Source organism: Pristiophorus japonicus, chromosome 9, assembly GCF_044704955.1.
Source record: "Pristiophorus japonicus isolate sPriJap1 chromosome 9, sPriJap1.hap1, whole genome shotgun sequence".
In the NCBI taxonomy this organism is placed as follows: domain Eukaryota; kingdom Metazoa; phylum Chordata; class Chondrichthyes; family Pristiophoridae; genus Pristiophorus; species Pristiophorus japonicus.
Window position 1 is genome coordinate 228322733 of NC_091985.1, and position 72089 is coordinate 228394821.

Sequence of the window (72089 nt, forward strand, 5' to 3'; positions counted from 1 at the left end):
CTTGCAGCTTAGGGCCGTTCGTTATTACTCTCAGTGACCGAGTGTTTCACTCTGATTAAGCTAAACTGGGACAGTTTCTGTCAGATATTAACTCCTGCACAGTCCCAGCAAACACTCCTACTCCCCCGTCCCGCCGATGTTTCTGCAGGATTGCTTCGTGAGGACGGGCTCATGAAGAGAAAAACACCCTGCACGGAATGATCGCAAATTGAGCATCTCAAAGGGACAAGGCTCCCAGCTTTAAACATTCTCTGTCCTTGCCCCCCAGGCCCAGTTCCTTTGCTCAGATTCTGATAAAAGTAAATCGGGAAAAGTTCACTTTGATTTTTAAAGGCTGAATTGTTGCGGAGAGTTGCGCATGCGCGGATAAGCCCCGCCCCCTGTGTCGATTTCCAGTGAGCAGAAGAGCGCATGCGCCCTCCCCTCCCCCAGCCCTGCCTGTGAGCGCCATTCACTCAGTGAGCGGAAGAAGATGGTTTAAACAGCCGGGAATGGAGACACCGCGGCCCCGGGGTAAGGCAGCGAGCAGCAGCCTCCTTACAGCAGCACATCGCTTTGGGAGCGTGTCCGCAGATGGGCTCAGAGATCAGCACTGAGTCCGGGGGAAGTTCAGGGGGAGTTGGGGACTGTGTGTAACAGGCGGAGTGGAGCAAGAACTGGTCTGAGTGAAGTGAGTGAGGGAAGGGAGAGGCCATTCTCGGGCTGTGTGTGGACAGCGTGTGTCCCGGGTAAGGGAGACAGAATGGGAAGGATCTGCTGTTTACAATCATTGCTGCTTTCTCCCTGCAAACCAGTAGTGAACGTTCCTGCTTTAGTTCCAGTCTCACCGTGTTTGTTGTCATTGGACAGCGAGCAGTGGAAGCAGAGCCGGACACTGAGGATTTATACAAGGAGCATCGATTGCAAGCACCGGGTGAGAAATGTGAAGGACATGTTTTAAACAGCGGCTCTTTGTTTTTGGTTGAACGGTTAGTGCCCTGGGAGAGGGGAGCAGCAATCTGAGCTGTGTAAAAGTCCGTGCCCCATCGGGTAGTCCCATTCCTGAAGCAGGGCAGGGGTTGGGTTGTGTCTAGATGTCAGTAAATTGCTGTAAATCTGCCCAACACACTTGGTGTGCAGAAGCTGAGTGCTGCAGTACTGCAGTGGAGTCAGACACTGACACTGTTTGTATCGCTGGCTTCCCTTTGTGAATGTTCATAATTAATATTATTTGAACGATTACATTCATCACTTTAATCTTTTCTACCCCTCCTATTCTTGAATAATCAGAGATACCTTCTCCTACAGGCAAGGAATTGAAGGAACCGGAACACATGTGAAGTTTCCTCCACCTGAGACATAAGGAACAGTGCAACCAGCTCCTTCTCACACACAGTAGGTACGGCACCTATCACAGTGTGCAGATACACAGACAGTTTATCCGAATTAAACATGTTTGTGGTGTTGAATGGCCTCCTCCTATTCCTGTGTAACAGGCCCGAGGGGGCTGATGGCCACCTCCTGTTCCTAATTTGACAGACTGGAGATACTGAGTGGCCTTCTCCAGTTCCTAATGTAATAAACACAAGGGGCTTAATGGCCTCCTCTTATTCCTATGTAACAAGCTCTAGGGGCAGAATGATCTTGCCCTGCACTTATGTATTGGGCTGGAATGGAATGAATGGCCTCCTTTAGTTCTTATGTAACAGGCTCCAGGGACTGAATAGTCACTTCTATTCCTGTGTAACAGACTCCAGGCACTGAATAGCCTCCTCCAGTTCCTATGTAACAAACTCGATGGGCTGAATGCCCTCCTCCTGTTCCCATGAAACAATCCCGTGGGGATGATTGCCCTTGCCCTATTCCTAATGTAACAGACCCGAGGGGCAGAATTGCATCGTCCTATTGCTTTTTAACTCCAGTTGTTGAATGGCCCTCTCCAGTTCCTATATAACATGCAGGAGGGGCTGAATGGCCTCCTCCAATTCCTCTGTAACAGGCTCGAGGGGCTGAATGCCAACCTCCTGTTCCTGGTTAACAGTTCCGAGGGGTGGAATTGGCCTACTCCTGTTCCTATATAACAGACCCGAGGGACTGAGTGGTCTTCTCCTGTTCCTAATGTAAGTAGCTCGAGGGGATGAAAAACATCCTGCTGTTCCCATGTCACAGAATCAAAGGCTGAGTAGTCTGCTTGTGTTTCTAATGTTAGAGAGGCTGAATTTCCTCTTCCCACGTAACAGAATGGAAGGGCTGAATGGCATCCTCCTGATCCAATGTAACAGGCTCGAGGGGAAGAATGGCCTCATCCTGTTCCTGTCTAACAACATTCGGTGCTGAACAGCCATCTCCTGTTCCTGTATAATAAGTTAGACGGGATGAGTGGCCTCCTCCAGTCGCAATATAACATGTGCGACTGGCTTATTGGCCTCTTCCAGTTCCTATAACATTCTCAGGGGGCTGAATGGCCTTCTCCAGTTCCTACATAACATGCTTGAGGATCTGAATGGCCTCCTCCTATTCTGATGTGAAAGGTTCCAGAGGATGGATGGCCTCCTCTATTCCTGTGTAACAGTATCCAGTCGATGCATCGCCTCCACCAATTCCTTTATAGCAAGGCTGAGGTGCTGAATGCCCACCTCCTGTACCTGTGCAACAAACTCGAGGGATTGAATGGCCACCTCCTGTTCCTTATGTAACAGGCTCGAGGGACTGAATGGCCTCCTCCTGTTCCTTATGTAACAGGCTCGAGGGACTGAATGACCTCCTCCTGTTCCAATGTAACAGGCTCGAGGGACTGAATGGCCTCCTCCTGTTCCTTATGTAACAGGCTCGAGGGACTGAATGACCTCCTCCTGTTCCAATGTAACAGGCTCGAGGGACTGAATGGCCTCCTCCTGTTCCTTATAGAACAGGCTCAAAGGGATGATTTGCCTCCAGGTTCCATGTGTTGAAAGGCCTCCTCAAGTTCACAGATTCAGGGACTGTTCTTCCCCGTTGTTTTGTAAATAGCATCGGGCAGTAAACAGGAGCTCAATGCTTCTTGCCCACCAGCTCTCTGATCGACGCTCCTCGCGCTGATTATGTTTTCTCATCTCGCTCAAACATTCCCAAATGTTGCTTTCTGTTCCATCACCTCTAGGGTTATTAGCCAAGTTTGCATCGAGCACATCGTGATCTCACCAGTAACAGCACTTTCCCGATGGTTATCCATGAGGCTGCTTCTGATATTTTCTTCTGTGTAAATGTTAACCACCGTAAGTAACTGAAAAGCTTCATTTCTACAGCAACAACAAACACTTGCATTTCTGACAGATACAGAATTAATCCCACACTCGCTCACTGTACCACAGACTGACAGATACAGAGTGAATCCCACACTCACTCACTGTACCACAGACTGTCAGATACAGAATTAATCCCACACTCACTCACTGTACCACAGACTGACAGATACAGAATGAATTCCACATTCACTCACTGTACCCCTGACAAATATGGTTTATATAACGTATTAATAGCTCGTCTCTACTCCAAATATTTTTGAATCACATTTGTCGACTATAATGTGAAAAACTATTGTCTTTTAGGGCTGTCTCTGATCTCTAAATTTCACAGATATAGGATAAAACATACACTCACATACCAGAAACTGACAGATACAGAATAAAAGCAACACACAGATACAGAAACTGACAGATACAGAATAAAACCCACACTCACATACCAGAAATTGACAGGTACAGAGGAAACACACACACACTTACTCCAGAATGAGAGATACAGAATGAATCCCACATTCACTTTGCACAAACTGACATATAAAGGTAAAAATCCTGTGTAACCCGGCGGCCCAGTGAGATCAGACAGTGTGTAACCCGGGGGCCCAGTGAGATCAGGCAGTGTGTAACCCGGGGGGACCCAGTGAGATCAGACAGCGTATAACCCAGGGGCCCAGTGAGATCAGACCATGTGTAACCCGGGGGCCCAGTGAGATCAGACAGTGTGTAACCCGGGGGCCCAGTGAGATCAGACCATGTGTAACCCGGGGGCCCAGTGAGATCAGACAGTGTGTAACCCGGGGGCCCAGTGAGATCAGACCATATGTAACCCGGGGGCCCAGTGAGATCAGACAGTGTGTAACCCGGGGCCCAGTGAGATCAGACAGTGTGTAACCCGGGGGCCCATTGAGATCAGACACTGTGTAACCCGGGGCCCAGTGAGATCAGACAGTGTGTAACCCGGGGGCCCAGTGAGATCAGACAGTGTGTAACCCGGGGGCCCAGTGCGATCAGACAGTGTGTAACCCGGGGGCCCAGTGAGATCCGACAGTGCTTAACCCGGGGCCCAGTGAGATCAGACGGTGTGTAACCCGGGGGCCCAGTGAGATCAGACAGTGTGTAACCCGGGGGCCCAGTGAGATCAGACAGTGTGTAACCCGGGGGCCCAGTGAGATCAGACAGAGTGTAACCCGGGGGCCCAGTGAGATCAGATAGCGTGTAACCCGGGGGCCCAGTGAGATCAGACAGCGTGTAACCCAGGGGCCCAGTGAGATCAGACAGTGTGTAACCCGGGGGCCCAGTGAGATCAGACACTCTGTAACCCGGGGGCCTAGTGAGATCAGACAGTGTGTAACCCGGGGCCCAGTGAGATCAGACAGTGTGTAACCTGGGGGCCCAGTGAGATCAGACAGTGTGTAACCCGGAGGCCTAGTGAGATCAGACAGTGTGTAACCCGGGGGGCCCAGTGAGATCAGACAGTGTGTAACCCGGGGCCCAGTGAGATCAGGCAGTGTGTAACCCGGGGGCCCGGTGAGATCAGACAGTGTGTAACCCGGGGGAGATCAGACAGCGTGTAACCCGGGGGCCCAGTGAGATCAGACAGTGTGTAACACGGGGGCCCAGTGAGATCAGACAGTATGTAACCAGGGGGCCCAGTGAGATCAGACATTGTGTAACCCAGGGGCCCAGTGAGATCAGACAGTGTGTCACCCGGCGGCCCAGTGAGATCAGACAGCGTGTAACCCGGGGGCCCAGTGGGATCAGACAGCGTGTAACCCGGGGGCCCAGTGAGATCAGACAGTGTGTAACCCGGGGGCCCAGTGAGATCAGACAGTGTGTAACCCAGGGGCCCAGTGAGATCAGACAGTGTGTAACCCGGGGGTCCAGTGAGATCAGACCATGTGTAACCCGGGGGCCCAGTGAGATCAGACAGTGTGTAACCCGGGGGCCCAGTGAGATCAGACAGTGTGTAACCCGGGGGCCCAGTGAGATCAGACAGTGTGTAACCCGGGGGCCCAGTGAGCTCAGACAGTGTGTAACCCGGGGGGCCCAGTGAGATCAGACAGTGTGTAACCCGGAGGCCTAGTGAGATCAGACAGTGTGTAACCCGGGGGGCCCAGTGAGATCAGACAGCGTGTAACCCGGGGGCCCAGTGAGATCAGACAGCGTGTAACCCGGGGGCCCAGTGAGATCAGACAGTGTGTAACCCGGGGGCCCAGTGAGATCAGACACTCTGTAACCCGGGGGCCCAGTGAGATCAGACAGTGTGTAACCCGGGGCCCAGTGAGATCAGACAGTGTGTAACCCGGGGGCCCAGTGAGATCAGACAGTGTGTAACCCAGAGACCTAGTGAGATCAGACAGTGTGTAACCCGGGGGGCCCAGTGAGATCAGACAGTGTGTAACCTGGGGCCCAGTGAGATCAGACAGTGTGTAACCCAGGGGCCCAGTGAGATCAGACAGTGTGTAACCCGGGGGCCCGGTGAGATCAGACAGTGTGTAACCCGGGGGAGATCAGACAGCGTGTAACCCGGGGGCCCAGTGAGATCAGACAGTGTGTAACCCGGGGGCCCAGTGAGATCAGACAGTATGTAACCAGGGGGCCCAGTGAGATCAGACATTGTGTAACCCAGGGGCCCAGTGAGATCAGACAGTGTGTCACCCGGCGGCCCAGTGAGATCAGACAGCGTGTAACCCGGGGGCCCAGTGAGATCAGACAGCGTGTAACCCGGGGGCCCAGTGAGATCAGACAGTGTGTAACACGGGGGCCCAGTGAGATCAGACAGTGTGTAACCCAGGGGCCCAGTGAGATCAGAAAGTGTGTAACCCGGGGGCCCAGTGAGATCAGACCATGTGTAACCCGGGGGCCCAGTGAGATCAGACAGTGTGTAACCCGGGGGCCCAGTGAGATCAGACAGTGTGTAACTCGGGGGCCCAGTGAGATCAGACAGTGTGTAACCCGGGGGCCCAGTGAGCTCAGACAGTGTGTAACCCGGGGGGCCCAGTGAGATCAGACAGTGTGTAACCCGGAGGCCTAGTGAGATCAGACAGTGTGTAACCCGGGGGGCCCAGTGAGATCAGACAGTGTGTAACCCGGAGGCCTAGTGAGATCAGACAGTGTGTAACCCGGGGGCCCAGTGAGATCAGACAGCGTGTAACCCAGGGCCCAGTGAGATCAGACAGTGTGTAACCCGGGGGCCCAGTGAGATCAGACAGTGTGTAACCCGAGGGCTCAGTGAGATCCAACAGTGTGTAACCCGAGGGCCCAGTGAGATCGGACAGCGCCTAGGCCGGGGAGAATTCTGGTGATTTTCTGTAAGTCCAGACGGGCGGGACAGGAATCTTGAGGAATAGGATAAAATCAAACAGAAATACTGGACATATACTTTTCTGAAACATTGGAAAAACACTTTACACTACATTCCACTTCACAACTTTAATATTCTTCTAATTTTCTGCCCTGTGATAATTAGATCTCCTGGTGAATGGCGGAGTGATTGAGAAAGTTCCACAGATCGAAGGAAACAGGGATTGTGGACTGAGGAACAACATCAAGTGACCCAGCACAGGATTGTGAGATCACCAACCAGGGAGACCTTTCCGATTGAAAGTGCTTCAATAGATCGACAGGCGAGAAAGGTAAGAGAAGTGCCATTTACTCAGATACACACCGGTCCTGTAGACAGTACACACAAGTTACAAGGTAAGACAGGAAATGAGACTGGGAGAGACTGACCACCGAGCACAATTATCCAGCATGAGGCCGTGCAATGGGATGTGAAGTGAGATCAGTTTCTGTCTCTAAACACAGTCACAGTGAATCTTGTGTATGTTTTAGAGTAAAGGACTTTGATCTAAGAGGTGACTCCAGTTTGAGGCAGAGCCCAGCAGATGGACGCGTCTCTACATTAGGTGGGACTGAACTCACACCGACACCATCAGATCTCAATGTTCAAATATTTCCCATCTGGTGAGAAAGCCATTGGAAAGATTGAACTGGAAGCATCATAGTCAATTCATTGATCACGATGCACAGACCAATCTGAAATACCAGCACGGCCTATCACTGACAGAATCAGTTATTCATTCATGAACATTTGGAATTAACAGAAAATCTATTGATAAGTACTACTATTGAAGCATTGATCACTCGAGGTATATAGTATTCTAATAAACTGAAACACAGATATGGAGGGTTGCAATTTATTGATTGGCGTCGTACTTGACCCTGAGATGAGTTTACGAATCCATATTCCCTCAATCACCAAGTACGTTTACTTCCAGCTCCATAACATCGCCGGTCTCTGCCCCTTCCTCAGCTCATCTGCTCAAACCCTCATCCCTGTCTCTGTTACCACTACATTGGACTATTCCATTGCTCTCCTGATTGGCCTCGCACGCTCCGCAAGCACATAAGAACACAAGAAATAGCAGCAGGTGTAGGCCATACGGCCCCTCCCGTCTGCTCCACCATTCAGTAAGATCTCTATTCAATACAGAATTTCAAAGATTCACAACTCTTAAGTGAAGAAATATCTCATCTCAGTCTTAAATGGCCGATCTCTTATCCTAATACTAGAACCCCTAGCTCGAGACTATCCAGCCCGTGTCAATTCTATGTTTCAATGATATCACCTTCCATTCTTCTAAACTCCAGAGAATATAGGCCTATTCTACTCAATCTGTCCTCAGCCCTCTCATCCCAACTTGTACCAATTTCCATTCACCCATCACCCCTGTGCTCACTGAACTACATTGGCTCCTGCTCCATCCTTGTTTTGAAATCCATCCAGGATCTTGCCCCTCCCTATTGCTGTAACCTCCTCCAGCCCTACAACCTTCAGAGATCTTTGTATTCCTCCAACTCTGGCCTCTTGAGCAGCCCTAATTTTCACCCCTCCAATATTGTTGGCCGTACCTTCAGCTGCCGAGGCCATAAGCTCTGGAATTCCCTCCCTTAACCCTCCACCTTCAAAATGCTCCTTAATAACTACCCTTTTAAACAAGCTTTTAATCCTGTGCTAATATTTCCTATGTGACTGGGTGTCAAATTCTGTTTGATAACGGTCCTGTGAAGCGCCTTGGGACATTTTACTATGTTTAAGGCGCGATACAAATGCAATTTGTAGCTGATAACTGAAGATATTTTGAATTGTAATAACAAAACTACAGGCATGGGGAATTGCAATAGATTGATAATTGCAGAGGAAGAGGATTGTTTTGTATTGCTAACAGCGTGAATTATTTTAACGTGAGGTGGCCCTTGCACATTAGCTACCACACGGGCTTGGCAAGGGGATCCAAGACGACTGGACACCAGGCTCTGTTGCATGTTTCCTCTGGCACTGACTCTCACTGGGATACAGTTTCCTCTAGCATTGACTCTCACTGGGGTACAGTTTCCTCTGACACTGACTCTCACTGGGGTACAGTTTCCTCTGGCACTGACTCTCACTGGGGTACAGTTTCCTCTAGCATTGACTCTCACTGGGGTACAATTTCCTCTGACACTGACTCTCACTGGGATACAGTTTCCTCTGGCACAGATTTACTGTGTATCTAATTCGTGCTGTCCCTGTCCTGGGAGTGCTTGATGGGACAGTATAAAGGGAGCTTCCCTCTTTACCGAACCCCATGCTGTACCTGTTCTGGGATTGTTTGTTGGGACAGTGTAGAGGGAGCTTTGTTCTGTATCTAACCCGTGCTCTGCCTGCCCTGTGAGCTTTGATGGGTCGCTGTAGGGGAAGCTTTCATCTGAATCTAACCTGTACTCTATCTGCCCGAGTTGAATCTGATGGGACAGTGTAGAGGGAGGTTTACTCTGTATCTCATCATCATCATTGGCAGTCCCTTGAAACATAGAAAATAGGTGCAGGAGTAGGCCATTCGACCCTTCTAGCCTGCACCACCATTCAATATGATCATGGCTGATCATGCAACTTCAGTACCCCATTCCTGCTTTCTCTCCATACCACTTGATCCCTTAGCCATAAAGGTCACATCGAACTCCCTTTTGAATATATCTAACGAACTGGTCTCAACAATGTTTTGTGGTGGAGAATTCCACAGGTTTACAATTCTCTGAGTGAAGAAGTTTCTCCTCAGCTCGGTCCTAAATGGCTTACCCTTTATCCTTAGACTGTGACCCCTGGTTCTGGACTTCCCCAACATCGGGAACATTCTTCCTGCATCTAATTCCAGTGAATATAAGCCGAGTCGATCCAGTCTTTCTTCATATGTCAGTCCTGTCATCCCGGGAATCAGTCTGGTGAACCTTCGCTGCACTCCCTCAATAGCAAGAATGTCCTTCCTCAGATTAGGAGACCAAAATTGTACATAATATTCCAGGTGAGGCCTCACCAAGGCCCTGTACAATTGCAGTAAGACCTCCCTGCTCCTATACTCAAATCCCCTAGCTATGAAGGCCAACATACCATTTGCCGCCTTCACCGCCTGCTGTACCTGTATACCAACTTTCAATGACTGATGTACCATGACACCCAGGTCTTGTTGCACCTCCCCTTTTCCTAATCTGTCACCATTTAGATAATATTCTGCCTTCCTATTTTTGCCACCAAAGTGGATAACCTCACATTTATCCACATTATACTGCATCTGCCATGCATTTGCCCACTCACCTAACCTGTCCAAGTCACCCTGCAGCCTCTTGGCATCCTCCTCACAGCTCACACTGCCACCCAGCTTAGTGTCATCTGCAAACAAGGATGACTTGCTTCCACGCCAAAAAAGGATGAGTTCACAGGTGTTTCAATGAAGGACCTAATATTCCAGGTCCTGAACTATATGCTGAAGGGTGGAAGATGCCTGTGCGTGGCTTTTTTTAACGTATGGTGGCCGTTGCACGCCAGCCACTACATGGGCAACTCTGTATCTAATCTGTGCTGTGCCTGCCCAGGCATTGTTTGATGGGATAGTGTGGAGGGAGTTTTACTCTGTATTTATCCAAAGCTGTACCTGTCCTGGGAGTGTCTGATAGGACAGTGTAGATGGAGGTTTACTCTGTATCTAACCCGTGCTGTACCTGCCATGGGAGTGTTTGACGGGACAGTATAAATTGGGCTTTATGCTGCATCTAACGTGTACTGTATCCACCTTGGAAGTATTTGATGGGACAGTGTAGAGGAAACTTTATGCTGCATCCAATCCGTGCTATACCTGCCCTGTGAGTGTTTGATGGGACAGCGTAGAGGAAGCTTTACTCTGTATCTAACCCGTGCTGTACCTGCTGTGCGAGTGTTTGATGGGACGGTGTAGAGGGAGCTTTACTCTGTATCTAACCCGTGCTGTACCTGCTGTGCGAGTGTTTGATGGGACAGTGCAGAGGGAGCTTTGCTCTGTATCTAACCCATGCTGTACTTGCCTTGGGAGTGTTTCTGGGACAGCGCAGAGGGAGCTTTACTCTGCACCTAACCCATGTTGTACCTACATTGGGAGTGTTTGATGGAATAATGTAGAGAGAGGTTTACTCTGTATCTAACCTGTGCTAACCTAGCAAGTTGTGAGGAGGATGCAAAGAATCTATAAACTAATATAGATAGGCTAAGTGAGTGGGCAAAGTTTTGGCAGATGGAGTATAATGTGGGAAAATGTGAGGGTATCCACATTAGTAGGAATAATAAAAAAGCAAATTATTATTTAAATTGTGAGAGATTAGAAAATACAGTGGTACAGAGGGATCTGGGGGTCCTTGTACATGAAACACAAACATTCAGCATGCAGTTACTGCAATTAATTAGGAAGGCAAATGGAATGTTGGCCTTTATTGCAAGGGAGTTGCAGTATAAAAGTAGGGAAGTCCTGCTCCAACTGTACATGGCATTAGTAAGACCACAACTGGAGTACTGCGTACAGTTTTGGTCTCCTTATTTCAGGAAGGATATACTTGCACTGGAGGCAGTTCAGAGAAGGTTCACGAGGTTGATTGCTGAGATGAAGGGGTTGTCATATGAAGGAAGGTAAAGCAGGTTGGGCCTGTATTCATTGGAGTTTAGAAGACGTAGAGGTGATCTTATTGAAACGTATAAGATTCGGATGGGGCTTGACGGGGTAGATACAGAAAGGATGTTTCCCCACGTGGGGGAATCTAACACTAGGGGGCATAGTTTGAGAATAAGGGGTCACTCATTTAAAAGGGAAATCAGGAGCAATTTCTTCTCTGAGGGTTGTGAATCTTTGGAATTCATTACCTCACAGAGCTGTGGGGGCTGGGTCATTGAATGTATTTAAGGTGGGAATAGACAGATTTTTGAAAGATAAGGGAGTCAAGGATATGGGGATTGGGTGGGGAAGTGGAGTTGAGGCCTGGATCTGATCAGCCATGATCTTATTGAATGGTGGAGCAGACTCGAGAGGCCAAATGGCCGACTCTGCTCCTATTTCTTATATTCCATATCTGTCCTTGGGAGTATTTGATGCGACAGTGTAGAGTGAGGATTACTCTGTATCTAACCCATGCTGTACCTGCCCTGGGAATGTTTGATGGGACAGTGTAGAGGGAGTATTACTCTGTATCTAACCCATGCTGTACATGCCCCGGGAGTTTTTGACAGGACAGTGTACAGAGAGCTTTACGCTATATCTAATCAGTGCTGTACCTGCCCTGGTAGTGTCTGATGGAACAGTGTAGAGAGAACTTTACTCTCTGCATAACCTGTGCTGTACCTGCCTTGTGAGTGATTGATGGGACACTGCAGAGGGAGCTTTGCTCTGTATCTAACCCATACTCTACCTGTCCTGTGAGCTTTGATGGGTTGGTGTAGGGGAAGCTTTCCTCTGTATCTAACCAGTACTCTACCTGCCCTAGTTGTGTTTGATGGGACAGTGTAGAATGAGGTTTACTCTGTTTCTAATCCTTGCTGTACCTGCCCTGGGAGTATTGTATGGGACAGTGTAGAGGGAGATTTACTCTGTATCCAACCAGTACTGTACCTGCCCTTGGGAGTGTCTGGTGGGACAATATAGAGGGAGGTTTATTCTATTTAATCCGTGCTGTACCTGCCCTGCAAATATTTGATGGGACAGTGTAGACGAAGCCTTACTCTGTTTCTGACCCCTGCTGTACCTGCTCTGGGAGTGTTTGATGGGACAGTGTAGAGGGAACTATACTCTGTATCTGACCCATGCTATACATGCCCTGCGAGTGTTTGATGGGGCGGTGAAGAGGAAGCTTTACTCTGTATCTGGCCCATGCTATACCTGCCCTGGGAGTTTTGGATGGGACAGTGTAGATAGAGGTTTATTCTGTATCTAACACGGGCTATACCTGCCCTGGCAGTGTTTTTGGGACAGTGCAGAGGGAGCTTTGCTCTGTATCTCACCCGTGCTGCACCTTCTCTGGCAATGTTTGATGGGACAGTTAGAGGGAGCTTTAATTGGTACCTAACCCGTGCTGGACCTGCCCTGAGAGTATTTGATGTGACAGTGTAGAGGCAACTTTACAATGTATCTAATCCATGCTGTACCTGTCCTGGGCGTGTTTGATGGGCTAATGTAGACGGAGATTTACCGTGCACTGAACCTGTGCTAACCTAGGAAGTTGTGAGGAGGACGCAAAGAATCTACAAAGGGATATAGAGAGGCTAAGTGAGTGGGCAAAAAATTGGCAGATGGAGTATAATGTGGGAAAATGTGAGGTTATCCACTTTGGTAGGAAAAATAAAAAAGCTAATTATTATTTAAATGGGGAGAGATTACAAAATGCGGTGGTACAGAGGGATCTGGGGGTCCTTGTACATTAAACACAAACATTTAGCATGCAGGTACAGCAAGTAATTAGGAAGACAAATGGAATGTTGTCCTTTTATTGCAAGGGGGATGGAGTATAAAAGTAAGAACTGTACAGGTCGTTGCTAAGACCACACCTGGAGAACTGCGTACAGTTTTGGTCTCCTTATTTAAGGAGGGGTATACTTGCACTGGAGCCAGTTCAGAGAAGTTTCACGAGGTTGATTCCTGAGATGAAGGGATTGTCATATGAAGGAAGGTAAAGCAGGTTGGGCCTGTACACATTGGAGTTTAGAAGACTTAGAGGTGATCTTATTGAAACGTATAAGATTTTAAGGGGGCTTGACAGGGTAGATACAGAGAGGATGTTTCCCCTCTTGGGGGAATCTAGAACTGGGGGCATAGTTTCAGAATAAGAGGTCACCTGTTTAAAACTGAAATGAGGAGGAATTTCTTATCTGAGGGTCATAAATCTTTGGAATTCTCTACCTCAGAGATCTGTGGAGGCTGGGTCATTGAATGTATTTAATGTGAGGATAGACAGATTTTTGAAGGATAAGGGAGTCCAGGGTTATGGGGAGCGGGAGGGGAAGTGCAGTTGAGGCCCGGATCAGATCAGGCATGATCTTATTGAATGGCAGAGCAGGCTCGAGGGGCCAAATGGCCTACTCCTGCTCCTATTTCTTATGTTCTATATCCATCCTTTGAGGTTTTGATGGGACAGTGGTGAGGGAGATTTGCTCTGTATCTAATCCTTGCTGTACCTGCCTTGAGTGTTTGATGGGACAGTGTTCTGGGAGCTTTCCGCTATATCTAATCTGGGCTGTACCTGCCCTAGGAATGTTTGATGGGGCAGTTTGGATGGAGATTTGTTCTACATCTAACCCGTGCTGTACCTGCCCTGGCATTGTTTGATAGGGGAGTATAGAGGAAGCTTTACCCTCTGCCTAACCCATGCTTTACCTGCCCTTGGAATGTTTGTTGGCCGGTGTAGAGGAAGCTTTACTCTGTATCTAATCTGTGCTGTACCTCGCCTGGGAGTGTTTGATATGGGAGTGCAGGGGGATTTTTACTCTGTATCTAACCTGTGCTGTATCTGCTCTGGCATTGTTTGATGGGACAGTGTAGAGGGAGCATTACTGTGTATTAAGACCCAAGATTGTAAGCCATCAGGTCCAGGGGACTTTTCCACCTTTTATCCCATTATTTTACTAGAGTCCTTTTTCTTTAGTGATTGCTTTAAGTTCCTCCCTCTCTATAGCCCCTTGATTATCTATTATTGGGGTGTTTTTAGTGTCTTCTACAGTGAAGACTGATACAAAATATTTGTTCAAAGTCTCTGCCATTTCCACGTTCCCCATTATTAATTCCCAGTCTCATCCTCCAAGGACCAACGTTTACTTTAGCTACCCTATCCTTTTTACATACCTGTAGAATCTCTTTTTATATTGCTTGCTAGTTTACTCTCATAATCTACCTTCCCTCTCTTTATTATTTCTTTAGTCATCATTTGCTGTTTTTAAAAACATTTGCCAATGCTCTGGCCTCCCACTAATCTTGGCCACTTTGTATGCCATTGTTTTCAATTTGATACCGTCCTTTACTTCCTTCATTAACCGCGGATAGTTCTCCCGTCGCTTAAAGTCTTTCCTTCTCACCGAAATATGTTTGCTCGTGGCTCAGGTAGTAATCCAGAGATTATTGCCTTTGTGGTTCTGCTTTTTAATTTAGCCCCTAGCTGCTCAAAACCCTTCAGTAGAACCCCTTTCTTTGTTCTACCTATGTCATTGGTACCTACGTGGACCACGACAACTGGATCTTCCCCCTCCTACTCCAATTCCTCTTCAGCCCAGAGGAGATGTCCTTAACCTTGGCACCGCGCAGGCATCACAGCCTTCGGGACTCACGCACTCGGCTGCAGAGAACAGTATCTATCTCCGAAACTATACTGTTTCCTCCCACTTGAATGGCCTCCTGTACCATGGCGCTGTGATCAGTTTGCTCATCCTCCCTGCAGTCCCTGCCCTCGTCCAAACAGGGAACAAGAATCTCGTACCTGTTGGACAATTGCAAGGGCTGAGGCTCCTCCATCACTACCTCCTGGGTCCCCACAGCTGCCTCGCTCGTAGTCACACCCTCCTGTCCCTGACCACGGACCAAAGTTGAATGAATGAATCTAAGGGCTGTGACTGCCTCCTGGAACACAGGGTCCAGGTAACTCTCCCCCTCCCTGATGTGCCGCAGTGTCTGCAGCTCGGACTCCAGCTCATCAACGTGGAGCCGAAGTTCCTCGAGCAGCCAACACTTACTGCAGATGTGGTCGCCGTGGACCTCAATGGGGTCAACCAGCTCCCACATGCAGCAGCAGTAACACATCGCCTGCCCTGCCATCTCGAATGTATTTAGTTAAGTTTTCACGTTTTGAAAGTTTAGATTTTTAATCCCAGCTCTTAATTTAAACCCAATGGCCAAGAAAAGAAAGAAAAACTGACCAACCAATCACTTCCCTGCTTTCCTATGATGTCACACTTTGAATCTTTTTACTTCTTACCCTCCCAGGTCACTTGATGCTGTTTCGGCTGTCTGCTCGGCTGACTCACGCCCTTTGTAGGCTTACCGCTGCTCCCACTCTCGTGCCCTTTCCGAAGGGATGGGTGCAAGTAGGGTTTTCCCCTCGTGTTGGTTCTCTCACCACCTGCTGCAGGCCCAGTCTGGCAGCTATGTCCTTCAGCACTCGGCCAGCTCGGTCAGTAGTGGTGCTACCGAGCCAGTCTTGATGAACATTAAAGTCCCCCACCCAGAGTATATTCTGTGCACCTTGCTACCCTCAGTGCTTCTTCCAAGTGGTGTTCAACATGGAGGAGTACTGATTCATCAGCTGAGGGAGGGCGGTAGGTAGTAATCAGCAGGAGGTTTCCTTGTCCATGCTTAACCTGAAGCCACGAGACTTAATGGGGTCCGGAGTCAATGTTGAGGACTCCCAGGGCCACACCCTCCCGACTGTATACTACTGGACATACCCAGGGATGGTGATGGAGGAGTCTGGGACATTGGCAGAAAGGTATGATTCTGTGAGTATGACGATGTCAGGCTGTTGCTCTACTAGTCTGGGACATCTCTCCCAATTTTGGCACCAGTCCCCAGATGTTGGTGAGAAAGACTGGGCTGGGTGTGCCGTTGTCGTGTCCGTAGCCGGTGTGGAGGTCGATGCCGGGTGGTCCGTCCGGTTTTATTCTTATTGTTTTTCGTAGCGGTGGATCAATTGATGAATCAATATGATCTTATTGAATGGTGGAGCAGGCTTGAGGGCCAAATGGCCTACTCCTGCTTCTAATTCTTATGTGCTTATTCCCTATCCCAGACCCTGTCTCTATATTAAGAGCAATGGTCCCAACACTGACCCTGGGGGACACCACTGTTTATATCCCTCCAGTCTGAAGAACATCCATTAACCACTACTCTCTGTTTTCTGCCCTTTACCCAACTTCCTCTCCACACGGCCCCACTCCCTTTAATACCATGAGCCTTAATTTGATCAACAAGCCTCCTGTCCGGCTCCTTATCAAACACCTTTTGACAATCCATCTACACAACATCCACTGCATTTCCTTTCTCACTGCACTGTGTTATTTCCTGCAATAATCCCTGCTGTCTGTCCTGAGTCAATCCATTTCACTACCAAATGTTGCGACGTTTACTTCTGTAACCACAATACCCCGCGCAGGGGTAAAGTGCTCTATCAATAACAACAGGAGCCCAGACGTGGGACCGGGCTGTGCTCTGAGCAGGTGCAGTGCCAGTGGTGGAGGTGGTCTGAGGCGGTAGAGACGTTCCACGAGTCGGTAGGAGCTTGTGGGCTCAGCGGAGGAATTGTATCCCTGGGTGGGATGGGCAGCTTCATAAACACCTGGTGTAGGCCTCAGACCCCAAATACGAGCCCGTAGGACGCATGTTTGACCCGCGGTGATAGACCTGACCGCTCGGGGTAACTAGCCGAATTCTTTGACAGGATCAGGATCGAGATGCATGGTCATCTTGGTGCAGGAGCAGAGGGCGGGTGGGGCTTTAGGGTCCCAGTGACCATGAGAGAAAATAATTTCCTCGTTTATTCTCAGTCTGCACAGACGGGATGTAGAACTGAATCCAACCAGAGAAGAGGGAGTGAGAAAACTGCAGATGGAAGAAAGAAATGATGGAGGTGGTGCGATGAGTTTGGATTTCAGCACAGGGTGGAGGGAGAGTGTGTGGGATGGGAATTTACAGCTTTGGGGAACAAGAGAGGAAAGAATGTTCCATAGAAATTAGGATTGTCTGTCCTCAATTTCTACCCTGCACTTCCAGTGCTGACTTTTGTAAACTCCTTTTACAGGATATTAGAAAAGGAGGATTTGCAGACGGGAAACTCAAACCAATCATTTGAAGATCTGACAGAGTTACTCAATTCACCTGTATATCATCGGCCTTTGAATGTGGAAGGATAAACGTTTGTCTGTTCTGTCTGTGGGAAAAGATTTTAAACTTCGTGTGACTGGAAAAGCACTGAGACACAGACACCCGAGTGAGAGTGTTCCAGTGCACTGCCTGTGGAAAGAGCTTTAACCAGTTGCACAGCCTGAAAAAACATCGCACCGTTCACGGCCGGGAGAAACCGTACACGTGTTGTGTGTGTGGACGAGACTTCAACTGATCGTCCAACCTGGATAGACACAAGGACACCCGCACCACGGAGAAACCGTGGAAATGTGGGGACTGTGGGAAGGGATTCAATTGTCCCTCTGCGCTGGAAACTCATCGACGCAGTCACAACGGAGAGAGGCCATTCACCTGCCCCGTGTGTGGGAAGGGATTCACTCGTTCATCCAACCTGCTGGTACATGAGCGAGTTCACAAGTGACTGCAGCGGTTGAACTCTGCTGATATTGTTGCCGTTAATCATATCCAGGACTGAACCATGTTCACTCAGACAGTTGGGGTTTGTTGTAATTAATCCCTATAACTGGACTGGAGTTTAATTTTTTGGATATCATAGAATGGTTACAGCACAGAAGAAGGCCTTTCAGACTGTCGAGCCCGTGCCGGCTCTCTGCAAGAGCACTTCAGCTAGTCCCACTCCCCGCCCTTTCCCCGTAGACCTGCAAATGTTTTATTTCAGGTACTTTTATCCAATTCCCTTTTTGAAAGCTACGATTGAATCTGCCTCCACCACCCTTTCAGGCCGTGCATTCCAGATCCTAACCACTCGCTGCTTAAAAAAACGTTTTTTCTCATGTCGCCTTTGGTTCTTTTGCCAATCACCTTGAATCTGTGTCCTCTGGTTCTCCACCCTTCCACCAATGGGAATATTTTCTCCCTACGCTGTCCAGACCCCTCATGATTTTAGAGCACCTCGACCAAATCTCCTCTCAACCTTCTCTGTTCTAAGAAGAACAACCCCAGCTTCACCAGTCTATCCATGTAACTGAAGTCCCTCATCCCTGGAATCATTCTCGTAAATCTTTTCTGCACCCTCTGTCAAACAACTGTCAATTAAATCAGCTTTGTTTCCTACATACAGTGAGTCGATTCCTGGATTTCTCCAAGAGGAGACTAATTGATGTCCTGTTACCGACTGTTCCATTTTTGAGCCTTTTCTCTTTTGTTAAAGGAAGACTTGTATTTATAAAATGTTTTTCACAGCCTCTGTTTTAGTGATGTTGGTTGAGGGATAAATGTTAGCCAGGACATCGGAGAGATCGCTTCGAAATAACATCATGGAATCTTTTACGTCGACTTGAGAGGTTAGATGGTTCTGTTTGTTTTTTTTTTATTCGTTCATGTGATGTGGGCGTTGCTGGTAAGGCTAGCATTTATTGCCCATCCATAATTGCCCTTGACAAGATGATGGTGAGCCACCTTCTTGAACTGCTGCAGTCCGTCTGGTGATGATACTCCCACAGTACTGTAGGGAGGGAGTTCCAGGATTTTGGCCCAGCGATAATGAAGGAATGGCGATATGCTTCCAAATCAGCATGGTGTGTGAATTGGAGGGGAACGTGGAGGTGATGGTGTTCCCATGCGCCTGCTGCCCTTGTCCTTCTAGGTGGTAGAGGTTGTGGGTTTGGGAGGTGCTGCCAAAGAAGCCTTGGCGTGTTGCTGCAGTGCATCTTGTACATGGTAAACACTGCAGCCACGGTACGTCGATGATGGAAGGAGTGAATGTTTAAGGTGGTGGATGGGGTGCCAATCAAGTGGGCTGCTTTGTCCTGGATGGTGTCAAGCTTCTTGGGTGTTGTTGGAGCTGCATTCACCCAGGCAAGTGCAGAATATTCCATCACACTCCTGACTTGTGCCTTGTACATGGTGGAAAGGCTTTGGGGAATCGGGAGGTGAGACACTCGCCACAAAATACCCAGCCTCTGACTTTTGTTGCCACAGTATTTATGTGGCTGGTCCAGTTAAGTTTCTGGTCAATGGTAACCCCAAGGATGTTGATGGTAGGGGATTCGGCTATGGTAATGCCATTGAATGTTATGGGGCGGTGGTTAGACTCTTGCTTGTTGGAGATAGTCATTGCCTGGCACTTTTGTGTCGTGAATGTTACTTGCCACTTATCAGCCCAAGCCTGAATGTTGTCCAGGTCTTGCTGTATGCGGGCATGAACTGCTCCATTATCTGAGGAGTTGCGAATGGAACTGAACACTTTGCAGTCATCAGCGAACATCCCCATTTCTGACCTTATGAAGAAAGGAAGGTCATTGATGAAGCAACTGAAGATGGTTGGGGCCTAGGACACTGCCCTGAGGAACTCCTGCAGCGATGTCCTGGGGCTGTGATAATTGACCTCCAACCACCACAACCATCTTCCTTTGTGCTAGGTATGACTCCAGCCAGTGGAGAGTTTTCCCCCTGATTCCAATTGACTTCAGTTTTACTAGGGCTCCTTGATGCCACACTCGGTCAAATGCTGCCTTGATGTTGAGGGAAGTCACTCTCACCTCACCTCTGGAATTCAGCTCTTTTGTCCATGTTTGGACCAAGGCTGTGATGAGGTCTGGAGCCGAGTGCTCCTGGCGGAACCCAAACTGGGTATCGGTGAGCAGGTTATTGGTGAGTAAATGCCGCTTGATAGCACTGTTGGCGACACCTTCCGTCACTTTGCTGATGATTGAGAATAGACTGATGGAGCAGTAATTGGCCAGATTGGATTTGTCCTGCTTTTTGTGGACAGGACACACCTGGGCAGTTTGCCACATCGTCTGATAAATGCCAGTGTTGTAGCTGTATTGGAACAGCTTGGCTAGATACGCGGCTAGTTCTGGAGCACAAGTCTTGAGCACAACAGCAGGTATGTTGTCGGAGCCCATAGCCTTTGCTGTATCCAATGCATTCAGCCATTTCTTGACATGGAGTGAATCGAATTGGTTGAAGACTGGCTTCCTTAGGAGGAGTCCGAAATGGATCATCCTCTTGGCATTTTTAGCTCAAGATGGTTGTAAACACTTCAGCCTTTTCTTCTCAGAAGATCAAGATGTAGAATCAGTTTGGGTGGAGATAAGAAATAATAAGGGAAAGAAATCACTGGTGGGAGTAGTACGTAGGCCCACTAACGGTGACTACACAGCAGGGCAGCATATAAATCAATAAAAAATGGAGGCTTGTAAGAAATACTGCAATAATCATGGGTGAATTTTATCTTCATTTTGATTGAACAAATCAAATTGGCCTTGAGGAAGAGTTCAAAGAGTGTATTTGGATGTTTTCTTCGAACAATACAATGTGGAACCAACGAGGAAGCAGACTATTTTAGATCTGGTAATGTGTAATGTGACTGGATTAATTAATGATCTCATAATAAAGGATCCTCTTGGGAAGAGTGATCATAACATGGTATAATTCCAAATTCGGTTTGAGGCTGAGAAACTTGGGTCTCTGAACTTAAAGGCAATTACAAAGGAAGAGTAAGATGGTAGATAAGCAGTGGCAAACATTTAAGGAGATATTTTATAACTCGCAGCAAAGATGTATTCCAGTGAGAAAGAAAGACTCTTAAGAAGAATGAACCAGCCATGGCTAACTAAGAAGTAAAGGATGGTATCAGATTGAAAACAAAGGCATACAATGTTGCGACGATTAGTGGAAGGCCAGAAGATTGGGAACTTTTTAGAAAAGAGCAAAGAACAACTAAAAAAAAGGAAAGGAGATAGATTGGGAATAAACTAGCAAGAACTATAAAAAGAGACGGTAAGAGATTCTACAGGTATATAAAAAGGAAGAGAGTAGCTAAGTTGGTCCCTTAGAGGATGAGACTGGGGAATTAATGGGAAATGGAAATGGCAGAGAATTTGAACAAATATTTTGTATCAGTTTTCACTGTAGAAAACACTAAAAGCATCCCAATAATGGATAATCAAGGGGCTATGAGGAGAGGGACAAGGTGGACAAGTTCCCTGGACCTAATGACCTGCATCCTATGGTATTAAAAGAAGTGGCTACAGAGATGGTGGCTGTATTGGTTGTAATTACCAAAAATCCCTGGATCCTGGAGAGGTCCCAGAGGATTGGAAAACAGCAAATGTAATTCCCCTATTTAAGAAATGAGGGAGACAGAAAGCAGGAAACTGTTAGCCTAACATTAGTTATTGGGAAAATGCTGGTGTCCATTATTGAGGAAGTAGCAGCAGGACATTTAGAAAATCATGGTACAGGCAAGCAGAGTCAACATGGTTTTATGAAAGGGAAATTATGTTTGACAAATTTGTTGGTGTTCTGTGAAGATGTAACGAGTAAAGTGAATAAAGGGGAACCAGTAGATGTCGTGTATTTAGATTTCGAGTAGGCATTTGATAAGGTGCCACATAAAAGGTTACTGCGCAAGATAAAAGCTCACCGGGTTGGGGGTAATATATTAGCATGGATAGAGGATTGGCTAACTAACAGAAAACAGAGAGTCGGGATAAATGGGTCATTTTCAGGTTGGCAAACTACCTAATGGGGTGCCACAGGGATCAGTGCTGGGAGCTCAACTATTTACAATCTATATTAATGACTTGGATGAAGGGACCAAGTGTAATGTAGCTTAATTTGCTGATGATACAAAGATAGGTGGGAAAGCAAGTTGTGAGGAGGACGCAAAGAATCTACAAAGGGATATAGACAGGCTGAGTGAGTGAGCAAAAATTTGGGAGATGGAATATAATGTGGGAAAATGTGAGGTTATCCACTTTGGTGGGAAAAATATAAAAGCAAATTATTATTTAAATTGGGGAGAGATTAGAAAATGCTGCAGTACAGAGGGATCTACGGGTCCTTGTACATGAAACACAAAAAGTTAGCATGCAGGTACAGCAAGTAATTAAGGCGGCAAATGTAATGTTGGCCTTTATTGCAAGGGGGCTGGAGTATAAAAGTAGGGAAGACCTGCTACAACTGTACCGGGTATTGGTAACACCACACCTGGAGTACTGCGTACAGTTTTGGTCTCTGCATTGGAGGCAGTTCAGAGAAGGTTCACGAGGTTGATTCCCCACATTGATTGTCTACAAACACATTATCACACTGAAAGATACAGAATGAATCTCAGACTTGCACCCCATCTCAGTGACTGACAGATACAGAATTAATTTCATACACACTTACCGTATCACAGAATGACAGATTCAGAATGATACCCAACATACCACACGGTACCAGTGACAGACAGAAAAGGAATGAAAGCCACACTCACATACTGTAACAGAGACTGAGATGATGAATGATTCCCCCACTTCTCCACCTTTGCCCAGTCATTTGCCTCCTTTATGTCTTCCAGACATGATGATTCTTCACAGGAACATAAACTGAATGATAAACACATCTGGATGGCGAGAGTTTATGAAGCCAGCCCGGATCTAGTTGAAAAAGGCAGAGCGTGCGAGAGGCAAGGAGGAGCCAGAATCAGGGTGAAAGGTTGGGCAGAGACAGCGGCCTCTGAGCTTCCAGATCTGCCTCCAGGCTTCACGCTCCAGCATTGAAATACTTGCCTGCTCCTCCCCCGTACCCTCTCCCCGCCAGTGTTTAAACCGACGGGAAAGGCACAGGCGAGCACCCCTCCCCCAGCGGCTACCGTTTCCTCTGTGCTGGGCTGATGACCGTTGAACTCATCAGGGAGCGGAGATATCCCGGGCCAGAGTAAGGGAGCAAACAGCAGCCTCCTTACAGCAGCTCATCACATTGGGACTGTGTCCACAGATGGGCTTTGTGTCGGGGTATCGGGGGCTGCTTGTAAGAGGCAGAGTGGAGCAGGAAGTAATTCGGGAACATGGAGTGATTGGGGGAAGGGAGCGGAGATATCTCGGGCTGTGTGTGTACAGTGTAAGGTAACAGAGAAAGTTAATCACCGCACTCTTTCAAATCATTGCTGCTTTTGTTCACCAAATCAGTAGTGAATGTTCCTGATTCAGTCCCAATCTCACAGTATCTGTTGTTCTTGAACATTGAACAGTGGAAACACAGCCTGACAGTGAGAATGTGAGGAGTGTCACAAAGTGCATCTATTGCAGACACCAGGACAGAAGTGTGAAAATGGACATTTCAAATTCGGTAATTTTGTTTCGGGTGCGTTGAGTTCTCCAGAACCGTGTTGAAGGTGATTGAGAGATACATTGTCGCTCCCTCAGATAAATCAGGATCCGGGCTCTGTGACATTCTGTTAACTGCACAGGCCCTTAACTCAGTTCCTATAGACTGAGAACAATTGTTGTACAGCCCAGGTAGCTGTGGTTATAATCCAGAAAGCGATTCAGAATTTTACAGGTAGTCCTGTGGGAGTGGAAGATATAAACCTCGACTGTATCAATTGGGTGATCCCATTCATGGACCAGTGCTGGGTTTGAGTTGTGTCTGGATGCTGATAACTTTCTATAGAACCGTCCTACACACCTGGTGTGGAAAATCTGAGTGTCGCTGCACTGCAGTGAGGTCAGACAAGGACACTGTTTGTATCACAGTTTCCTCTCTCCAGATACTTTACTTTATTATAAACATTACAACTTTATTTTATATTTTCCCCATCAGCTGTCCATATCATAACTAATATTGTTCTGGTATTATTCTCAAAGCAAAATACTTCAACAAGCCAGAATAAATGTGATATTTCCTCCACCCGGAACACAAGGAAAAGTGCAGGCAGCTCCTTCTCGCACACAGGAAGTACATTATCACTCAAAGCACAGAGACACAGGACTGGCCTCAATCCTAATGTCACAGGCAGCAGAAGCTGTCAGTCCAACGGTGATCCGAAGTGGCTGAGTTACATTGTGAATCTTACAGCCACATGGAGCAGTAGGATCAGAGAATACTGATAGGGGAGACTAGAACTAAGGGACATAATTTTAGAATAAGGGCCGCCCATTAAAAACTGAGATGAGGAGGAATTTCTTCTCACAGGGTTGTAAATCTGTGGAATTTGCTGCCCCAAAGAGCTGTGGAAGCTGGGACATTGAAGAAATTTAAGACTGAGATAGACAGTTTCTTAACTGATAATGGAATAAAGGGTTATGGGGAGCAGGCAGGGAAGTGGACCTGAGTCCATGATCAGTTCAGCCATGATCGTATTAAATGGCGGAGCAGGCTCGAGGGGCCATATGGCCTACTCCTGCTCCTATTTCTTATGTTCTTATGCTGTTTCACCATTGAAACATATCACTTTCATAGACCAGATACTGAAATATATAGAATAAAATTCACACTTGCACACCAGAAACTGATAGGTCTACATTAAAACCCACACTCAGACCGGAAACTGACAGGTACAGATTAAACCACACACTTTTTACCAGAAACTGATGGTTACAGATTAAACGCCACACATATACCAGAAACTGACAGGTACAGATTAATCCCTACTCTCATATCAGAGACTGAAAGGTACATCTTAAAAACCACTCTCACATACCAGAAACTGACAGGTACAAAATATCACCCACATTCATATACCAGAAACTAATAGGTACAGATTAAAACCCACTTTCACATACCAGAAACTAACAGGTACAGGATATACCCATGCTCTCATACCAGAAACTGACAGGTACAGATTAAAGCCCACAATCATAAACTAAAAATTGATAGGTGCAGATTAAACTCCACACTCATATACCAGAAACTGACAGGTACCGAATAAAATACACATTACATATTCCAGAAACTGACAGGTTCGATTTAAAGCACACACTCACATACCAGAAACTGACAGGTACAGATTAAAACTCAAACTCTCATACCAGAGATTGATAGGCACAGAATATAATACCGACTCGCATATTAGAATCTGATATGTACAGATTACACCCCACACTCATACCACACACTGACAGGTACAGGATAAAACCTACAGTCACATACCAGAAACTGACAGGTAAAGATGAACCCCACCGTCATATAACAGAGATTGACAGTTACATAATAAAATATACAGTCATATAACAGAAACTGACAGGTACAGAATAAAGCCCACAGTCATATACCAGAAATTGATAAGTACAGATTAAAGACCACACCCACATACCAGAAACTGACACATATAGATTAAACCTCACATTCACATACCAAGAACTGACAGGTAGATATTAAACCTACACTCATATACCAGAACCGAGAGGTACAGATTAAAATCCACACTCACATAGCAGCTGACAGGTGCAGATTACCCGACACTCTCATACCAGAGACTAACGGGTACAGAATAAACACCACACTCAATACCAGAAACTGACAGGTACAGATTAAACCCACAATCACATACCAGAGATTGACAGGTACAGAATATAATACCCACTCGCATATTAGAATCTGATATGTACAGATTACAGCCCACACTCGCATCCATCATAGGCAGTCCCTCGAAACGAGGATGACTTACTTCCAGCCAAAAAGGGATGAATTCACAGGTGTTTCAATGAAGGACCTAATATTCCAGGTCCCGAACTACATGTTGAAGGGTGGAAGGTGCCTGTGCGTGGATTTTTTTAACGTGTGGTGGCCGTTGCACACCAGCCACCACACGGGCTTGGCAGAGCTAGGTCTTGGTCCAGTGGCAAGGATTAACCAAGACGACTGGAGACCAGCTCTGCTGCACGGACCTAGTGCGCACACATATCGCAGTGTGGGCTGGCCCGTGCTGCCCCTGGGCCCTCGCCTTTTCTGAGCCTAAGAGGAGATCTGACAGAGGTCTTTAACATTATGAAGGAGTGGGTGTGGTGGGTGTGGAGAAACGTTTTTCACTTGTGGACAAGTCCAGAACAAGGGAGCATAAATATAAGATAGCCAGTAACAGATTTGGGAGGAAGTTCTTTACAGAGAGTGGTGAGAATGTGGGACTTGCTGCACGGGGAGTGATGAAGCAGAGAGCATTGATGCATTGAAGGGGAGGTTTGATGCATTCATGCGGGAGAGGGAAACTAGGGCAGGGTGGGAAGAGGCAATTAGAGTGAGAGAGGGCAAGTGTGGATTATAAACACCAGCATTGATCAGGCGGGTGAGTGGGCTGTTTCTGTGCTAGAGATTCTTCATTTCCAACACACAAGCAGCAGGATGCAGCGCTGCCCCGATTAATGATTAACTTCTTCGTCTTGCCACGAATAAAAATTCGATCAAAATGAATTGAAAAATCCAAAGATCAAGAGGTAAAGCTCACAGTGCCAGTCACCTCAAAAGAAGAGAGACTTGCATTTCTATAGCGCCTTTCATGACCTCAGGACATCCCAAAGCGATTCACAGCCAATGAAGTACTTTTGAAGTGCAGTGACTTTTGTAAGGTAGGAAAGGCGGCAGCGAATTTGCGCACAGCAAGCTCCCACAAACAGCAATGTGATAATGACCACTCTATCCGTCCCATCCGAAAGGACAGAAATGAGGGAGAGGAGAAGCGATGAATCAGAAGTGGTCATTCCAAAGTTTAAAAGCCCAGAGACCGACCGAGGAAGGGAGGATTGGAGGGAGGTGAGGAGAGACACAGTTTTAAGGTCATGGGAAAGAGCGAGTGGGGAGCTGAATTTTGACACACCGGAGGAGGAGGAAAGGGTGTAGAGGACGTGGGGGGGGGGGGGGGGGGGAGGGGGCGGATTTTTGCAGCTCAGGAAAATTCAGAGGAGCAAATGTTTGAAGACAAGAAGTTCGGAGGAGCCCAGACCAGAATTAATTCCACTGACACTGGCGGCCCAGGTCACCCATTCTGTTTACCGGCTGCGCTTTCCCAGCTGTACATTAACTGGTTTCAGAGCAGAACGCGCGGCCAGAAATCAGTCTGTTCCCAGGAGCGACAATGATTAACTAAAGATTCTGCGTTTTACCTTTCATTCTAGTTTCCTGTGTCCCATTAAAAACGACTCCACGGGATGTGGGCAGTGGGTGGATTGCGAAGCGCCGTGGAGTTTTTTTAAAACTTTATAAAAAGGAGTCTTATTACACACAGCTCGACATGACACCGTAAAAACAAAACCTGCTACATAAAACCCTTAAGTGAACAAGATTGGTTTTATTCCACTTTGGCCACTGTCCAGACTTCATCTGGTGAAACTGCTAAAGGAATCTTTCAATTCACCTTATTACACATTGAAAAGTCTAAAAATATATGTATTTGTTTTGTAGCCAGCACTATCGCCTCCCACATAAAACTTCAAAAACAGCCGAAATGCACCCAACTCCTGTGGCTTGCTTTCAAGTGCTGCTTTTAAACTGAGCTCAGTTAGAAACAGAATTAACAGTCTCAGACATTTAACCCCACACACACAAGACTCGTTTAAACTGATCCTCTGTATTGTAGAAGACAACAGAAAGCTTAAAACGCAACAATTTGCAAACCAGCCCTTGCAGGACGTGGGGGGAGGGGGGTGGGGTGTAGAGAGACAGGAGTAAAAATAGTTGCATTGAAAGCATCTGGCAGCACCAGTCTGGTCGCAATTAGTGCATCAGAGGCAGCATTAAAGCAGGGCAGAGCTGGAAGTAAAACTGCTCCACTCTGCAACATAATCTTCCTGCAGAGTTCCACACCAAGACATGAACTCCACGCAACACAATTCGAGTTCTCCTCCGACCTTGCACTTAAATTATCCGATCCTGCCCAGCACTCACCTTTAAAAAGAAAAAAGTCTTGAAAGAGCGGTATTTTAGTCCTTTAATAATCAGCTGGAATTATGTGTGGTTTGATACACGGTCGACCTTTGCTGCAGCCTTCCACGGTACAGAGAGTGTATGTGTTTGAACCAAAGTAGTTAGTACGACGCGTCAGGCTCCCCTGGTCAAATGCTCATCTTTACTTAATCCTTATTTCAAATTGGGCTCAGGGCCTGTACAGGTACATATTAAAACCTAAACTCATATTCCAGAAACTGACAGGTACAGGATAAAACTTACACTCACAAACCAGAAACTGGCAGGTACAGAATAAAACTTACACTCACATACCAGAAACTGGCAGGTACAGATTAACCCCACAGTCATATAACGAAAACTGACAGGTACAGAATAAAGCCCACATTTATATACCAGAAATTGATAGGTACAGATTAAAGATCACACTTACATACCAAAAACTGACAGGTAGATATTAAACTCACACTCATATACCAGAACCGAGAGGTACAGAATAAAATCCACACTCACATAGCAGCTGGCGGTGCAGATTAACCCCACACTCACATACCAGAGACCAACGGGTACAGACTAAACACTACACTCAAATAATAGGGACTGACAGGTACAGAATAAAATACACACTCACATACCAGAATCTGACACCATTAGCTCCGGTGAGATCCAGACCGCCGTGCGTCTGCTGCTACCCGGGGAGTTGGCCAAGCACGCCGTATCGGAAGAGACAAAGGCGGTGACCATGTACACCAGCTCCAAGTAAAACTCCACGCTGTCCTGACAGAACCAGAAACACAGCGGCTCTTTTAAGAGCCACCCACAACCTCTCTGAAAGATCCTTTAGACTCAATTTACTGTAATTATTTCCTTAACAAGTGTGTTTGAGAACCTTTGCAGTTCCAGCTGTGGATTTAGTTTTGAATTCTCATAAGCAGCTTCACTGTCTAGTTCGAAGTTAGGACCGCTGTTGAATTTCCCGCCATTCAAGCTACAAACACGGTTCCTCGTCGCTCTTTCCCATTTACAGCGCCTGCCGAGGAATTAAGAGCTTGTTCAGGGGATGAGACTCAGATTTCAGTCACCTGATTCTCTCGCAAGCCCTTTTCAAGTTTATTCTTCAATTCCTGTTACGGGTCAATCGGTTTATTAACCCGAGACTTCCCGCAGTGTAACAACCCAGAATGGGAGTTCTTACAGAGACCAGAACGGGGGCAATTTGAGCACTCTGTCCCTCTCCTCTTTTCACAGAAGGACTCCCAGTTCTGGTCTCACTCCCGCCTGTGCGGAGGATCGATCCATGATTTGTGATTCCCAACTTTTACACAGTTTGGGCTGGAATGTGTCCCGTTACAGAGTCAGTGGGGATTGATTGCCGTCCGTTACAGACAGTTTGAAAGTGAACGCGCATTTAATCGTGATTGTAACAGCCTGGAATTTGTAAGGGAAATATGGAATAAAATAAACGGAAGTCAAACCTGCTTGTAAATCTTTGGCTAATGGTGAATTTATTAACATAATCCGCACTTTAAAAAATTATTGGCGGGGTTTTTGAAATTAAAAATAATTCGGGGTGTGATTGTTGACAGGAATTCCTGCCCTCGTTTCATTGGTGGGCTCAACAGACAATGGGTAAGGCGAGAGACTAACATTCAGCGGCGATTTTAGTAAAGAATGATCATGACTGGAAGAGGCAAAGGAGGCAAAGTACTGGGTAAAGGCGGAGCCAAACGGCATCGTAAAGTGCTCCGTGATTAAATCCAGGGCATCACCAAACCAGCCATCCGCCGCCTGGCTCGCCGTGGCGGTGTCAAGCGGATCTCGGGCCAGATCTACGAGGAGACCCGCGGGGTGCTGAAGGTTTTCCTGGAGAATGTGATCAGGGATGCGGTCACCTACACTGAGCACGCCAAGCGCAAGACGGTCACAGCCATGGATGTGGTGTACGCTCTGAAGCGGCAGGGCCGCACTCTCTATGGATTCAGCGGCTGAACAACGCGACCTTTCCCCCAAGCACAACACAAAGGCTCTTCTCAGAGCCACCCACCGCCTCACAGAGAGAGCATTTTGTTCTGTATAGATATGTTTTTTGCCAAGATCTATATTGTGGTGTTAGGTGTTTTAAATTAGCATCTACACGATGGACGGAATGGCCTTTTAGTCTTCGAATCATGGACATTTACAACACATTCCAGGTGAAGGTAATACTGAAACAACTAATGTAATTAGAACATAAGAACATAAGAAATAGGAGCAAATGTAGGCTATACGGCCCCTCGAGCCTGCTCCGCCATTTAATACGATCATGGACTCAGGTCTACTTCCCTGTCCCATAACCTCTTATTCCCTTATCGTTTAAGAAACTATCTGTTTCTGTCTTAAATTTATTCAATGTTCCAGCTTCCACAGCTCTCTGAGGCAGCAAATTCCACAGATCCACAACCCTCAGAGAAGAAATTTCTCCTCAACTCAGTATTAAATGGGCGGCCTCTTATTCTAAGATTAAGCCCTCTAGTTCTAATCTCCCCTAGCAGTGGAAACATCCTCTCTGCATTCACCTTGTCAAGCCTCCTCATAATCTTATATGTTTCGATAAGATCACATCTCATTCTTCTGAATTCCAGTAAGTAGAGGCCCAACCTACTCAACCTTTCCTCATAAGTCAACCCCCTCATTCCGGAATCAACCTTGTGAACCTTCTCTGAACTGCCTTCAAAGCAAGTATATCCTTTCTTAAATATGGAAACCAAAACTTCCAGGTGTGGCCTCACCAATACCCTGTACAACAGTCGCATACTCCATCCCCTTTGCAATAAAGGCCAAGATTCCATTGGCCTCCCTGGTAATTTGTTGTACCTGCAAACTAACCTTTTGTGTTTCATGCACAATTACCCCCAGGTCCCCTGTGTTGCAGCACTTTGCAATCTTTCGCCATTGAAATAATAACTTGCTCTTTGATTTTTTTCTGCCAAAGTGCATGACCTCACACTTTCCAATATTCTACTCCATCTGCCAAATTCTTGCTCACTCACTTAGCCTGTCTATGTCCTTTTGCAGAATTTTTGTGTCCTCCTCACACATTGCTTTTCCTCCCATCTTTGTATCGTCAGCAAACTTGGCTGCATTACACTCGGTCCCTTCATCCAAGTTGTTAATATAGATCATAAATAGTTGGGGTCCCAGCACTGATCCCTGTGGCATCCCATTGGTTACTGATTGCCAACCCGAGAATGATCCATTTATCCTGACTCTCTGGTTTCTGTTCATTAGCCAATCCTCTATTCATGCTAATATTTTACCCCCAACCCCGTGAACTTTTATCTTGTGCAGAACTTTTATGTGGCACCTGTCAAATGCCTTCTGGAAGACCAAATTTACCACATCCACTGCTTCTCCTTTATCCACCCTGTTCGTTACATCCTCAAAGAATTCCAGCAAATTTGTCAAACATGACTTCCCCTTCATAAATCCATGCTGTTACATCCATGTTACAGCAGTGACAGATAAGAAAGGTGTTGAATTAAACGATGGGAGGAAGGCAGCATCAGGGCGGAAGGACAGTGAGGGTCCCTTGCCCTCACAGAAGGACTCCCAAGTCCTGATCAGAAGTGACCCTCAGACAATCTTGGTTACAAAGCGGTCAATGTCTCGAACATGTAGAAATCTAGAACGACAAACACAGCAGCGAGTTTGCTGTTCAGATATATATATATAGGAAAAAACGTGAATGAACCTTCCTCATAAGTCCGGCCGTCATTAACCATTTTTTGCCTGAGAGCAGAACAGAAACATAAAGAACGATGTATAAATCGGGAGGGGATGTAATTGATGACCTAATTCAAGAATTTGAGATTGTGGCGAGCAATAAATCTGATTGGATGTTTAAAGAGACCAATCAGAGAGATGCAGAACAATGGGAATTGACAACGCGCCAATGAACCAATCACAGTCATTGCCTTCGCCCATCCCTCATTAGCATAGGGCTGTGGGCGGAGTGTGGGGTTGCCTATATAATGCTAGCTTGGAGTAGAATTTCCTTCATATCTGTGCCTGACTGGACAAGACAATGCCGGAGGAAAAGAAACCAGCTTCGAAAAAGGGTGCCAAGAAAGTCATCAAGAAAACACCACCGAAGGGCGGCAAGAAGCGCAGAAAGTCGAGGAAGGAGAGTTACTCCATCTACATCTACAAAGTGATGAAGCAGGTTCACCCCGACACCGGCATCTCCTCCAAGGCCATGGGCATCATGAACTCCTTCGTGAACGATATTTTTGAGCGCATCGCGGGTGAGGCTTCCCGCCTGGCCCATTACAACAAGCGCCGTACCATCAGCTCCCGGGAGATCCAGACCGCCGTGCGCCTGCTGCTGCCCGGGGAGCTGGCCAAACACGCCGTGTCGGAAGGGACAAAGGCGGTGACCAAATACACCAGCTCCAAGTAAAACTCCACGCTGTCCTGACAACAAACCCCAAACACAACGGCTCTTTTAAGAGCCACCCACAACATCATTGAAAGAGCTGCACAAACACATCACCCTTCAGATTGAATTTACTGTAATTATTTCCTGTGTGTGAGAACCTTTGTAGTTCCAGCTGTAGATTTAGCTTTGAATTCTCATAAGCAGCTTCACTGACGGGTTCGACTTTGGCGTCGCTGGAATTTCCTGCAGTGAGTAAACTACAAACACGGGCCCTGGTCGCTTTCCCTTTGCTCTCAGACCCGTTCATTCACAACGCCTGCCGACGAATTTATTTTGGGGGGCGGGGAAACTCCGATTTCAGTCACACAGTCTCACTCAAGCCCTTTTCACGTTTTGTTTTATTCCGTTGCGCTCAGTCCGTTTATTAACCCGAGACTCCCCGCAGTGTAACAACCCAGAATGGGAGTTCTTAGAGACTAGAACAGGGGCAGTTTGAACTCTGTCCATCTTCTCTTTTTACAGAAGGACTCCCAGTTCTGGTCTCACTCCCAGAGCAGTTCCTGTGAAAACAAGTTCACTTTTACAAAGATGGAGCTGGAATGTGTCCCGTTACAGAATCAGTGGGGACTGAGTCCCGCCGTTACAGACAGTTTGAAACTGAAGCCGAATTTAATCCTGATTGTAACAGGCTGGGATTTGCAAGGGAAACATGGAATAAGATAAAAGGAAACAAATGGTTTAGAAATATATGGCTAATGGTGAAGTTACTAACATAATCCGCAATTTTAACAATTATTGGCGGGATTTTTGAATTTTAAAAATCGTTAGGTTCTGACTGTTGGGAACCAATAATTTCAGCCCTGCTTTCATTGGTGGACTAAACAGGCTGTGATTGGTCATCGGAAACGGCCAATGAAATCCACGACTGATTGACCAATCACAAATTCGCTCCCTGCATCCCTCCAGAAGGTATAAGAAGGGCAGATATGGGAGGAGCTTCTCATTCCTTGTCTGAACCTGCGGATTGTGGAAATGTCTGGAAGAGGAAAAACCGGCGGTAAAGCTCGGGCCAAGGCCAAGTCTCGCTCCTCCCGGGCCGGATTGCAGTTTCCTGTGGGCCGTGTTCACAGGCTCCTGCGAAAGGGGAACTACGCCCAGCGTGTGGGTGCCGGAGCCCCGGTCTACATGGCTGCTGTGCTCGAGTATCTGACCGCTGAAATCCTGGAGCTGGCCGGCAACGCGGCCCGTGACAACAAGAAGACCCGCATCATCCCCAGACACCTGCAGCTGGCCATCCGCAACGACGAGGAGCTCAACAAGCTGCTGGGAAAGGTGACCATCGCTCAGGGCGGGGTGCTGCCTAATATCCAGGCTGTGCTACTGCCCAAGAAAACCACCACTTCGTCCAAGACCAAGTAAAGCGGACAAGATTTAATCTAATAACCCAAAGGCTCTTTTCAGAGCCACTTACAGTATCTGAAAGGGCTGCTGACTGTATTATTGGAGACCTTCAGTTCAGTTACCGACAAATTGGTCTGTTTCAGACCTGTATGCGGGAGTTTTCAGTTCCTGGTATCTGCATTACGGTTCTCTGCTCACACAAACTGTTCTAGTTAGCAGCGAATAATTAAACTACAGTTGTCAGAGACTCAAAACTTGTATAAATACCGCAACCGGTTCCTTAAATATTCTTTAGTCTATCAATGAAAGTTGTATGAAGAGAGTCGGCGGTTATTAAACGGGCCTAGTTTAATTCTAGTCTGGTTTGAGAGTTTCAATGCTGGTTCTGTTCCCGGGAGCTCCCGGGCTGTGTATTTCTCCTTAGCCGGTCAATTTAGACCTACACTGAGCAGCCAAGCGCAAGACGGTCACTGCCATGGAATTGGTGTTCGCTCTCAAACGACAGGACCGCACTTTCTATGGATTCAACGCGACCCTCTCCCCCAAGCACAAAGCAAAGGCTCTTCGAAGTGCCACCCACCGCCTCACTGGGAGTGGGGGAGGGGGGGGGGTGCCGGAGGGAGCTATCGTTGATTTATATTTTGTTCTGTATGTTTTAAGTCCGCATATGCACGATGGATGGTATATCCTTTTAGTTTCAGAATTATAGACATTTATCATCGAAGCTTCCAGCACGGAAGGAGGCCACTTTGGCCCATCGTGTCCGTGCCGGCCAACAAAAGGTTATCCAGCCTAATCCCACAGGTTACGGCACTTCAAGTGCACATGGTAAGGGTTTTTGCCTCGACCACCCACTCAGGCAGTGAGTTCCAGACCCCCACCCTCTGCGTGAAGAAATTTCCCCTCTAAACCTTCTGCCAATTACTTTAAATTTATGTCCCCTGTGCTCACGGAAATAGGCCGTTTACGGCACAACTCTTTTGAGGAAAACATAATAAATTAATCCAAGTGCTCCCCCCCCCCCCGATCTGGGGGACACTCCAAACACTTTTCACGTGCCCTTTTTTTTTGATGATTTTTGTGGGGGGTTTTTTGGGCAGTAAAACCATAATTTACAAGTGTCCCCTATAAAAGGGGAGGGGGACACTAAAACCCAGCAATTAAAACAAATTAAACTTTAAAACATAAAAAATCATATTAAAATTTGGTTGCCTGGGGTGACAATGCACTCCAGTCCCTCCGGCGCCCACCTCTCGCGGAAGGCCGCGAGCGTACCGGTGGACACCGTGTGCTCCATCTCTTGGGACACCCTGGCCTGGATGTAAGCATGGAAGAGAGGCAGGCAGTCAGGCTGAATGACCCTCTCTACCGCCCGCTGCCTGGACCAGCTGATGTCACCCTTGGCCATGCCCAGGAGCAGTCCTACAAGGAGGCCTTCAGACCTACCCGCTCCCCTCCGCACAGGGTGCCCAAAGATCAGGAGTGTGGGACTGAAGTGCAGCCAGAAATTGAGGAGCAGCCCCTTGAAATAATGGAACAGGGGCTGCAACCTCATACATTCACTAAAAACATGGAACACGGACTCTTCCAGACTGCAGAAATTGCAGGCGGCCTGGGAGCCCGTGAACCCGCTTAAAAATTTTATTGCATGGGACTGCTCCATGCACCACCCTCCAGGCCAAGTCCCCGACAAATAGTGGGAGGACTCCCGCGTAGAGTGCACTGCATCGGGGACCCCCGCCTCCTCCGGACGGCAAGATGGTACGCCATGGCGTGTCTGGATGGCAGACGAGGATGGCAAGGTTGAGAGTGTGCAGGAGCAGCCCGTACAGGAAACCCCTCCGCGCGGAACTGAAAGGCACGGAGGGGATTTCTCCGAGGCGGCTCAAGTTGTGAGGTGCCGGCTCCCGAGGGAGGTTCCGGGGTTTGGCGCGATGAGGAATTCCGTCCGGACGGGGGTCAGTTCGAACGGGATCTCCCCATGTGCTTGAGCCTCCTCGACACACCTAACGGAGTCAGGGCCCAGAGCTGTTTTTAGTGACTCGATGGCATCGGCCACGCGGCCAGTATGTCTGGCGCCATCCAGCCCGCTCCTCCGCCATCGAGCAGGTCCCTGACCCTGGTCACCTCACCAGCCACAGCCCTCTCGTCCGACTGCCACCTGAAACCTCGGTCGTGGAGGTACGGATTCCCGAGCAGCGGTTCCTGCAGGACAGCCGCCACTCCAGCCGGTGGAGAGCTGCGCTTGGTGGAGACTTTGTTCCAGACTCTGATGTGTTCCTGGTAAAAGACAGGCAGCCCCTGGATGGCGGTCCTGATGCTCCCCAAGCTCACAAACAGGAGCTGCTTGTCGTAGTTGAGGCTGTGCTGCTGGCGGAAGAAATACGTCGCCAGCGCACGCCACCAAGGAAGGGGCTCAACGTAAAGGTATCTCTGCAGGGTCTGAAGACGGAAAGTCGCGAGCTGGGTGCTGATGCATACCAACGACTGACCGCCCTCCCTCAGTGGGAGACTCAAGACCGCTGCAGAGGCCCAGTGCTTCCTGTTGTTCTAGAAGAAGTCCACCAGCTTCTTCTGTATCTTGGCGACAAACGCAGGGGGAGGGGTCAAAGTGACCAGCCGGTACCACAGCATAGCGGCCACCAGCTGGTTTATGACTAGCACTCGACCCCTGTAGGACAGCACTCGGAGCAGTCCTGTCCAGCGCCCTCGGCGAGTGGCGACCTTGTCCTCCAGCTCTTCACAGTTCACTGGCCAGGGTTCCTCGTCGGGGCTAAGGTAGACTCCCAGATAGAGGAGATGGGTCGTGCTCCAAGCAAAAGGCCTGAACTCCTCCGGCAGGGAGTCCACCCGCCACTGATCCACCAGGAGTCCGGAACATTTCTCCCAGTTGATCCTGGTGGAGGATGCGGCCGAGTAAATCGCCTGGCACTCACACATCCTCCGCAGGTCAACGGGATCCTCTACCGTGAGGAGCATGTCATCGGCATAAGCCGAGAGGACGACCTCCATGCCCGGCCCTTGCAGAGCCAGCCCCGTCAACCTCGTCTGCAGGAAAGGCTCCACGCAGATGGCATATAACTGGCCGGACATGGGGCATCCCTGGCACACCCCTCTCCTAAAGCGAAGGGGCGCCATCAAGGACCCGTTAACCTTAATCAGACACTCCGCGGCGGCATACAAAAGTCGGATCCGGGCGACGAAATGCGTCCCGAACCCGAAAGCGCGCAGAGTTCCGAACAGATAGTCATGATCCACCCTGTCGAACACCTTCTCTTGGTCTAGAGATAGGAAGGCGACTGACAGACCAGCCTCCTGGGAGTGATGGATGAGGTCCCGGACCAGATGGATGTTATCATGGATTGTCCGGCCTGGGACCGTGTAGGACTGGTCATGTGGTCCAGCACGGCGCCAAGGCGAGCAGATATCACCCTGGCAAAGATTTTGTAGTCCGTGCTGAGGAGGGAGACTGGGCGCCAGTTCTTAAATAGGCGGAGATCGCCCTTCTTCGGCAGCAGGACGATAACTGCCCTGTGCCAAGAGAGGAGCATCTCCCCGGTCGCCAGACTTTCCCCCAGGACCCGCGTGTAGTTGCCCCCCAGGACGTCCCAGAACGCTCTGTAGAAATCCACGGTCAGCCCGTCCAGCCCCGGGGCTTTTCCCCTCGAGAGCCGGTTGAGGGCGCTGGTCAGCTCCGCCAAGCTTAGCGGAGCTTCCAGATTTTCACCGCCCTCCGGGCCGACCTTCAGCAGGTCCTCCCACAAAACTCTATGCGCTTCCTCGCTGGACGGCTCCAGAGAGAACAGAGCCCCATAATATCCTCGGGCCCTGTTGCTGACGCCCTGTGGATCCGAGATGAGAGAGCCGTCGTCGGCCAGCAGCGTCAAGAGCTGCTTATGGACACCCTGTTTTTTTTCCAGCGAGTAGAAGAAGGGGGAGCCGTGGTCCAGATCCCACAGGAATCAGATCCGTGACCTCACAAACATGCCTCGGGACCGGACGAACTGCAGGTCCTTCAGGGCAGCCTTCTTTGCTTCATACACCGTCCGCAGGGCCGGGTCCTCGACGACTTGACCGAGACGGGATTCCAGGTCGAGCACCTCTTTTTCTAGGCGCCCGACCCTGGCCGCCCGCCCCTTGGTCGACCCCCTCACATACTCTTGGCAGAAGACACGGACGTGAACCTTGCCCACGTCCCACCATAACCTCAAGGAGGGGAAGCCCCCCTGCTTCCTTCTCCAGTCAGCCCAGAAACGACGGAACGAGTCCTGGAACCGCTCGTCCTCCAGCAGCTGGTTGTTAACATGCCAGTACGCGGACCCCATCCTCACGCGGAGCGAAGCGAGCTCCGCCCACACCAGGTGGTGGTCCGAACACGGCACCGGCCGCATGGAGGCCGCCGGAACACAGGAACTGTATGCTCAAGATACGTGAAGGCGGTCAATTCTGGACCATCCTACTCCAGGCCTCACCCAAGTAAAGGCGCTGGAGTCGGGATGGAGATTTCGCCAAATGTCCACCAAGTCGAAGGACCTGACCAGGTCCCTCAACTTCTTGATCACTGTCATGCTCTGCGGGGCACCGGAACGGTCCCTCACCTCGAGGGTGCAGTTGAAATCCCCTCTGAGGACAATGCAGTCACCGACGGAGCCAAGAAGAGCGGACACTTCTTCAAAGAAGCGCGTTTGCTGCGGGCCGGGCTCAGGGGCGTACATGTTCACGAGATGGAGTGGCACGTCCCCCAAGCGAACCGTGACGTGCAGCAAGCGGCCTGGCATGGGCTCCTCGACCCCCAAGATCTCCGGCTGAAAATGCGGGGCCAGCAAGATGGCCACCCCACAAGAAGTGGCAGTGAGGTGGCTCATGCGGACCTCTCCTTGTCATTCCAGGAGCCACGTGGCTTCATCTCCCGGAACGGTGTGTGTTTCTTGCAGGAAGCACACCACATATTTCCCCTCCCGCAGGAGCGAAACATTGTTAAATCTATGGCATGCCTCTCTGCCGCCGTTGATGTTGAGGCTGGCTATGGTTACCTTCATGACAAAAGCATAGTGCAACCTCTACCTTAACATATTGTGGGAGGGTGGGGCAGAGGAGTCGTTTGTTGACCTCCACTCCCTCAGCAGCCCAGCGAGGAACGTTTTGAACTGGCGCAGCTCAAGGCTTTGCGCCTTAGATAAGGGCCCGCCCGTGGCCATGGTTTTAGTGGCAGCACGGACGGACCTGATAAGGAGCGCCGGCTCGGACTATTTTTCCAGGGCCAGATGGGCTCGGTTGCGGCAACCCTGGCTCTGGACCATAAAGTCCCGGAGCTCCTTTACAGGAATGAGGGGGGATTCAGCAGCGGGCACGAGGAGATCCACTGCCTCACTGGCGATGGACTCGAGATCTTCTCCCGCGCCCTCCACCGAGTCCCCATCCCCCTCCAGGAGGGCACCGCCAGCATCCGGTCCATCGACTGCCCGAGGTACGGCAAATGGCCCAGCCGCTGCATCCGGCCATGGCTCTGCTCCAATCCCACCCCTAGGAGTCCCCACTGGGCTCTTTTAATTGTGGTGCTGGGTCAGGAAGCGGCAGCGGAAGGGGTTCCCCCTCCACCCCAGGCACCGGGGAACATGGAGAGACCTGGTCGAAGAACCGCTCCAGGTCCTCCAAGTCCCCCAGCTCCAAAGTTGGGGGCGAGGGTTGGTGTTCTTCCCCATTCCCACCATCACCCCCCAGCCCAGCGTGTGTAGGTTCATTAAAATTATTAAAATCTTCTTTATCTGCCGGATCGAGCAACTCCCGGGGGAAGTTGGATAATGGCTGGGCGGGCTCAGGTTCGGCCTTTTCGGCCCCGCCCGCCTCAGTCCCCGGGACGCCCAACCCGGCAGCGACGCATTCCTCCACTGGCCCCGCGCCCCCCACGACAGGCACGCCATCCCCGGGAGGCAGAGGCTGGGCAGCCTCGACTGTCTGGCCCTCCCCGGTGACAGATTCCCCCCGCCTACGGCGCAGTTTGGGGGCGCTGGTGGGGGACACGGGACATGCGGCGGGCACCGACTCCTCCGCGGAGGGAAGTTATTCCCCCTCCGCCTCATTGGAGCAGCGCCTCCTTTTTTGTCTGGTGGGGCGCGGAGACAGGGATAACTCCATGTCTGCCGAGCCCTCCCGCTCCGCCCCCCCCTTTTGCTTTTCTTGCCCGCGCCCGAGCCCCTCTGCGGTATTGGTCGAGGGCTCGGGCACGGGCTCAAGGCACCCCGCGCTCGCTGGTGACAGGGGTGGGCCGAGCGCGGTGATGGGGCTGTCCGGTGCACTGAGGGGACGCACCTCAAGGTATTTCACCTTCCTCCGTGCCTTCCTTCTGCCCGGATGCTCTCCCTACCCCCCGCCGGAGGCCATGAAGACAAAGGCCTCCAACGATGTCCGCGCATCCACGCGGACGCTACTAGGGGGAGGGGTGGTGGTGGCGCCAGCCTTGGCCGCCTTTGCTGTTTTGGCGGCCTTGGAGGTGGGGCAGTTCTTGCGAACGTACCCCACCTCTCTACAAGCATGGCACCGCACGCCGTCCGACGTCCAAAAGATGCGGTAGGCAGTCCCCTCATGCACCACATTGAAGGTGCCCTCCATCGTCTCCTCCAGCGCCAGCCGGATAAAAAGCTGGCGGTGGAAGGAGAACACGTGACGCAGGCTGGTCTCCCTGAGGCCGAGCGGTATCGGGTTAATCCCCGATTTACCTCCCCCAGTTGATATAGGTGGGGGAGCAGGAGCTCAGCGGGAACAAAGGGCGGGACATTCGAAAGAATGACCCTCTGCGCGGTGGCCTCGAGAGGGTCCACCGGCAGGAACGCCCCGCCCACCGTGAGCCCCTTTTCATGGGCCAGGGACACCGCCCGCTCTGACCCCAGGAAGAACACAGCCTTCGCGGACATCTTGGAGGCCGCGACAATGGCCAAGGGGCCGACTACCCCAGCCATCGCCCGCACGCACTCCTCGATGCTCATAGTGGGGTGAGTGTAGCTCTTGACCCCGTGTTTTTTAGTTATTAATCTAAATGGTGGCAGGGCAGCAGGAGGTGCCGTGGCTGTGGACACCGCCTGCGCGTACGTCTTAAATGGCCCTGCCACCGACATGGATGGGGTTGCCATCATGGGGTCCCTTTAAGGGCTACACGCACCCCAAAGTCACAGGCCTTAATGGTCTTAATAGGCCTTGTTAAATGTGTGAGCTCTTAATGAGGCACACCTCTCCCCTGGTTAACGATTGGGGAGGGCCTTGCTCCCTCTGCTCAGTTGTCTTGATTTTTTAATTAGGAGGAAAGGGGTCTCAGGGAGAGAGGGGAGAGACAGAGAGAGAGAGAGATAGAGTGAGAGAGAGGGGGTGGGAAAGAGGGAAGCTGTGAGGGCAGGTCTCCCCTCACAGTGCTGGGTGGGTGTTTTGCTGGGGTGTACTCCCCAGATGGCAAAATAACACAGTCTTATTAGGTGGTCTTCGGGTGGGGGGGTTTCTGCCTCGACCACCCATTCAGGCAGTGAGTTCCAGACCCCAACCCTCTGCGTGAAGAAATTTCCCCTCTAAACCTGCCAATTACTTTAAATTTATGTCCCCTGTGCTAAGGGAAATAGGCCGTTTACGGCACAGAAGGTACGGCATATTCCAGGTGAAGGTAACACTGAAACAACTAATGTAGTTACAGCAGTGACAGATAAGAAAGGTGTTGAATTAAACGGTGGGAGGAAGGCAGCATCAGGGCGGAAGGACAGTGAGGGCCTTTTGCCCTCACAGAAGGACTTCCAAGTCCTGACCAGAAGTGACCCTCAGGCAATCTCGGTTACAAACCGGTCAATGTCTGTCGAACATGTCGACATCTCGATCGATAAAGAACAGAATATGGCTCGGGAGGGGATGTAACTGATGACATAATTCAAGAATTTGAGATTGTGGCGAGCAGTAAATCTGATTGGTCTCTTTAAATATCCAATCAGAGTATTACAGAACAATGGCAATTGAATGAACCAATCACAATCGTTGCCTTCACCCATTCCTCATTAGCATAGGGCTGTGGGCGGAGTGTGGGGCTGCCTATATAATACGAGCTCCGAGCTAAGTTTACGTCATGTCTGCGTTGAATTGAACAAGACGATGCCTGAAGAGAAGAAATCAGTTACTGCCAAGAAAGGCGCCAAGAAAGTCATCAAGAAAACACCACCGAAGGGCGGCAAGAAGCGCAGAAAGTCGAGGAAGGAGAGTTACTCCATCTACATCTACAAAGTGATGAAGCAGGTTCACCCCGACACCGGCATCTCCTCCAAGGCCATGGGCATCATGAACTCGTTTGTGAACGATATTTTCGAGCGCATCGCGGGTGAGGCTTCCCGCCTGGCCCATTACAACAAGCGCTGCACCATCAGCTCCCGGGAGATCCAGACTGCCGTGCGCCTGCTGCTGCCCGGGGAGCTGGCCAAACACGCCGTGTCGGAAGGGACAAAGGCGGTGACCAAGTACACCAGCTCCAAGTAAAACACCACGTTGTCCTGACAGAACAAACCCCAAACACAACGGCTCTTTTAAGAGCCACCCACAACCTCTCTGAAAGAGCTGCACAAACGCGTCATCCTTTAACCTCAAATTACTGTAGTTATTTCCTGAGCAAGTGTTTTTGACAACATTTAAAGATCCAGGGTAGATTTAGATACGAATTTTCAGATAAGCGGTTTTACTGTCCGGTTCAGCCTTAGCTTCTCTGATGAATTTCCCTCTCAGTAAACTACAAACACTCCCTGATCGCCTGTCGACGAATTATGGTCTTGTTTTAAGGGTTGAGACTCAGACTTTACTCACCTCATTATTTCTCAAGCCCTTTTCAATAAAAAAAAAATTCTAGTTAGTCAACCCGCTTATTACCCGGGGCCTGCGTGTGCAACAACCCAGAATGGGAGTTCTTACAGAGACCAGAACGGGGCAGTTTGAACACTCTGTCCCTCTTCTCTTTTCACAGAAGGACTTCCAGTTCTGGTCTCACTCCCGCCTGTGCGGAGGATCGATCCATGATCTGTGATTCCCAAATTGTACAAAGATTGAGCTGCAATGTGTCCCGTTACAGAATGTTTGAAAGTCAACCCGAATTTAATCCTGATTGTAACATCCTGGAATTTGGAAGGCAATATGGAATAAAATGTGTTTGGAAATCTTTAGCTAATGATGAATTTATTAACATAATCCGCATAGTAAAAATTATTGGCGGGGTTTTTGAAATTGAAGATTCGTTGGAAGTCGAACAATAATTTTCGCCCTCTTTTCAGTGGCAGGCTAAGCAGATGGTGATTGGTCATCGGAAAAGACCAATGAAATGCAACGCAGAGCGACCAATCACAAGTTCACTCCCTGCATCCCTCCAGAATGTATAAGAAGAACAGATGTGGGAGGAGTTTCGCATTCTTTCTCTGAATCTGTGGATTGTGGAAATGTCTGGAAGAGGAAAAACCGGCGGTAAAGCTCGGGCCAAGGCCAAGTCTCATTCCTCCCGGGCCGGACTGCAGTTCCCGTGTTCACAGGCTTCTGCGAAATGGGAACTACGCTCAATGTGTGGGTGCCGGAGCTCCGGTCTACATGGCTGCTGTGCTCGAGTATTTGACCGCTGAAATCCTGGAGCTGGCCGGCAACGCGGCGTGCGACAACAAGAAGACCCTCATCATCCCCAGACACCTGCAGCTGGCCATCCGCAACGACGAGGAGCTCAATAAGTTGCTGGGAAAGGTGACCATCGCTTAGGGCGGGGTGCTGCCGAATATCCAGGCTATGCTGCTGCCGAAGAAAACCACCACTTCGTCCAAGTAAAGCGGACAAGATTGAATTTAATAACCCAAAGGCTCTTTTCAGAGCCACCCACAGTATCTGTGGAAGGGCTGCTGACTGACTTAATGGAGTCAGAGCCCTTGAATTCATGTACCGATAGATTGGCCTGTTTCAAACCTGTAAACATAGAAAATAGGTGTAGGAGTAGGCCATTCGGTCCTTCGAGCCTGCACCACATTCAATAAGATCATGGCTGATCTTTCACCTTAGTACCCCTTTCCTGCTTTCTCTCCATATCTCTTTAGCCGTAAGGGCCGCATCGAACTCCCTCTTGAATATATCCAACGAACTGGCATCAACAACTCTGCCGTTGGGAATTCCACAGGTTAACAACTCTGAGTGAAGAAGTTTCTCCTCACCTCTGTCCCAAATGGCTTACCCCTTATCTGTATGGGGGAGTTTTCAGTTCCCGGTCTCTGCTCACACATACACTCTTCCAGTTAACAGCGAATAATTGAACTACAGTTGTCACTCAACAATTGTATAAATACCGCCACCGGTTCTTTAAATATTCTTTAATCTGTCTATGAAAACTAGAGTCGGCGGTGATGAATTAATGCTTGTAATAAAAGGGCCCGAGTCAATTGCAGTACTTCCCAGATCTGCCTGCCCCCATTCTCCGGCAACACCGAATGGGGAAATCTGTGCTCTGCCCCGGGGAACTCGGGGTCAGAGCGACGCAAAGCCGATGTCAGTTTCTGAAGATATTAAATGACTCATTAGTTAATAACTCCCATGTGAACAGAGTTGGTATATGAACACACGATCAGTAATCAGTGCCACACCCTCTGCCCGTCCCTAAAGTGGGTTAATGAACAACACGAAGCTCTGGTTATAGGAGATCGCAGCTCTTTCCTTTGCTGATTTGGTGGCTCTGAAAAGAGCCGTTGTTGCACTTGGTGCTGAAGCTCCGAGCCGGGGCAGGGGGAGGCTAGGCGCGCTCCCCGCGGATGCGGCGGGCCAGCTGGATGTCTTTGGGCATGATGGTGACTCGCTTGGCGTGGATGGCGCACAGGTTGGTGTCCTCAAAGAGCCCCACCAGGTAAGCCTCGCTGGCCTCCTGCAGGGCCATGACTGCCGAGCTCTGGAAGCGCAGGTCGGTCTTGAAGTCCTGAGCGATCTCCCGCACCAGGCGCTGGAAGGGCAGTTTGCGGATCAGCAGCTCGGTGGATTTCTGGTAGCGGCGGATCTCCCTCAGAGCCACGGTACCAGGTCTGTAGCGATGAGGCTTCTTCACTCCGCCCGTGGCCGGAGCGCTCTTCCGGGCCGCTTTCGTGGCCAGCTGTTTGCGAGGAGCTTTCCCTCCGGTGGATTTGCGCGCTGTCTGCTTGGTCCTGGCCATTTTCTGCACCGATCTCAGCACAATCTGGGACACAGGGACTGGTAATGTAGAGCCTCCTCTTGTGCCTCCTTTTAAAGTGTGTGAGGGTCCGCCCCGGGGCTGTGATTGGCTGCAACCCGACCGCCAATCAAGTTTGACCCAAGCACAGAGAGTGAAAATGAAGGGCGGGGAATACTGGCCCCTGATTGGCTGAACTGAAACTGAAGTTGGTCAATTTCAAAAAGCCCGCCAATTTCAGAATATCAACCAACAGAGATTAAAGAAACTCTAATTTCCCGCCAGCAATTTAAGAATCCCAATCTTTATAACGGCGATTGTGCCCCATTATAAGTCACCAATCCCATTCTCTGCAACATTCCGGTTTGAATTCTGTTCCATTCCCTGATCCGTCTGTACCGGGCGGGAATAAATCCCCGGTCACTGCTTCCTATAAACACAAAGTCCCGCATCCATCCCGCCAGTGCGGTCCCGTTCAACTGATTCTCAGAAAACTCACCCAATATGACAGGAATTAGCTATGAGGGGAGACTGTAATGTGTAAAGTGGATTGTGTATCCCGCCCGGTGGCAATTGTGACTCTCAGCCGGAGTATCTGATCTCTCATATTTACAATAGTTGTAAAATATTTAATAATTCCCATATTCCTACAGCGACTACCCTCCAAAAGTACTTAATTGGTCGAGATGTTCGGTGGGCGTGAAAGGCGCTATATAAATGCAAATATTTTTTTCCATTAATTAAACAGCCAAAACCATTTCCCAACCAAACTGTCCGCATTCCCATCCCCAGGTCGCTGCTCTCTCTATGAGGCGGTGGGTGGCTCTGAGAAGAGCCTTTGTGTTGTGTTTGGCGGAGGGGGGGGGGGGGGTGCGGCGGGGAAGGGTCGAGTTAATCAGCCGCCGAATCCATAGAGAGTGCGGCCCTGCCGCTTCAGAGCGTACACCACATCCATGGCAGTGACCGTCTTGCGCTTGGCGTGTTCAGTGTAGGTGACTGCATCTCGGATCACATTCTCCAGGAAAACCTTCAGCACCCCGCGGGTCTCCTCGTAGATCAGGCCCGAGATCCGCTTGACACCGCCACGGCGAGCCAGGCGGCGGATAGCTGGTTTGGTGATACCCTGGATGTTATCACGGAGTACCTTGCGGTGCCGCTTGGCTCCGCCTTTACCCAGTCCTTTCCCTCCTTTACCTCTTCCAGACATGATGATTCTTCACTCAAACAGTCGCTGAATGAGACGCGACCTCCTCCCGGCTCCTTTTTATAGAGCCGGAGCCGACCTGACTGAGAAAGTGCAGAGTGAGAGAGGCGGGAAGGGGAGGAGATAGAGTCAGGATTGACAGACAGAGCAGAGAGCGGCCTCTGATCTTCCAGCTCCTCCTCCAACTTTCTGCAGCCGCCAATTTCAAACCGTTTCCCGACAATAGAACCGAAACACAGCGCTCCGCACAAACCTTTACAGTCTCGGAATTCATCTTCAAGGCTTCCAGGAACCTGAAGTTTTAAATAAGGTCCCGTTACAATTAACAGTCGCGAATATTCCCGCCTATATACAGATCCTTCCCTGTCAATCTCAGACCTTGTTTCATCTCCCCACACTTCCTCTCACAGACGGGTTCAGCAGTTTACAAACACCTTATTCCAGCTGATTTGGAGAATGTGGTGTTTGGGGTTTGAGTTGTGAGGCCGGGTATCTCCGCCAGTATCACCGTCTCACAGACTCTCCCCCTGAAAATGACAATGACCAGGAACTGAGACTGGAGCCGAACACATCCCCAGTTAGTGAGGCCCGGGCCGGACATCCCATTCGCTGTGTTTTATTGCAGACACTGGGGGAGGGGTGGGTGCAGCCAATGTCAGCGAGTCACCAGGGATCCTGGCTTCATGTTCAATGATTTCTGTCTGAAATCTGAGCCCGGCCCCGGGACAGGGATCATTTGATTCGGGGATCAGCTCTTTTCTGAGAGGCGTGGGTGGCTCTGAGAAGAGCCTTTGGGTTCAGATGTTTACAAGTTGCACTTTTTATTTACTTTTTGGGCGCTGTTTTCTTGGGTCTTGCTGATTTGGCCTTGGCCCTCGGTTTTTCCACCTTTTTGGCCGCCTTCACCTTTGTGCCTGAGGCCTTCTTGGGGCTCTTGGGCTTCGCCGCAGCCGGCTTCTTCCCAGCCGCCGCTTTCGCTGTCTTTTTTACTGTTAGCGCCTTCTTGGTGCTCCTTTTCTTGGCGGGAGATTTCTTGGCTGCTGGTTTCTTGGCTGGAGATTTCTTGGCTGGAGATTTCTTGGCTGCTGGTTTCTTGGCTGGAGATTTCTTGGCTGGAGATTTCTTGGCTGCTGGTTTCTTGGCTGGAGATTTTTTGGCTGCTGGTTTCTTCACCTTCCTTCCCACTTTCCCCTGGTTTTCCTTCTTAGCGACTTTGAAGGAGCCCGAGGCGCCCATGCACTTGGTCTGCACCAGGAAGCCATTTGTACATTCCTCTTGATACTGAACCTGATCTGGGACCCGCGCTTCTCCACATCCACGCCTTTGGCCGCCAGAGCCTTCTTTATCGCGGCCAGGGACATCCCCTTGCGATCGCTGCCATCGGCCACCACCTTGAGGATCTGTTCGCCCAACGTGGGACCGGCTGGCTTGGAGCGGGGAGCCGCCTTCTTCTTCTTGCTGGGAGCCTTGGTTTGAGCGGCGGCGGCAGGAGGAGCCGTTTCGGCGGCTGCAGTGTCAGTCATGTCGGTGACTCTGTGGAAAATCTCTCTGACAGTCAGAGCTCGGTCAGAAATGAAACGGGAGGCGGCGGCACAGAGCAACTTAAAGGCAGCGAGCGGACGGGGCGGAGACATCCTGCTGTCAGCTCCCCGCCCCTCCAGCCTCTCTGTGTTTCTCTCTCCTCATTAACTGTCCGATTCCAATTCAACCCGGGCCCTCCAGATTTCCAGACTGGCCTCTTTCTGTCCCGAACACCGGGATGTATGTTGTCGAGAAAGTTTCCTCCGAATAGAAGGCAGCAATTTAGATTTAAACCCGTTTCATTGCTGCACTGATCGCGCTCTCTTAACCGATCGCGGACATTTTCTCTGTTTTTCGACTAAAATTTGAAATCTCATCAAACTTTACGTTGAAATTCCCGCTTTAGACCTGAGCAGGGGAGCAGGGCGATCCTTGACAGGGAAATCTTTGAATTTTACACAAGAGGGACTCTGGAATCCGGCGATGAGACGGACACACAAACACAGTGATATTGGTCTCACCGGCACACCTCAAGTCTAAACACCAAGAGCATGCAGAAATCAAACACGGGCAGCGGAAGGAGCGTGAGGCAAACCTGTCCCACCTGTGACAGGGACTGTGGTTCTCGTATTAGACTGTTCAGCCACCGAAGGACTCATTTTTAGAGTGGAAGCAAGTCTTCCTCGATCCCGAGGGACTGCCTATGATGATCCCTCAAAATCGAGGAATACTTGCTTCCACTCTGAAAGTGAGTTCTTAGGTGACCGAACAGTCCAATACGGGAATTACAGGCTGTCACAGGTGGGACAGATAGTCGTTGAGGGAAAGGATGGGTGGAACCGGTTTGCCGCACGCTCCTTCCGCTGCCTGCGCTTGGTTTCTGCATGCTCTCAGCGACGAGACTCTAGGTGCTCAGTCCCCTCCCGGATGTACTTCCTCCAATTAGGGCGGTCTTTGGCCAGGGACTCCGAGGTATTGGTGGGGTTATTGCACTTTATCAAGGAAGCTTTGAGGGTGTCCTTGTAACGTTTCCTCTGCCTACCTTGGTCTCGCTTGCCCTGACGGAGCTCCGCGTAGAGTGCTTGCTTTGGGAGTCTTGTGTCAGGCATGCGGACAATATGGCCTGCCCAGCCGAGCTGGTCGAGTGTGGTCAGTGCCCTTCGATGCTGGGGATGTTGGCCTGGTCGAGGACGCTAACGTTGGTGCGTCTGTCCTCCCAGGGGATTTGCAGGATCTTGCGGAGACATCATTGGTGGTATTTCTCCAGCGATTTCCATCAAGATCCACGGCGCGATCCTGGACGACTTGGACCACTTTCCATACCTCGGGAGCCTATTATCAGCAAAGGCAGACATCGACAACGAGATTGACCACCGCCTCCAGTGCGACAACGCAGCCTTCGGCCGCCTGAGGAAAAGAGTGTTCGAAGATGGGGAAGTGGGTTGTGTAGAGGCCACAGAGAGGCTGCAAAGAGATTTAGATAGGTTAAGCGAATGGGCTAAGGTTTGGCAGATGTAGGAAAATGTGAGGTCATCCACTTTGGAAAAAAAAAACAGTAAAAGGGAATATTATTTGAATGGGGAGAAATTACAACATGCTGCGGTGCAGAGGGACCTGGGGGTCCTTGTGCATGAATCCCACAAAGTTAGTTTGCAGGTACAGCAGGTAATCAGGAAGACGAATGGAATATTGGCCTTTATTGCAAGAGGGATGGAGTACAAAAGCAGGGAGGTCCTGCTGCAACTGTACAGGGTTTTGGTGAAGCCGCACCTGGAGTACTGCGTGCAGTTTTGGTCACCTTACTTAAGGAAGGATATACTGGCTTTGGAGGGGGTACAGAGACAATTCACTAGGCTGATTCTGGAGATGAGGGGGTTACATTATGATGATAGATTGAGTAGACTGGGTCTTTACTCGTTGGAGTTCAGAAGGATGAGGGGTGATCTTATAGAAACATTTAAAATAATGAAAGGGATAGACAAGATAGAGGCAGAGAGGTTGTTTCCACTGGTCGGGGAGACTAGAACTAGGGGGCACAGCCTCAAAATACGGGGGAGCCAATTTAAAACCGAGTTGAGAAGGAATTTCTTCTCCCAGAGGGTTGTGAATCTGTGGAATTCTCTGCCCAGGGAAGCAGTTGAGGCTAGCTCATTGAATGTATTCAAATCACAGATAGATACATTTTTAACCAATAAGGCAATTAAGGGGTATGGGGAGCGGGCGGGTCAGTGGAGCTGAGTCCACGGCCAGATCAGCCATGATCTTTTTGAATGGCGGAGCAGGCTCGAGGGGCTAGATGGCCTACTCCTGTTCCTAAATCTTATGTTCTTCTGTTCTTATGTAAGATCAGGCCCTCAAATCTGCCACCAAGCTCATGGTCTACAGGGCAGTAGTGCTACCCGCCCTCCTGTGTGGCTCAGAGACGTGGACCATATAACAGTAGACACACACTATCACTCACACAATGTTCACATCTGCACATTCACAGCACAAACTGTCCCAGATTTATAGCTCCCAGCACAGGGTTTCCTCTCCGCTCGGCCTGTGCTGCCGATTCTCGGGGTTAGTTGTAGTTTCCCAGCTCAGTAAGTGTTAAACACTCTGAGACCGGCGCTCCTCACAGTGTCTGTTCCCCAGATTCAGGGGCAGCAGCCAATCACAGCAGTGGCTGGCTTAACCCCATATCTGCTTTAAGTTGTTATATTGTTCGCATGCAGAAATATGTTTAATGTATCTGAAAATAAAAATTATGTGCTCTTCACCCCTCCAGCCTCTCTTTGTCTCTCTAACCTTCTAAATTGAGGGACATTTAACAGTAACTGGTGACCTATCCATTCGATCCTCATCACCCAGAGATGGCTATCTGAGAGAGCGACAGAGATAGACACCTGAAACACGCTAACTGTGTCTCCCTATTACGCTCAATACTAGTATCACACATTCATGTACCGTACCAGTGGAAGATAGAGGGAGACAGGCACAGTATCAGTCTTACACTTTGTATTGGTGTCTCCATCTTATGCTCAGTAACAGTGCCACAGCGTCATGTAGAGCACCAGGGAGAGAATAGAGACAGTATCAGGGTTATACTTCCAATAGTGTTTCCACATCACGCTAAATAACAGTATCCCGCCTTCCCAAACAGTACAAGAGAAAGGGGGATAGCAACAGAGAGAGAGAGAGGGGACAGTGGGGTGGGGGCGAGGGGTGGGGGGTCAGAGTGCTGAGAGAGAGACAGAAGAGATCAAGGCAGGACGTGAGACACAGAAACATGCACAGTATCAGTTCCAGACTGACCTGTGAGGTCCGGTTTGATCCTGAAAGATCCCATTGGAGAGACAGAAGATGCAGTCCCCTCTCTCACTGATATTGTACCACTGACAGACACATTATTAATCCCACACTGCGGGACAGTGTTAGAGAGTGAGAGAAACAAGGTCCCACATTTAACCCTCGCTTGCCTGTTGTACTCTCTGTAATCTTGCAGCTCAGGGCCGTTCGGTATTACTCTCAGTGACCGAGTGTTTCACTCTGATTAAGCTAAACTGGGACAGTTTCTGTCAGATATTAACTCCTGCACAGTCCCAGCAAACACTCCTACTCCCCCGTCCCGCCGATGTTTCTGCAGGATTGCTTCGTGAGGACGGGCTCATGAAGAGAAAAACACCCTGCACGGAATGATCGCAAATTGAGCATCTCAAAGGGACAAGGCTCCCAGCTTTAAACATTCTCTGTCCTTGCCCCCCAGGCCCAGTTCCTTTGCTCAGATTCTGATAAAAGTAAATCGGGAAAAGTTCACTTTGATTTTTAACGGCTGTATTGTTGCGGAGAGCTGCGCATGCGCGGATAAGCCCCGCCCCCTGTGTCGATTTCCAGTGAGCAGAAGAGCGCATGCGCCCTCCCCTCCCCCAGCCCTGCCTGTGAGCGCCATTCACTCAGTGAGCGGAAGAAGATGGTTTAAACAGCCGGGAATGGAGACACCGCGGCAAGGCAGCGAGCAGCAGCCTCCTTACAGCAGCACATCGCTTTGGGAGCGTGTCCGCAGATGGGCTCAGAGATCAGCACCGAGTCCGGGGGAAGTTCAGGGGGAGTTGGGGTCTGTGTGTAACAGGCGGAGTGGAGCAAGAACTGGTCTGAGTGCGTGGAGTGAGTGGGGGAAGGGAGAGGCCATTCTCGGGCTGTGTGTGGACAGCGTGTGTCCCGGGTAAGGGAGACAGAATGGGAAGGATCTGCTGTTTACAATCATTGCTGCTTTCTCCCTGCAAACCAGTAGTGAACGTTCCTGCTTTAGTTCCAGTCTCACCGTGTTTGTTGTCATTGGACAGCGAGCAGTGGAAGCAGAGCCGGACACTGAGGATTTATACAAGGAGCATCTATTGCAGGCACCGGGTGAGAAATGTGAAGGACATGTTTTAAACAGCGGCTCTTTGTTTTTGGTTGAACGGTTAGTGCCCTGGGAGAGGGGAGCAGCAATCTGAGCTGTGTAAAAGTCCGTGCTCCATCGGGTAGTCCCATTCCTGAAGCAGGGCAGGGGTTGGGTTGTGTCTGGATGTCAGTAAATTGCTGTAAATCTGCCCAACACACTTGGTGTGCAGAAGCTGAGTGCTGCAGTACTGCAGTGGAGTCAGACACTGACACTGTTTGTATCGCTGGCTTCCCTTTGTGAATGTTCATAATTAATATTATTTGAACGATTACATTCATCACTTTAATCTTTTCTACCCCTCCTATTCTTGAATAATCAGAGATACCTTCTCCTACAGGCAAGGAATTGAAGGAACCGGAACACATGTGAAGTTTCCTCCACCTGAGACATAAGGAACAGTGCAACCAGCTCCTTCTCACACACAGTAGGTACGGCACCTATCACAGTGTGCGGATACACAGACAGTTTATCTGAATTAAACATGTTTGTGGTGTTGAATGGCCTCCTCCTATTCCTGTGTAACAGGCCCGAGGGGGCTGATGGCCACCTCCTGTTCCTAATTTGACAGACTGGAGATACTGAGTGGCCTTCTCCAGTTCCTAATGTAATAAACACAAGGGGCTTAATGGCCTCCTCTTATTCCTATGTAACAAGCTCTAGGGGCAGAATGATCTTGCCCTGCACCTATGTATTGGGCTGGAATGGAATGAATGGCCTCCTTTAGTTCTTATGTAACAGGCTCCAGGGACTGAATAGTCACTTCTATTCCTGTGTAACAGACTCCAGGCACTGAATAGCCTCCTCCAGTTCCTATGTAACAAACTCGATGGGCTGAATGCCCTCCTCCTGTTCCCATGAAACAATCCCGTGGGGATGATTGCCCTTGCCCTATTGCTAATGTAACAGACCCGAGGGGCAGAATTGCATCGTCCTATTGCTTTTTAACTCCAGTTGTTGAATGGCCCTCTCCAGTTCCTATATAACATGCAGGAGGGGCTGAATGGCCTCCTCCAATTCCTCTGTAACAGGCTCGAGGGGCTGAATGCCAACCTCCTGTTCCTGGTTAACAGTTCCGAGGGGTGGAATTGGCCTACTCATGTTCCTATATAACAGACCCGAGGGACTGAGTGGTCTTCTCCTGTTCCTAATGTAAGTAGCTCGAGGGGATGAAAAACATCCTGCTGTTCCCATGTCACAGAATCAAAGGCTGAATAGTCTGCTTGTGTTTCTAATGTTAGAGAGGCTGAATTTCCTCTTCCCATGTAACAGAATGGAAGGGCTGAATGGCATCCTCCTGATCCAATGTAACAGGCTCGAGGGGAAGAATGGCCTCATCCTGTTCCTGTCTAACAACATTCGGTGCTGAACAGCCATCTCCTGTTCCTGTATAATAAGTTAGACGGGATGAGTGGCCTCCTCCAGTCGCAATATAACATGTGCGACTGGCTTATTGGCCTCTTCCAGTTCCTATAACATTCTCAGGGGGCTGCATGGCCTCCTCCAGTTCCTACATAACATGCTTGAGGATCTGAATGGCCTCCTCCTATTCTGATGTGAAAGGTTCCAGAGGATGGATGGCCTCCTCTATTCCTGTGTAACAGTATCCAGTCGATGCATCACCTCCACCAATTCCTTTATAGCAAGGCTGAGGTGCTGAATGCCCACCTCCTGTACCTGTGCAACAAACTCGAGGGATTGAATGGCCTCCTCCTGTTCTTTATGTAACAGGCTCGAGGGACTGAATGGCCTCCTCCTGTTCCTTATGTAACAGACTCGAGGGACTGAATGGCCTCCTCCTGTTCCTTATGTAACAGGCTGGAGGGACTGAATGACCTCCTCCTGTTCCAATGTAACAGGCTCGAGAGACTGAATGGCCTCCTCCTGTTCCTCATAGAACAGGCTCAAAGGGATGATTTGCCTCCAGGTTCCATGTGCTGAAAGGCCTCCTCAAGTTCACAGATTCAGGGACTGTTCTTCCCCGTTGTTTTGTAAATAGCATCGGGCAGTAAACAGGAGCTCAATGCTTCTTGCCCACCAGCTCTCTGATCGACGCTCCTCGCGCTGATTATGTTTTCTCATCTCGCTCAAACGTCCCCAAATGTTGCTTTCTGTTCCATCACCTCTAGGGTTATTAGCCAAGTTTGCATCGAGCACATCGTGATCTCACCAGTAACAGCACTTTCCCGATGGTTATCCATGAGGCTGCTTCTGATATTTTCTTCTGTGTAAATGTTAACCACCATAAGTAACTGAAAAGCTTCATTTCTACAGCAACAACAAACACTTGCATTTCTGACAGATACAGAATTAATCCCACACTCGCTCACTGTACCACAGACTGACAGATACAGAGTGAATCCCACACTCACTCACTGTACCACAGACTGTCAGATACAGAATTAATCCCACACTCACTCACTGTACCACAGACTGACAGATACAGAATGAATTCCACACTCACTCACTGTACCCCTGACAAATATGGTTTATATAACGTATTAATAGCTCGTCTCTACTCCAAATATTTTTGAATCACATTTGTCGACTATAATGTGAAACTATTGTCTTTTAGGGCTGTCTCTGATCTGTAAATTTCACAGATATAGGATAAAACACACACTCACATACCAGAAACTGACAGATACAGAATAAAAGCAACACACAGATACAGAAACTGACAGATACAGAATAAAACCCACACTCACATACCAGAAATTGACAGGTACAGAGGAAACACACAGACACTTACCCCAGAATGAGAGATACAGAATGAATCCCACATTCACTTTGCACAAACTGACATATAAAGGTAAAAATCCACACTCAGATACCAGAAACTGACACCCTACACATCTACCACAAATTGACTGGCACAGAAAAAAACCCACAATCACATCCCAGAAACTGACAGGTACAGAATACAATCAACATCCAGATTCCAGAAACTGACAGGTACAGGATGCAATCCACACTTAGATACCAGAAAATGACCGGTACAGATTAAAACCACACTCACATATCAGAAACTGACAGTTACACAATAAATCCATACTCCCATACCGGAATCTGACAGGTACAGAATAAAATCCATACTCCGATCCGAAAAACTGATAGATACTGGTCAAAGTCCACCCTCACATACAAGAAGCTGACGATATAGGTTAAAGTACACACTCACATACCAGAAACTGACAGGTACATGATAAAACAGAAACTGACAAATACAGATAAAATTCCACACTCACATACCAGAAACAGACAGGTACAGAATAACCCATACTCACATATCAGAATTTGACAGGTACACAATAAATCCCAACTCACATAGCAGAGACTGACAGGTACAGAATAAATTTCACAATCACTTCACAAAAACTGATAGGTACAGAATAAAACACACACTCAGATACCAGAAACAGAGAGGTATAGAATAAATCCCACATTCACATAGCAGAAACTGACAGGTACAGTATGAAACCCACACCCGTGTACCTGAGCAATAATATGCAAGTAAAACCCATACTCCCCTATTGGAAACTGACAGGGAAACACACACACCAGAGACTGACAGAATGAATAGAACAGTTTAAGCAATCTTACCCCAGTGTCAGGCTTACACAATCATTTTTTCAGTAATTCGGATGATAACTAACATGCCCTCAATGTGGCCCATTTAATTAGTGATAAAAGCAACTTGTGAAACAATCCCATTTTTGCTAATTTAATTTGACAAAAAGATGGTCTGAGCATGCGCTAAATACATGCTGCTCCTCCTCTCCCCACACAGTGTTTAAACCGACGGGAAGGGCCCAGGCGAGCTCCCCTCTGTCAGCAGCTGCCGTTTCCTCTGTGCTGGGCTGATGATCGTTGAACACATCAGGGAGCGGAGATATCCCGGGCCCGAGTCAGGGAGCAAACAGCAGCTCATCGCGTTGGGACTGTGTCCGCAGATGGGCTTCGAGTCGGGGTAAGTTCAGCGGCAGTCGGGGGCTGTCTGTAAGAGGTGGAGTGGAACAGGAATAGTTCTGGAACATGAAGTGCATGGGGGAAGGGAGAGGCCATTCTCAGGCTGTGTGTCAAAGAAAGTAAATCACCTCGCTCTTTCAAATCATTGCTGCTTTCTTTCCCCAAATCAGTAATGAATGTTCCCGATTCAGTTCCAATCTCAGTGTATGTTGTTCTTGGACAGTGAACAGTGGAAACACAGCCTGACAGTGAGGATGTGAGGAATGTCACAAAGTGCATCTATTGCAGGCACCAGGAGAGGAGTGTAAAAGGAGACATTTCAAAAATGGGTTATTTTGTTTTGGTGCATTGACTTCTCCAGAACCGTGTTGCTGGTGATCGAGAGATACATTGTCGCTCCCTGAGATACATCAGGATCCGGTCACTGTGACATTTTGATAATGTCGCAGGCCCGCAACTCTGTTTCAATAGACTGAGAACAATTGTTGCACAGCCCAGCTACCTGTGGTTATATTCCAGGAAGCAATTCAGAATTTTACATGTAGTCCCATTGGAGTGGAAGACAAAAACCTGGACTGTGCCAATCGGCTGGTTAAAGAGGAAATTAATGCAATAGTAAGAAAGGACATTAGCCTGGATGATGTGGAATCGGTATGGGTGGAGCTACGGAATACCAAGGGGCAGAAAACTGGAGTGCCGCAGGGCTCAGTGCTGGGACCCCAGCTCTTTACAATATACATCAATGATTTAGATGAAGGAATTGAGTGTAATATCCCCAAGTTTGCAGATGACACTAAACTGGGTGGCGGTGTGAGCTGTGAGGGGGATGCTAAGAGGCTGCAGGGTGACTTGGACAGGTTCGATGAGTGGGCAAATGCATGGCAGATGCAGTAGCATGTGGATAAATGTGAGGTTATCCACTTTAGGGGCAAAAACGCGAAGACAGAATATTAGCTGAATGAAGGCAGATTAGGAAAAGGGGAGGTGCAATGAGACCTGGGTGTCATGGTTCATCAGTCATTGAAAGTTGCCATACAGGTACAGCAGGCGGTGAAGAAGGCAAATGGTATATTGGCCTTCATAGCTAGGGGATTTGAGTATAGGAGCAGGGAGGTCTTACTACAGTTGTACAAGGCCTTGGTGAGGCCTCACCTGGAATATTGTGTTCAGTTTTGGTCTCCTAATCTGAGGAAGGACATTCTTGCTATTGAGGGAGTGCAGCGAAGGTTCACCAGACTGATTCTTGGGATGGCAGGACTGACACATGAGGAGAGACTGGATCAACTGGGCCTTTATACATTGGCGTTTAGAAGGATGAGAGGGGATCTCATAGAAGCATATAACATTCTGATGGGACTGGACAGGTTAGATGCAGGAAGAATATTCCCAATGTTGGCGAAATCCAGAACTAGGGGACACATTCTTAGGATAAGGGGTAAGCCATTTAGGACTGAGATGAGGAGAAACTTCTTCATTCAGAGTTGTTAACCTGTGAAATTCCCTGCCGCAGAGAGTTGTTGATGCCAGTTCATTGGATATATTCAAGAGGGAGTTAGATATGGCCCTTACAGCTAAGGGGATCAAGGGGTATGGAGAGAAAGCAGGAAAAGGGGTACTGAGGGAATGATCAGCCATGATCTTATTGAATGCTGGTGCAGGCTCGAAGGGCCGAATGGCCTACTCCTGCACCTATTTTCTATGTTTCTCTGTCCCATTCATGGACCAGTGCTGGGTTTGGGTTGTGTCTGGATGCTGATAACTTACTATAGAACCGTCCTACACACCTGGTGTGGTGAATCTGAGTGCCGCTGTACTGCAGTGAGATCAGACAATGACACTGTTTGTATCGCGGATTCCTTTCTCCAGATATTTTACTTTATTATAAACAAACACATTAATTATAACTTTATATTTATATTCTCTCCATCACCTGTGCATATCATAACTAATAGTGTTCTCCTATTACTATTCCCAGAGCAAAATACTTCACCAAGCCAGAATAAATTTGATCTTTCCTCAACCCAGAACACAAGGACAGTGCAGGCAGCTTCTTCTCACACACGTTAAGTACATTATCACTCACAGAGCGCAGAGACACAGAACTAACCTCAATCATATTGTCACAGGCAGCAGAAGCTGTCAGTTCCACAGTGATCCACATTTCCAGAGTTACGTTATGAATCCCACAGTCACTTGGAGCAGTACAATAATATGTTGTTTCAAAGTCCAATCATATCGCACTGAAAGGCAGATCCAATTTCACTCCCTTACTCACACACACGAACAGATAGACACTGAAATGGTGTCAATCCATACTGGTGTCTGTACACTGACTCTCAAACCCAACAGCTAACAAACCAGAGCAGAGAAACGGAGTTAGTGGACTGAACAAAACCTCCTCCTGAGACAGTCATCAATAATCGTAAACTATCATCCGCCTACAGCAGGTGGAGAAGGAACCAAATCCCACACTCACACAGAGCAAGAATAGCTCAGTACAAGTGACTGTCAATTACATAATCAATCTCACACTCACACGTCACCAGTCTAACAGATACATAATCAATCCCACACTCACACACATCACCAGTCTAACAGATACATAATCAATCCCACACTCTCACACATCACCAGTCTAACAGATATATAATCAATCCAATACTCACACACATCACCAGTCTAACAGATACATAATCAATCCCACACTCACACACATCACCAGTCTAACAGATACATAATCAATCCCACACTCTACACATCACCAGTCTAACAGATATATAATCAATCCAACACTCACACACCTCACCAGTCTAACAGATACATAATCAATCCAACACTCACACACATCACCAGTCTAACAGATACATAATCAATCCCACACTTACACACATCACCAGTCTAACAGATACATAATCAATCCCACACTCACACATCACCAGTCTAACAGATATATAATCAATCCAACACTCACACACCTCACCAGTCTAACAGATACATAATCAATCCAACACTCACACACATCACCAGTCTAACAGATACATAATCAATCCCACACTCACACACATCACCAGTCTAACAGATACATAATCAATCCCACACTCACACACCTCAGCAGTCTAACAGATACATAATCAATCCAACACTCACACACCTCACCAGTCTAACAGATACATAATCAATCCCACACTTACACACATCACCAGTCTAACAGATACATAATCAATCCCACACTCACACACATCACCAGTCTAACAGATATATAATCAATCCTACACTTACACACATCACCAGTCTAACAGATACATAATCAATCCCACACTCTCAAACAGTACCAGAGACTGAGAGAAACATAATGATTCATACACTCAGACACATTGAATGACAGATTGAGAGAGAATCACAATCACCTCCAGTAGCTGAGAGTGACTGACTGACAGACCATGAAACCCACGCTCCCATACCAGGCACTTACAGCTACAGACAAATACTCACACTCACATACCAGAGACAGATAGTTAGAGAGTGAACTCCAGTCACTCACCAGAAACTAAGTTACAGAAAAAAAAAGTTTTGCATTCCAGAGACTGATAGATACAGAATAATACCCACACTCACATTCCAGAGACTGATAGATACAGAGTAATACCCACACTCACATTCCAGAGACTGATAGATACAGAGTAATACCCACACTCACATTCCAGAGACTGACAAATGCAGACTAAAACCCACACTCACATTTCAGAGACTGATAGATACAGAGTAATACCCACACTCACATTCCAGAGACTGATAGATACAGAGTAATACCCACACTCACATTCCAGAGACTGATAGATACAGAGTAATACCCACTGTTAGATCTCTTAATTTCCAATGAAATACGAACTCCGATGGTAGTTTTAACTTTTTAATCTCGGCAGAGAGTAACAAACTGCTGGCTGATTGCCAGTTTCTTTGTCTTACTGAGACACATGGTCAAAATGGCTGTACTTTATACCTGGATCAATTTACAGAAAAGAACTCTCCTTCTTTGACCTTATTTGCTCAATTGAAAGTCTTAACGTTTTATTGGCTCGCTACCCAAGGTCCGAAAATGTCATGTTGATTGATGAGTTAATGCAACATGCTGAGCAGCACGTAGCAGCTTTGACTTGGGGGTCTGTGAATTTTCACAGTCTGTCTAAATGAGCCTGTTTGAATACTCTATCAATCCCCCCTTTGATTCTTTCACAAACTGAATCATAAAACTTCAGGTATCACTGGTTAAACATTCTACAAAATAATTTCATACATGTTAGTAGAGTTTCCTTCTAAAATTTGTTGATGTGTTTCGCCACATGTCCAGACTAGTAGCTTCCACACAAATTTACACCAACCCGAGTTCCATCGTGGCCACAATGGAAGTCTGGTTTTAGTAGGTTAATTAACCTTATTCCAATTTAATCCAAATCAATATCTTAATTCAACCAGTAAACCACCTTTCCTTAAGCATAACATAAACAAGCAATATAAAAGTAAAAGGTATTTACATGTAATTCCCTTGCTACCCTACTATTTCCCTTTGGTGCAGAGGGTCGGCTAGTAAGAAGTAGGCCTATGCCTAGAATACCTACAATCAATACTACAGTAAATTTATACATTTTCGCAAAATGTAATTGTCCTTATTAGATTTCAGCTTCAGTTACGGGTGCTCATTTAACGTGTGAAGCGTGGATCCAGGCTTTCTTTCCTTGGACTTTAACAGCTGCCTGGGTGGTCAATAACACTTGGTAAGGTCCCTCCCACTTGGCACCCAAAGGTTCTTTCTGCAACTTTTTCACATAGACCCAGACTCCCGGGATGATGTCGTGTCCTCCTTCGGGTGGATTACCCCAAGCTGCCGATACCTGTCGGGAAACAGAACTAATAGCATTGGTTAGGTTCTGACAGTATGATAACAAAGTGTCACTCATTAAGTGAACATCAGCTTTCCGTAAATCGATAGTTCCTGGCAGCGACATGGGTCTTCCTGTTATAATTTTAAATGGGCTTAGACCTGTAGTTCTGTTCGGGGTTGCCCTAATGCTACATAGCACTATTGGTAGTGCCTGGGGCCATGGTGTTCCTTCTTGGTGATATTTGGCAAGCTGTTGTTTCAGAGTTCGATTCATTCGTTCTACTTGTCCTGATGATTGTGGATAATAAGGACAGTGTAAATCCCACGTAATGTTCAGTAACATACAGACTTCTTGGCAGACAGCACCTGTGAAGTGTGTTCCCTGATCTGAGTCAATGCTACTCGGAACTCCCCATCGGGGAATGTAATCCTTACACAAGACCTTTGCAGTGTGATTGGCTGTGGCTCTTTTAGTTGGGACAGCTTCTACCCATCTAGAGAATCTGTCGACCATGACAACAATTTTAGTGTATCTTTGGCATGAAGGAAGAGATATATAATCAACCTGCAGATGCTGGAATGGTCCGAGAGGGGCAGGGGGCCTCAGTTGGGGCATTACCGTGATGGGTCCAGAATTATTTTTCTGGCAGACCACACAGCGGTCTGTTACCAGCTGGGCATGTTTTTTAAATCCCCGATCCCACCAGCTTTTCTGGAACCGTGCCGTCATCTGTTGTGAGGCCAAATGTCCCCACGAGTGGATCTGTTGGGCTAAAAAAGGCATAAGCGCTTGTGGCGCGACTGGCTTGTCGGTAACTCTTTGTCTCCAGACACCATCTTCGCAAAGCTTAATTCCTGCCTCAATCCATGTCCATTTTTCCTCTCGGGAGCACTCGCCTTGCATTGTTTGAAGGTCTCGTGTCAGAGTCCTGAGTGCTTTCAATCTGCGCATCTGTGTTGGTTCTCCTGGAGGAACGCCCTGTGAGGCGGCATCTTTAGCTGCCTGGTCGGCTAGGGCATTTCCCTGTGCTTCTGTGGTATTTTCCTTGGTATGGGCCTTACACTTCAGGATGGACACTTCCTGAGGTAATTGTATGGCCTCCAGTAAGTCTCGGACTTCTTTTCCATTTCGGATAGGTGTACCAGCAGCAGTGAGGAATCCTCTTTTCCGCCATAACATACCAAAGTCGTGAGCGACTCCAAATGCATAACGCGAATCTGTGTAAACATTAGCTGCCTGTCCTTAGAAACATAGAAAATAGGTGCAGGAGCAGGCCATTCAGCCCTTCTAGCCTGCACCGCCATTCAATGAGTTCATGGCTGAACATGAAACTTCAGTACCCCCTTCCTGCTTTCACGCCATACCCCTTGATCCTCCGAGTAGTAAGGACTTCATCTAACTCCCTTTTGAATATATTTAGTGAATTGGCCTCAACTACTTCCTGTGGTAGAGAATTCCACAGGTTCACCACTCTCTGGGTGAAGAAGTTTCTCCTTATCTCGGTCCTAAATGGCTTACCCCTTATCCTTAGACTGTGACCCCTGGTTCTGGACTTCCCCAACATTGGGAACATTCTTCCTGCATCCAACCTGTCCAAACCCGTCAGAATTTTAAACGTTTCTATGAGGTCCCCTCTCGCTCTTCTGAACTCCAGTGAATACAAGCCCAGTTGATCCAGTCTTTCTTGATAGGTCAGTCCCACCATCCCGGGAATCAGTCTGGTGAATCTTCGCTGCACTCCCTCAATAGCAAGAATGTCCTTCTTCAAGTTAGGAGACCAAAACTGTACACAATACTCCAGGTGTGGCCTCACCAAGGCCCTGTACAACTGTAGCAACACCTCCCTGCCCCTGTACTCAAATCCCCTCGCTATGAAGGCCAACATGCCATTTGCTTTCTTAACCGCCTGCTGTACCTGCATGCCAACCTTCAATGACTGATGTACCATGACACCCAGGTCTCGTTGCACCTTCCCTTTTCCTAATCTGTCACCATTCAGATAATAGTCTGTCTCTCTGTTTTTACCACCAAAGTGGATAACCTCACATTTATCCACATTATACTTCATCTGCCACGCATTTTCCACTCACCTAACCTATCCAAGTCACTCTGTAGCCTCATAGCATCGTCCTCGCAGCTCACACTGCCACCCAACTTAGTGTCATCCGCAAATTTGGAGATACTACATTTAATCCCCTTGTCTAAATCATTAATGTACAATGTAAACAGCTGGGGCCCCAGCACAGAACCCTGCGGTACCCCACTAGTCACTGCCTGCCATTCCGAAAAGTACCCATTTACTCCTACTCTTTGCTTCCTGTCTGACAACCAGTTCTCAATCCACGTCAGCACACTACCCCCAATCCCATGTGCTTTAACTTTGCACATTAATCTCCTGTGTGGGACCTTGTCGAAAGCTTTCTGAAAGTCCAAATATACCACATCAACTGGTACTCCTTTGTCCACTTTATTGGAAACATCCTCAAAAAATTCCAGAAGATTTGTCAAGCATGATCTCCCTTTCACAAATCCATGCTGACTTGGACCTATCATGTCACCATTTTCCAAATGTGCAGCTATGACATCCTTAATAATTGATTCCATCATTTTACCCACTACTGAGGTCAGGCTGACCGGTCTATAATTCCCTGCTTTCTCTCTCCCTCCTTTTTTTAAAAAGTGGGGTTACATTGGCTACCCTCCACTCATAGGAACTGATCCAGAGTCAATGGAATGTTGGAAAATGACTGTCAATGCATCCGCTATTTCCAAGGCCACCTCCTTAATTACTCTGGGATGCAGTCCATCAGGCCCTGGGGATTTATCGGCCTTCAATCCCATCAATTTCCCCAACACAATTTCCCGACTAATAAAGATTTCCCTCAGTTCTTCCTCCTTACTAGACCCTCTGACCACTTTTATATCCGGAAGGTTGTTTGTGTCCTCCTTAGTGAATACTGAACCAAAGTACTTGTTCAATTGGTCTGCCATTTCTTTGTTCCCCGTTATGACTTCCCCTGATTCTGACTGCAGGGGACCTACGTTTGTCTTTACTAACCTTTTTCTCTTTACATACCTATAGAAACTTTTGCAATCCGCCTTAATGTTCCTTGCAAGCTTCTTCTCGTACTCCATTTTCCCTGCCCTAATCAAACCCTTTGTCCTTCTCTGCTGAGTTCTAAATTTCTCCCAGTCCCCAGGTTCGCTGCTATTTCTGGCCAATGTGTATGCCATTTCCTTGGCTTTAATACTATCCCTGATTTCCCTAGATAGCCACGGTTGAGCCACCTTCCCTTTTTTATTTTTACGCCAGACAGGAATGTACAATTGTTGTAATTCATCCATGCGGTCTCTAAATGTCTGCCATTGCCCATCCACAGTCAACCCCTTAAGTATCATTAGCCAATCTATCTTAGCCAATTCATGCCTCATACCTTCAAAGTTACCCTTCTTTAAGTTCTGGACCATGGTCTCTGAATTAACTGTTTCATTCTCCATCCTAATGCAGAATTCCACCATATTGTGGTCACTCTTCCCCAAGGGGCCTCGCACAATGAGATTGCTAATTAATCCTCTCATTACACAACACCCAGTCTAAGATGGCCTCCCCCCTAGTTGGTTCCTCGACATATCGGTCTAGAAAACCATCCCTTATGCACTCCAGGAAATCCTCCTCCACCGTATTGCTTCCAGTTTGGCTAGCCCAATCTATGTGCATATTAAAGTCACCCATTATAACTGCTGCACCTTTATTGCATGCACTCCTAATTTCCTGTTTGATGCCCTCCCCAACATCACTACTACTGTTTGGAGGTCTGTACACAACTCCCACTAACGATTTTTGCCCTTTAGTGTTCTGCAGCTCTACCCATATAGATTCCACATCATCCAAGCTAATGTCTTTTCTAACTATTGCATTAATCTCCTCTTTAACCAGCAATGCTACCCCACCTCCTTTTCCTTTTATTCTATCCTTCCTGAATGTTGAATACCCCTGGATGTTGAGTTCCCAGCCCTGATCATCCTGGAGCCACGTCTCTGTAATCCCAATCACATCATATTTGTTAACATCTATTTGCACAGTTAATTCATCCACCTTATTGCGGATACTCCTTGCATTAAGACACAAAGCCTTCAGGCTTGCTTTTTTAACACCCTTTGTCCTTCTAGAATTTTGCTGTACAGTGGCCCTTTTTGTTCTTTGCCTTGGGTTTCTCTGCCCTCCACTTTTCCTCATCTCCTTTCTGTCTTTTGCTTTTGCCTCATTTTTGTCTCCCTGCATAGGTTCCCATCCCCCTGCAATATTAGTTTAACTCCTCCCCAACAGCACTAGCAAACACTCCCCCTAGGACATTGGTTCCGGTCCTGCCCAGGTGCAGACCGTCCGGTTTGTACTGGTCCCACCTCCCCCAGAACCGGTTCCAATGCCCCAAGAATTTGAATCCCTCACTGCTGCACCACTGCTCAAGCCATGTATTCATCTGCGCTATCCTGCGATTCCTACTCTGACTAGCACGTGGCACTGGTAGCAATCCCGAGATTACTACTTTTGAGGTCCTACTTTTTAATTTAGCTCCTAGCTCCTTAAATTCTTTTCGTAGGACCTCATCCCTTTTTTTACCTATGTCGTTGGTACCAATGTGCACCACGACAACTGGCTGTTCTCCCTGCCATTTCAGAATGTCCTGCACCCGCTCCGAGACATCCTTGACCCTTGCACCAGGGAGGCAACATACCATCCTGGAGTCTCGGTTGCATCCGCAGAAACGCCTATCTATTCCCCTCACCATCGAATCCCCTATCACTATCGCGCTCCCACTCTTTTTCCTGCCCTCCTTTGCAGCAGAGCCACCTACGGTGCCATGAACTTGGCTGCTGCTGCCCTCCCCTGATGAGTCATCCTCCCCAACAGTACTCAAAGCAGTGTATCTGTTTTGCAGGGGGATGACCACAGGGGACCCCTGCACTATCTTTCTTGCACTGCTCTTCCTGCTGGTCTTCCATTCCCTATCTGGCTGTGGACCTTTCTCCTGCGGTAAGACCAACTCACTACACGTGATACTCACGTCATTCTCAGCATCGTGGATGCTCCAGAGTGAATCCACCCTCAGCTCCAATTCCGCAACGCGGACCGTCAAGAACTCGAGGCGGATACACTTCCCACACACGTAGCGCCCAGGGACACCGGAAGTGTCCCCGAGTTCCCACATGGTACAGGAGGAGCATATCACATGGCCGAGCTCTCCTGCCATGCCTTAACCTTAGATACACTTAAATTGGTAATAACAATGTTGCAGTTCACTTACTGATATAAAAAAGAAAAGAAAAGCTACTCACCAATCACCAGCCAATCACTTACCCCATTGGCTGTGACGTCACTTTTTGATTACTTTCTACTTCTATTTTGCTTTCTCTCCCGCTGTAGCTGCCTTTTGATAGGCTGCTCCCGCGTCTCACCAACTGCTGCTGGCTCTCGATCTCCCGCTGGGCCTTTGATAGGTCGCTCCCCTCTCACCAACTGCTGCTGGCTCTCGATCTCCCGCTGGGCCTTTTATAGGCTGCTCCCGCGTCTCACCAACTGCCGCTGGCTCTCGATCTCCCGCTGGGCCTTTTATAGGTCGCTCCCCTCTCACCAACTGCCGCTGGCTCTCGATCTCCTGCTGGGCCTTTTATAGGCTGCTCCCGCGTCTCACGCGTCTCACCAACTGCCGCTGGCTCTCGATCTCCCGCTGGGCCTTTTGATAGGCTGCTCCCGCGTCTCACTAACTGCTGCTGGCTCTCGATCTCCCGCTGGGCCTTTTGATAGGCTGCTCCCGCGTCTCACCAACTGCTGCTGGCTCTCGATCTCCCGCTGGGCCTTTGATAGGTCGCTCCCCTCTCACCAACTTCCTTCTGCTATTCGACATGCTTCTGACAGGGCCCATAACTCAGCCTGTTGTGCTGACATTCCTGAGGGTAAACATCCTTTTGCCACTACCTCATATAAGGTTGTAACTGCCCATCCTGCTTTTCTGGTACCATTGTACAGAATAAAATCCACACTCCAATCCGAAAAACTGACAGATACTGGTCAATATCACACTCACATACCAGAAGCTGACGATATAGGTTAAAGTACACACTCACATACCAGAAACTGATAGGTACATGATAAAACACACACTGACATAACAGAAACTGACAGATACAGATAAAGATTCGCGCAGATACAAGAAACTGACAGATACAGAATAAAACCTACACTCGCATCAAAACTTGACCGGTACAGAATAAATCCCACATTCACATAGCAGAAACTGACAGGTACAGTATGAAACCCAAACCCACGTATCTGAGCAATAATATGCAAATAAAATCCATACTCGCCTATTGGAAACTGACAGGGAAACACACACCAGAGACTGACGGAATGAGTAAAACAGTTTAGGCACTCTTACTCCAGTGTCAGGCTCACACAATCGTTTTTTCAGTAATTCTGATGATAACTAACATGCTTTCAATGTGGCCCATTTAATTAGTGATAAAAGTAACTTGTGAAATAATCCCATTTTTGCTAATTTAATTTGTGACAAAAAGATGGTCTGAGCATGCGCGAAATACATGCTGCTCCTCCCCTCCCCAGTGTTTAAACTGACGGGAAGGGCCCTGGCGAGCTCCTCCAGCTCTGTCAGCGGCTGCCGTTTCCTCTGTGCTGGGCTGATGATCATTGAACACATCAGGGAGCGGAGATATCCCGGGCCCGAGTAAGGGAGCAAACAGCAGCCTTCTTACAGCAGCTCATCGCATTGGGACTGTGTCCACAGATGGGCTTTGAGTCGGGGTAAGTTCAGCGGCAGTCGGGGGCTGTTTGTAAGAGGTAGAGTGGAGCAGGAACTAGTTCCGGTACATGGAGTGAGTGGGGGAAGTGGGAGCCCATTCTCGGGCTGTGTGTGTACAGTGTAAGGTAACAGAGAAAGTAAATCACCTCGCTCTTTCAAATCAGTGCTGCTTTCTTTCCCCAAATCAGTCGTGAATGTTCCTGATTCAGTTCCAATCTCAGTGTCTGTTGTTCTTGGACATTGAACAGTGGAAACACAGCCTGAGAGTGAGGATGTGAGAAGTGTCACAAAGTGCATCTATTGCAGGCACCAGAAGAGGAATGTGATAGGAGATATTTCAAAAATGGGCTATTTTGTTTCAGTGCATTGAATTCTTCAGAACCATGTTGCTGGTGATCGAGAGATACATTGTCGCCCCCTCAGATACATCAGCATCTGGTAACTCTGACATTCTGTTAATGACACAAGCCCTTAACTCTGTTTCAATAGACTGAGAACAATTGTTGCACAGCCCAGCTACCTGTGGTTATATTCCAGGAAGCAATTCAGAATTTTACAGGTCATCCCATGGAAGTGGGAGATATAAACCTGGACTGTGCCAATCGGGTGTTCCCATTCATGGACCAGTGCTGGGTTTGGGTTGTGTCTGGATGCTGACAACTTACAATAGAACCGTCCTACACACCTGGTGTGGTGAATCTGAGTGTCGCTGTACTACAGTGAGGTCAGGCAATGACACTGTTTGTATCGTGGATTCCTCTCTCCAGATACTTTGATTTATTATACACAAACACATTAATTATAACTTTATTTTTATAATCTCTCCATTGGCTATCCGTATCATAACTAATAGTGCTTTCCTATTATTATTCTCAGAGCAAAATACATCACCAATCCAGAATAAATTTGATCTTTCCTCAACCCAGAACACAAGGAACAGTGCAGGCAGCTCCTTCTCACACACCATAAGTACATTATCACTCTCAGTGCGCAGAGACACAGAACTGACCTCAATCATATTGTCACAGGCAGCAGAAGCTGTCAGTCCCACAGTGATCCAAATTTCCAGAGTTATATTATGAATCCCACAGTCACTTGGAACAGTACAATAATGTGTTGTTTCAAAGTCCAATCATATCGCATTGAAAGGCAGATCCAATTTCACTCCCTTGCACACATGAACAGAGTCAGTGTCAATCCACGCTGGTGTCTGTACACTGACTCTCAAACCCAACAGCTAACATACAAGAGCAGAGAAACGGAGGTAATGGACTGAACCAAACTTCCTCCTGAGACAGTCACAGATAATCGCAAACTATCATCCGCCTACAGCAGGTGGAGAAGGAACCAAATCCAACAGTCACACAGAGCAAGAATAGCTCAGTACAAGAGACTGTCAATTACATAATCAATCCCACACTCACACATCACCAGTCTAACAGATACATAATCAATCCCACACTCTCACACATCACCAGTCTAACAGATACATAATCAATCCCACACTCACACACATCACTAGTCTAACAGATACATAATCAATCCCACACTCACACACATCACCAGTCTAACAGATACATAATCAATCCAACACTCTCACACATCACCAGTCTAACAGATACATAATCAATCCCACACACACACATCACCAGTCTAACAGATACATAATCAATCCCACACACACACATCACCAGTCTAACAGATACATAATCAATCCCACACACACACATCACTAGTCTAACAGATACATAATTAATCCCACACTCACAAACAGTAACAGAAACTGACAGCTACAGAATTAATTCCACACTCAAACAGTACCAGAGACTAAGAGAAACATAATGATTCATACACTCAGACACATTGAATGACAGATTGAGAGAGAATCACAATCCAGTACCTGAGATTCACTGACTGATAGTGAAACCCACACTCCCATACCAGGCCCTTACAGCTACAGACAAATACTCACTCTCACATACCAGGGACAGATAGTTAGAGAGTGAACACCACAGTCACTCACCAGAAACTGACAGGTACAGAAAAGAAAATACTATTGCATTCCAGAGACTGATAGATACAGAGTAATACCCAAACTCACATTCCAGAGACTGATAGATACAGAGTAATACCCATATTCACATTCCAGAGATCGATAGATACAGAGTAATACCCATACTCACATTCCAGAGACCGATAGATAGAGTAATACCCACACTCACATTCCAGAGACTGATAGATAGAGTAATACCCACACTCACATTCCGGAGACCGATAGATACAGAGTAATACACACACTCACATTCCAGAGACTGATGGATACAGAGTAATACCCACACTCACATTCCAGAGACCGATAGATACAGAGTAATACCCACACTCACATTCCAGAGACCGATAGATACAGAGTAAACCCCACACTCACATACCATAGACTGATGGATACAGAGTAACCCACACTCACATACCATAGACTGATGGATACAGAGTAAAACCCACATTCACATATGATAGACTGACAGAAACAGAGTAAAACCCACACTCACATACCATAGACCGACGGATACAGAATAAAACCCACACTCACATACCATAGACTGACAGATAGAGTAAAACCTACGCTCTCATACCATCGACCGACAGATACAGAATAAAACCCACACTCACCTACCATAGATTGACAGATACAGAGTAAATCTCATACTCCTACCAAAGATTAATAGATACAGAGTGAAGATCACACTCACATCTCAGGGAGTGAAAGATACAGACAAAAATGTACATTCATGTTACTGAGATTGGCACATGCAGATAATACCCAAACCCATATACCAGAAACTGACAGATACAGAGAAAAAACCCACACTCAAATCGCAGGGACTGACAGATAAAGAATAAAACTCACACACACATCCTAGAGAGTGATAGATACAGACTAAAATATGAACTCCCTTACCAGAAACTGGGAGGTATTGTACTGATTAAACACTTACTCATATAATACAAGCTGACAGGTACAGAGTAAAATCCACACTTACACAAGATACTGAAAGGTGCAGAATGAAACAACTAACAGGTACAGGACAAAACCCACACTCACATACCAGAAACTGGCAGATACAAAATAAAACCCAAACTTACATCAGAGAAACTGAAAGGTGCAGAATGAAGCCCCACTCAAATACCAGAAACAGACAGATATAGACAAAAGCCCACATTACTTGAAACTGACCGAGAGTAAAACCCACACTCACCTACCAGAGATTGAAATTTACAGATACAATCCACACATATACCAGAGATTGAAAGGTAGAGAGTGAAAACCACACTCTCACACCAGTAACTGACAGATACAGATTAAAACCCACACTCACATATCAAACACTGATAAATAAAAAGTAAAACCGCACTCATAAAGAAAATCAACACTCAAATACCAAAAATTGACAGTGCCGGAGGAAAACCCACAATCGCAGAGTAGTAACAGACATGGACAGAGTAAAATGCACACTCACATTTCAGAAACTGATAGGTACAGAATACAGCTCGCATTTCCATAACTGAAACTGACTGGGATAGAGGAATCGCAAATTCATCATCATAGGCAGTCCCTCGAAGCGAGGGTGACTTGCTTCCATGCCAAAAAGGGATGAGTTCACAGTTTTTTCAATGAAGGACCTAATATTCCAGATCCCAAACTACATCTTGAAGGATGAAAGATGCCTGTGGATGGATTTTATTAACATGTGGTGACCGTTGCACACCAGCCACCACATGGGCTTGACAGAGCTAGGTCTTGGTCCAGTGGCAAAGAGGAATTGCAAACTAACATACCAGGGATTGACAAGTATAGAGTGAAATCCACACTCGCACCAAAAACTGTTATATACAGAGTAAAATTCACACTCACATACCATAGACAGAGAGAGAGTGTAAAACCCACACACATATCAGAAACAGACAGACACAGGTAAAACCCACACTCGCATATCAGAAAATGACAGGGACTGTGTAAATCCAACACTCACATACCAGAGAATGTAAGATACAGAATGAAACCCACACTCACTTACCAGTAATTGACAGGTACAGAGTGAAAACCTCTCTTCCATACCATAAACTTACAGATATAAAGGAAAAGCCACACTCGCTAACCAGAGACTGACAGATACAGAATA

General features: G+C 48.1%; 1 protein-coding gene, 2 long non-coding RNA genes and 1 pseudogene across 5 annotated transcripts in view; 3 read left to right on the plus strand and 1 right to left on the minus strand.

Moving 5' to 3' along the window:
• Window positions 1-441: 441 nt before the first annotated feature.
• Window positions 442-23287, plus strand: LOC139273847 (uncharacterized). Of its 3 annotated transcripts, none has more exons than XR_011595402.1 (5): window positions 442-513; window positions 1288-1378; window positions 3119-3233; window positions 6730-6895; window positions 22788-23287. It is a non-coding gene; the product is annotated as an uncharacterized lncRNA (long non-coding RNA). The 3 variants fall into 3 exon arrangements; XR_011595401.1 differs by lacking the exon at window positions 22788-23287 and adding an exon at window positions 17370-18547; XR_011595403.1 differs by lacking the exon at window positions 22788-23287 and adding an exon at window positions 17370-18547 and having other exon boundaries at window positions 1288-1374.
• A 6495-nt stretch (window positions 23288-29782) lies between these two features.
• LOC139272849 (histone H4-like) lies at window positions 29783-30094 on the plus strand (annotated as a pseudogene).
• A 15897-nt stretch (window positions 30095-45991) lies between these two features.
• LOC139272850 (histone H4) lies at window positions 45992-46303 on the minus strand. The gene has a single exon (XM_070888964.1). It carries the CDS (start codon window positions 46301-46303, stop codon window positions 45992-45994), a length of 312 nt encoding a protein of 103 aa, XP_070745065.1.
• A 6285-nt stretch (window positions 46304-52588) lies between these two features.
• Window positions 52589-72089, plus strand: part of LOC139273848 (uncharacterized) — a 23018-nt gene continuing 3517 nt past the window's right edge. The window contains exons 1-2 of the long non-coding RNA XR_011595404.1: window positions 52589-52675; window positions 56035-56214. This is a non-coding gene — a long non-coding RNA (uncharacterized lncRNA). The remainder of the gene's footprint in view (window positions 52676-56034; window positions 56215-72089) is intronic.

What these genes read in the sequence shown, in the direction of transcription:
- LOC139272850 (XM_070888964.1), bottom strand. Translation starts at nt 46,303, where the DNA reads ATGTCTGGAAGAGGTAAAGGAGGGAAAGGACTGGGTAAAGGCGGAGCC.